We start from the raw sequence: 72,089 nt of genomic DNA on the forward strand, positions 1-72,089 counted from the left end.
AGAAATTAGACTTCATCAAAATGTAAATACTTTTGCTAAATACACTGTTAGGGAATCAAAAGCCAACCCACTCAAAGACTAGAATAGATTATTTACAAATAATATACTTGGCAAAGGGCTTATATCCAGAATATATTTTAAAATGTTCTCAAAACTCAACCATAAGAAAACAAGGAAGCTATTTAAAAAGTGGACAAAGTCTGAACTAACACTTCATCAAAAAAGCTATTCAGTTGGGAAATTAAGCACATGAATAAATAATCAACCTTATTAGCCATTAGGGAAATGCAAATCAAAACCACAAACAGCACTACACATTATTACAATGTATAAGAAAAATAAAACCTGACAATGCCAAATTATGGCAAGAATACAGAATAACATAAACTCTCATTTCTTTCTAGTGGGAATGCAAAATGGTACAGCCACTCTCCAGAAAATAGTTTGGTGGTTTCTTATAAAATTAAACATACACTTACTATAGCACATAGCTACCCTACTCCTAGATATTTACCCTATATAATTACAAATGTATATTTATACTAAATCTTTTATTGAATATTTATATCACTCATACATCATTCATACATCGTTCATAACCACCAAAATTAGAAACAACTTAATGCACTTCACTGTGTGTATGGATAAACAAAATGAGGTATCAATACAATGAAATTTGAGCAAGCAATGAAAAGGAATGAGCTATTGATACATGCAATGATGTGAATGGATATTAAATGCATTATGCTAACAGAAAGAATCCAGTCTGGAAAATTTGTTTATTGCACAATTCCATTAAGTTAAGATTCTAGAAGTGGTGAAACTATGGGCACAAAAAACAGAAGTGTGGTTGACAGGATTAGGGGTGCAGGAGGGTTTGACTACAAAGGGAAAGCACCATGGAATTTAACGTGATGATGGGACCTTTCTGATCCTGGTTGGTTGTGGTGGTGGTTATATGAATCTATGTATGTGTTAAAAATCATAGAACTGCACACTAAAACCACAAATTTTTTTATTTCTATAGTATACTACGTAGTATATGCATACTATACTATATATACTATATATATGTTAATGTGGTAGTATACTATATATATTAATGTGGTAGTATAATATACTATATTAATATGCTATAAATTTATATACAATCATAAGTAAATTAAAGTAAATCTAATTACCAAATAGCTGTCCAGAATAGAGTAGTATTCTTAGCAGTTTTACGAAAGCTTAGACACTTTCTATGTATTACTAAACATTTTTATCTTAGACCAAATTCTCAAATCTAATAATTCTAACCTAAGATGGAAAGTTATAAATGCGCAATAAATAGAATAAAATTCAGTTTTAAAACCCTGGAAGTAAAATATCGCAGGCAAAAATCAGAGAGATTAAAATACACATGTAGAGAGATTCTTGGTGTCAGTTTGTATGGTAGGACTATCCTAAAGGTATAGCCACTTCTTCTCTAATATGACAAAAGACTTTTATAGATGTACTCCTGATACTATTAGAAAGAACGACATTTTATGTTTTTTTGTCTCCTACTTTTAGTGCCTATGAATTATAATGGTAGAGCTGTCAAACAGATGATATGATAGGTTTTTATCCAGCACATCTTTACAAAGTATGTAATTTTTCCTCATACGCGATCTCAGACCGTGCATCTATTTGATTTACAGTAGTGAGCTTCATGGCAGGCTGAATTAAAGCAACTGTACTCCCAATCTGTTCAGATTGGAAATGTGTCAAGAGAGTCTTTGGTGGGTTACTGACAATTTGCCAAATTTGCTCCAAGCTGACAAGTAATGGCTTAGCTTTCTTGAATGGCTCTCTTAGAGTTGTGCATAATGTAATATGGTTACACTCACAGACACACACACACACACATTTTGATTTTGGTAATAAAACTTATGCAGTTAAACTTTCAAAGTTTGTTTATGTTAATCAGTGGTTACCAATATATGCTTTATAGACCCCTTGGTGATGGGGGGGATGTCACAAAATTACCACAAGAGTTCTAACAGTGTGGATATACACCAACCAGAATTCTTGCAGTGCAGTGGCGCAATCTTGGCTCACTGCAACTTCTGCCTTGCAGGTTCAAGCCATTCTCATGCCTCAGCCTCCCGAGTAGCTGGGACTACAGGTGTGTGCCACCATGCCCAGCTAATTTTTGTGTTTTTAGTAGAGATGGGGTTTTGCTATGTTGTTCAGTCTGTGAGGACACATTTTCAAATGCATTTGACAAATTATGTGGCATATAATGACAAAGTACACAAATCTTAATCATTAATCAATTCATAATAGCTTTTTATTGTTACATATTTTCCCTAGTAATGAATACTAAAATTGTAATTCCATTATTGTAAGGGTGAAGAAAATATTTTATTTTCAAGGGAGTCATCATGTGTACATTCAGAACCACCAGTGTAGGCATGTAAATCATGACAGGCATAATTATATTTTTTCAATTTTTTGCTGCTTTACAACACAATCAGCTGAGAAACATGCAACATCTTTGAGAGAAGTTAATGCTAGTGTTGATATAGGACCTTTTAAAAGATCTATTTTGAAATTTTATTGGATTCCTTTTTAAAAATACTGCTTAACACAAACAGGGAAAACTCACTATTACTAGCTGTAAGAACATTAGATACCAGGATCAGCATAACAAAGTAACAGTTACTCTACTGCAGGAAATAGGGACAGGTGGTCCCTGCAGAAAACATGAACACCACCACACCAAAGAGCTCTCCCCGTCACGTTCCCCTGGTTTCTTCGCTCTTGCTTCATTCTCTCTCAGTGACTTTTATTTTGTACCAACTGCAGAATTAGAAATATATTTCCTATTTGAAAATACATTTCAGGTGTGTTTTCCATGATTTGCTGGAACTAGTGCAACCCATTCAGAGCCTTTTAGGAGATTACTCTATGAAAAATATTCCCTGAGCAATATGGATGCTTCTGTTTGGCCAGAGTAAAACTGATTTTACTTGAATCCAAACAATTGATCACATTAATGTCTGGCTAACTGCTCTGAGCCAATGCCCATTTGGTTAGCCTTCTTAATAACAGTTCACAACCAATTTAATGGGCAGCTTTTCTGACCTATTGGATGGACTACTGTACTCATGGGGGTGTTATAAGTATTACCTTCATTGCTCTAGCTAATTGGTATCAATGATTGAGATGACAAAACATCATCACAGCAAATGCAAAATGTTCTATTAGAAAGTTAATAAGGTAGAATAATCTGAATGAGAAAATAAATGTGTTCATATTTTCTTAGTTGCAGGCTCTTGATAATAAAATGAGAGGTATTTACTTAAGAAAGTAGTGAGGAGCTTCATATTCCGGCAGTCTGAGCTTCATTCTGGGTTACCTTGGCCTGAAAATACACTGAACATCTTTGAGATCTGATACCTGACTTCAGTGTCTTGTCAGTAATAAGGAGTGGTACAGGCTATGGGAACACCACATGCAAGAATGAAAACCACTAAAGCCCCAGTCTGGTTTTGCTAGTTGAGAATTTGGGCTTTAGGTTTTATGTAAAATATCCACATTTTAATTGCTGGAAATGTATACTAATGTATGGGTCAGTACTTTATTGACTCAACAAAGCACAGCAGTCAGCTAGACCTGTCCCATTGACCATGGTGTTTAACAGTGGGTTAAGGCCCATGGGAGGATTTAGCTACATGTTTTGAGAGAGGGAAGTGATAGAGATGCCATGGATTTTGAAAGATGAAGGAAAGAAAAGTGGGTACTTCAAGTTTCACAGGTGGAAGAAGACTAGTTCCCTCTCAAATACAGGGACATAGAAATAAAATGCCTTGTGTGGGAATAGCTACATTGGCACACAGAAGCATGTTCCATCTACTAGCTTCTGCTCTGGGTGCTTCATGGCACTGAACATCACTGCTGGCTATGAGCACTAAAATAGTGCCTGACTGATGGGGGGCTAAGGGTGACAATGATAAAGGTTGGACAAAGGAATCCATTGTGGGCAGCAAAACATATTCCTTTTTCATTTCTCTGGGTCTTGTATGATGCAGTGTAAGAGGGGAAGTTCCAATAATGATAATATTGAAGTTCCACAAACTTCAGCAAGAGTAAGGGCTCAGCCAGATCAAATTAAATCAGAATATTTTAAAAGAAATACAACATACCTTTCACATAAAGTGCAGTTACAATAACGAGAAAACTTAGAGGGTATACAATATGAAAAATATGAGCTCAATTTAAGAGAAGAAGGAGACTGAATCATAATTCTAAGAAGAATTAAAGCCCAAGAGGCTTATTTCCAACTTCCCTCAGACTGGAAATCTCTTGATCACATGTCACTGGTCTTTGACCACTGGAATCAAGTAATTTTCTCTTTACAATGTTTTACTTAGTGTAGTGTTTGCAAGCATAAGGGTTAGAGTTAGACAGCCTAGACTTGATTCTTGCCTTTCGACTCTGTTACTTGTGAATTTAAACAAGTTACTTAACTTCTGCCAAATGAAGATAACAGTAGTACCAAGAGTACTCAGTGCTGTGCAGATTAAATGACTGTCGAAAGAGTACCTAGCATGGTGGCACAGAGTGAGCATTCAGTAAATCTAACTATTCTGAAGACCGCTATCATCATTATTTCCATTACCATTAGTCAGGCTTTAAGCCTTTATCACCTAGGAAATCACAAAATTCTAACATCTCCCTGCCTCAGTTGGAGTTCTCTGGTATTTTCCTCATATCAACCTAGAGGGAGGCCCTTAAAATAAGGTTTTTATCATTTTCCCCAGTATCTTAAAGACCTTCACTATCTCTCCATTACCTACATAATCACTTTTTAAAATTTATGTATATTTGTAGCTTACACTTAGCTCTTTAACTATGTTTCCTTGCCTGTATCTTAAGTGAATGGTCTCCTAGGTATTAGTCTTGCCCTTCACACTTCTGTTTAAGTACTTCAATGATTAAAATATTTGGTGGCCTACTGATAAATTCAAATACTTCTTTCAGGAAAAAAAGTTGAGAAAGAGACAACATTTGCTCCACATATATCTGTGGCCAGCATGGTGAAGAAACTTTCACAAATATTGTCCCTATGGTCTTATTTAGCCTTCACACAACATAATTCTGTTTGGAAATGGAACCCTGGGTGTTTTGAACTCTTGATGATGATGGACTTAAAAGAAAATGGATTAAGCATCAGCAGCATAGTATGCCTTGGGCTATTGATGTCTTAAATATGGTGTTACTTGATACTGAAAAACACAAGGTTTGGGAAATAAAGGACAATGCAACCATTATGTGGTTATCTTAGAACATGAAGCCAGACCATATTGTTATGGATAGGACTGTGGTATATCTAGTGAATATTGCAATCAGGTGGCAGGAAAGGTAAGCGGACCTTAGTTGAGCAAGTTAAAAAACTTGTCTTCCTTATAAAAAGGAGATCAATCTTGCTCAGACTCTAAGGTTCTGAGATGCTTCCAATGAGGGCAGAACACAGATATAGATCACAGGTAAAGCAAGGAGCAAATCTAGAAAAAATGTGAGGATTTGCCCTAAGCAATTATTATTTTCTTTGTGGTATTTTCCTTCTAGTGTCTGTATGGTTTTCACTAAAGTCTACTAAATTTGCTGCTTGATCTCTGCTGAGCTGTGTGAAATTGAACAGGGCACTAGTCTCTTTGGCTACCTGGTAGAGCCCATTTATAGCTAACCCACTCCCATGAACCTCAGTGCCAGGAAACAGCTGATGTGCTTTACATCACACTATATTTGCTTTACCAAATTTTTTTATAAATGGAATAATACAGAAGGTAGTCTTTTTGTTTTTGATTCCCACTTAATGTTTGCTGGTATTCTTTATGTTATCCCACAGGTCTCTGAATTTATGTGAAATTTTCATCAATCGTGTTAATACCTTTTGGTAATTATTATGTCTGGGAATTTATATTAGCTGATTCATTGTTGTCATGCTTGCCTTTAACTCTTCAAATATGATTTTGCTTTACTTCTTTGAACATATTTATAACAGTTGCTTTGAATTATTTTTCTGATACATTGAGATTCTAGGGACAATCAAAATTAGTGCATTGACTGCTTTTATTTTACACCCAGGATGGGTTACACTTTCTTGCTTTTTGTGAGTGCCTTGTAATTTTTGGTTAAAAGCTGGGCATTTAAGGTCATATAATTTAACTTCTCTGAAGTCTCATTCCCCCTGCTCCAACATTTGTTGTTGCTGTTTTTTGTTTGTTCATCTGTTTACTAACTCTCGTGGTCTAAATATATGAAATCATTTGACAACACAAGACAATGTTACAAATTTGGCTTTAAACGTTTGTATAATATATAAAGAAATTATAATTCTAAAGGAATTATGAGGGGGAAAACAGCTTTTTGATTTTATACTTGATATATATCACTTTGATGCTCCCTGTCCTTTTCTGTGGAACTGGAATAATTTCTTATCATAATGAAGAACTTCTTTAGTATTTCCTGTAGTACAGTCAACTAGTGACAAATTCTTAGTCTTCTTTTGTTACGCTCCCAAGAAGTCTGACTGAGAGGAGGAGCAAGTAAAGAATCATAAATAACACTTAATGAAATTCAACTTCAGGAAGAGCTAGAGCAAGAGCAGAGTTACAAATAAACAAAGGAAGAACACTTAAGGATATCTAAAACAACACTAAAAAGACTCCTCACAGGTGAACACTATGGGTTTTGAATTAAAAATTCTAGTATATAAATTCAAGTAAAGTTGGTCTCTGATGAATTAATGGCCTGGAAAATCAAGTGCAGGAAATATCTCTAAGTATAGAGCAAAATGATACAAAAAATCACTTAGAAAAGGATTAAAAACTTAGAGATGGATCTAGGAGATCTAACATAAGAAAAAGTGCTCCAGAAGGAGAAAAATGAATAGATATAAGAGGGGCAATCAAAAAACTATATATACATACAAAAAAATTCATTCAGCAAATAAGAGATCTGTTTCTAAAGATTAAGGAATACTGTGTTTTAATACCAAAATAATAACAAAAGCCAACCACTAAGAAGTATTTTGGTAAAAATACACAAACACACACATACACACACACACACACACACACACACAGTTCTGACAGAACAAATCATCCCCCTCTTTCCCAACAGCAAACTGCCTTTGGGATGTTTGTTGGTAACTATGAAAGTTGGAAGCCAGTGGAATAGCATCAACAGACTAGTGAAATAAAAAGAGTCTTATTTCAGAATCCTGTGTTCAACCAAGATATTATTCACTTGACAGACTGTTTTTTATTTTAGATCAAGAATATTCAAGAACTTAGCATATTACCCAAGTGGCCACCAAAAGAAAAATATTTGAAAAAGATTCTAACAGCATATGAGGCTATAAATCAGGGACCTTGGGAAGACAGCAGATCCTGGGAAGAGAACACGGTGGTGAGCAATCACTAAGCATGCATTTAATGATAAGTACAGACCATCTGGAAATATATAATATGAGTTTAGGAAAAACTATGGAGGCCAAGGCGAGCAGATCACAAGGTCAGGAGATCGAGACCATCCTGGATAACACAGTGAAACCCCGTATCTACTAAAAATACAAAAAAATTAGCCGGGCGTGATGGTGGGTGCCTGTAGTCCCAGCTACTCAGGACGCTGAGGCAGGAGAATGGCCTGAACCCCGGAGGCGGAGCTTGCAGTGAGCCCAGATCTCACCACTGCACTACAGCCTGGGTGACAGAGCAAGACTCCGTCTCAAAAAAAAAAAAAAAAAAAAAGAATAAAGAAAAAAAGAAAAACTGTTGAAACAGAAGAGGTGTACATCAAAGTAAATTCTGTTAAGTTCAAAATTATCCCACCAAATCATATAAATGGAGATGGAGAAAAAAACAGAAAAAGTTTTCTAAATTTCTCACTGAAGGGAGGGAAAAAGTAAGAGAGAAGAATGCAAATTATGAGAGACATAATATTCTATGTTATGAAAAAGACAGGAAAGAAGATAAAGATCGTTAGAAAAATGTACTGGGTGGTAGTTATTTAAAAATTATTTTAAAAGAGATTAATATCTATTAAGTTTTCAAGGGTGAAAATGAAGTGAAGAACAAGTTGTCAAAGGAGTAAAATTAAGGGAAAAGGTAAAACAATCTAAAATTTAAAATCAACATAGAGTAGATGAAAATATCAGTTATAATACTTTTTTTACATTTTAATATTGTAGTTAGGATATGACCATAATCAATAAAGATAAAAATTTAAATTAATAATAAAAAGAAATGGCTAAAAGATACAAAGTTTCAGTTATTCAAGATAAATAAGTTCTAGAGATCTACTATACAGCACAGTGCCTATAGCTAATGATATTATATTGTATACTTAAAATTTGCTATGTTGGTCAATCTTATGTTAAGTGCTCTTACCACATATACACAAAAATACCACATCATCATCATCATAAAGGGGATGAGAGAGAACTTTTAGAAAGTGATGCATATGATCATGGCCTTGATGGTGATGATTGTTTTGAACAGGTTTATACTACCTCCAAACTCCTTACAACACATTCTATTAATAAATAAAGTTTTTTAAATGTCTATCATACCTTCAATAAAGTGATTTAAGAACAAAATATAAACTTGACCTATAAATGAAACCTAATACATTTATTAAGTGTTTAAATGCATTTTCTATGTCATAATATAAATTTTAAAAATAACGAAAGTAATTGAAATATGTTAAATATTTTGAAATTAAAAATATTTTCCTAGATTAAACAAGAAGTAAACAAAAAGTACTCATTATCTAGAAACCAATGGATAGAATACTTTGTCAAAAAGAAACTTATGGAATACAGTAAAAGTGGTGTATCAGGGAATAGTATGATTTTAAGTGCCTGTATTCATGCAGAAAAGAGAAGAAAATACTATAAAACAGATATCTTTGCAATCTTGATAAAGGAACAAAAGAGAGCAAAAATAGACTAGAAATGAGAAAGGAGATAAGGAACCACTAGAGATGACTACAGACATTACATTGGCAGAAATTTGAGACCTGAAGAAATTACATGCTTGCTTAACAACATTCTGCCAAAATATCGTAACTGATATTAGAACAAGTGGAGAATTTGTGGACATTAGAGAGATATAAAGTTAACATGAAAAAGGCCACTAGGCAAATGGTTCCGGAGTTGAGTTTTATCTAATCTTTAAAGAACAAATGACTCTAAGATTATTCAAATCAATAAAGAACAAAGTTCCACATGTGATTTATACAGCCATCATTACAAACAAACCTGAAAAGGAAAAGCAAATATGACACTATGAATCAATCTTTTTATTACTAAGGTTATAAAAATTCAAAGGAAAAACTTAGTAAATGGAATCTTGCAATGTATTATAAGAATAATACACTATGAGCAAGCAGTTTCTCTTAAAGAATGCAAGGGTGGTTCAAGATCAGGAAATTCATCAATATAATCAACTGAATTAATAAGTTAAAAGAGAAAAAGCATATCATGTGACAAAATGCAGTTATTAAATACTGCAGCCATTGCTAATAAAAAATTTAATAAAAAGAAATAAAAGAACAACTTACATATAATAAAAACTATCAAAAACTGAAGACAAATATCTAAAATGGGGGCACTACAATCATTTTAATTAAAATTAGAAACTATTAAGAATTTCTACTATGATATTACTATCATTGTCTTTGAGGCTTTAGAGAATGCAATATACCAAAAAATATATAATATAAATACTTAAAAAGAAGAGCTACTTTTATTTCTTATTCCTGACGTTATTACGTACCTAGAAAGTCAAAAAATATTGAGAAAAAAGCAGAATTCTTAAGAGAATTTCATAATGTGAAAAAACACAAGATAAATATCCCCAATTAATAGCTTTTATATACCCTGGCATAAAATTTTAAAAGTGAAAATGGAAAGGTATTCCATTTATAATAGATACCAAAAACCTTCTATAATATTAAAAATATTAAGAATGTTGTTAATATTCAATAATTCAAATTTAATTAAATTAACAAAATTGATAATTGAAATGTAATATTAAATATTAAAATATTCTTAAAATATTGATTAAAATATTAAATGATATATTTCCACAATTATATATAAGTTCAATGAAGTGTCAATGAGCATTTTCAGAGACTCATTTGAAAATGTATAAAATGATAAAAGTTCACGGTGGATAATAAATATCTTAGAAAAGATAATAAAGTTATGAAGATAAAAAAATTGAGAGCGGACTTACTTACCAGATATTGGAACGCACTATATGTTCATCACATCAGTGTGGTACGGTAGTCACCCTTTATCCACAGTTTCAGTTTCCATGGTTTGTTACCTGCCATCAACCCTGTGCCGAAAATACTAAACGGAAAATTCCAGAAATAAACAATGCGTAAGTTTTAACTTGCCTGCAGTTCTGAGTAGTGTGATGAAATCTTGGGCCGTCAGGTTCCGTCCCTCTCAGGACATGAATCTTCCCTTTGTCCAGCAGATCCACGCTGTAACAGCTTTTCACCTGTGAGTCACTTAGCCGCCCTTTCTGCGATCACATCGACTTTCTGGTATGGCAGTGCTTGTGTTCAAGGAACAGTTACTTTATCTAATAAAAGTCCCAAAGTACAAGAGTAGTGTTGCTGGCGATTAAGCTATGCCAAAGAGAAACAGTAAAGTGTTTCCTTCAAGTAAAAAGGTGAAAGTTCTCCACTTAATAAGAAAAGAAAAAAAATTGTATACTGAGGTCGCTAAGATCTATGGTAAGAATGAAACTATCTGTGAAATCATGAAGAAGGAAAAATAAATTTGTGCTAGTTTTTGCACCTCAAAATGCAAAAGTTACAGCCCAATGCTTGTCAAGCAGTTAGTTAAGTTGGAAAAAGTACTAAATTTGTAAGTGGAAGACCTGAACAGAAACGTGTATGGATTGATGGCAATCAGGTTTGGTGCTGTCTATGGTTTCAAGCATCCACTGGAGGGGGTTGGAACCTATCCCCTATGAATAAGGGGGGAGCTACTGTATTAGGATAGCAATAGATAAATACATCACACAAATAAATAATTCAGAATTAGATCCTATGCATTTCCTTTTTCTGGTGTTTAAATTTATGGCAGATTTCCTTACTCTTTAGTGGTCATTCTCCTGAAAACTAGCTTTGTCTTCATGAATAATGTTGGCACTATTTGCAATTCTACATTCAGGGTTCTCATTTAGGAAGACAAATTCCCCGCCCCAACCCCTTCTGTTGAAACCTATGGATCAGCCATGGATAAATATGAGAGGACAGGCCGGGTGCAGTGGCTCACGCCTGTAATCCCGACACTTTGGGAGGCCGAGGTGGGCAGATTGCTTGAGGTCAGGAGTTCAAGATTAGCCTGGTCAATATGGTGAAACCCCATCTCTACCAAAAATGCAAAAATTAGCTGGGTGTGATGGCATGCGCCATTGGTCTCCGCTACTCAGGAGGCTGAGGCCAGAGAACCGCTTGAACTCAGGAGGCAGAGGTTGCAATGAGTCGAGGTTGCCCACTGCACTCCAGCCTGGGTGACAGAGTGAGACTCCGTCTCAAAAATAAATAAATAAATAAATAAATAAATAAATAAATAAATAAATAAGAGAGGCTAACTTAATATAATTGACCTTGAATTTAGGTTTGCAATTTTGAAGCTATAGATTTAAATGCTAAAGAGAAAATACAGATAATCACATCCATTTGGAGAAAATATGTAATCTTAGATCAAGCTTCATTGTTTAGAGCCACACTATCATCAGGATATATGACTCACATCTTTATGGCTAAACAAATAACCTTTCATTAAATCTAAAGTGAGTAGTACCATGCAATCAAGGGCTGTGAAGAGTTTATTTTCTTGGCTCTTTTTGTTGTTCTTTTATAACACATTTGTGTCCAGTTTTATTGTTCAAAACATCTTCAGGAGACATTATTTTAAACAAAATTTATTGTAATATGGTGATTTAAGTCATCTAGCCATTAGATCTATTTTAAAATTTTGTAAAGGAAACACTGTTTTAGCAAAATTAAATAGAGAAAATTGTGGCAAAACGTGCAGCAATAATTTATTTTTGCAAAACAAAAAGCGTAGAACTGCTCTCTAATTACTAGCCTTTGAGGCATTTACAGCTAAATTAAAATCATCATTAGCTGTTAAGTGTGTTTGCTTTGATTAGTTCCTGTTTTATGAGGTTTTAGGCAGAAGTAATTTTGTGGTATTATTAATGAATTTAATGTTAAGTGGAAAAAAACTTTTGTTATCTGACAAGTACCAGCTCTGGAATTAACAGTTTAAATTTTGTCAAAAGTCAGAGATGCTTTCTAACATATTTGCCAAGTATTAAAAATGATTATTTTTTTAAAGTTATCTTAAAAGCTAGTGTAATGGAAAAAAAGAAAATGCCAGTCTTATTCCCTTAACCATTATATCTCAATGTTATAAGGTAGAAAAGCACGGACTTTTAATATAGTCCTGTTCAAAACCACAATTCACCACTCTGACAATTTGGACCAATAACTTAGCCAACCTACACTCAATGTTCTTCATCTATAAAAACGGGAATATTAACATCTTTTCCAAAAAAATAGCTTTAAAGATTAAATAAAATAGTGAATGTTAAGTAGTATAGTGTCTGTGGTACATGCACTCAGTTAAGAGTTAATCTCTTTTTCCTTTCCTTTCCACTTGATCTTGTGTGTCTAAAGATATTAGAAAACTAATTCCAAGCATCTATCCAAAGATAAATGGAGGGATTTAGCATATTCATGTTATTATTGCATATGAATTTTGGAAAGAGAAATAATCCGAGTGTATGTGAGCTTCCTGTTTTAAACAGATAGTGACAGGAAAAATAAAAGTATATTTTCAACAATTTTGTATCAATGGGAAGATGGTTCTTTTTAAATATAATTTTGTGATTTCTGAGAGCAGTTGAAAATATTTAAACCCTGCTCGTTTCATTTGCGACTAAAACCAGTAATTTAACTTAATTGCTCCATGGGTCCAGATGTTAAGAGCTAGATGGAGTTAGTTAGAATAGAAACAAACAGAAATTTTTTTAAATGGAGGGAGGAATTAAGAGTTGGCCAAGGCTGCATTATTGCATTTTTGTGGTTCCAACATCATCAAAGTGTTTCGTCATACTCTACAAATTTAGTGTCTATGACTCCCACAGATCATCACTATATTCATCAAGGTTAATTCTCAGAATGTTTATGTCATTTTAGACATTTATAACTTATTCTAAACATATTTCCAGCAATTAAATCACAACCACTGCTATGATCTGAGGAAAATATGGATTTTTGTGTATGGCAATGAGAGGATATTTTGATGCTACAAAATTCTTTCTCTGGAAGTCTTCTAACCTCTCTGCATACTGTGGCATGCTTAATTGTGAGACAGAAATAATCACACATATTTCCCAAAGTATGCATCAAGTAAAAAGATAATGAAAAAAATGCACATTTGTGTTGTCATTATTTTGATCTACTTATTTGTGAAAGAGCAGCATGATCAGAAAATGACCAGAAAAAGATTATGGGTAGGAATAAGTCGCAATATTTCATCATAAAAGATAAATTGCTATTAATATTTAAATTATGCATCAGGATATGAAAGGTTCCTGCAAGTTCCATAGGACCAGCACTGGTTTGCAAACTGGCCAGGGTAAAATTAATGACAGGTGGAAACCATTTTATAGCCCTATTGGCATTCACTCTGATATGATACCACTGCCTTTTGGATGAGAAATGTTGAGAAGCAGCTCTCCATCATAAGCTCTGTACAGAATTTACATTAAGTTGTTTTTCATAAAGTTCTTTTTAAAGTTGTTCCTTTATTTAGAAGAGAACAAGCAGTTAAGCTATTGTGGGGGCATACAGGTTTGTGTGAGTGTGAAAGCATGGTGTTTGTGTAAAAATGTTTCATTAGAAGGATGTAGTCAGTGGAGTTAATTCACATGCCATATACTACTGCTGGACAGAGTTTGCTCTGGTATAACTCAAGAGTTGAAGTTGAGAAATCTCAAGTTATTAAAAATTTGAGCCATAAAAGAAATTTTAATGAAAAAACATGTGAGTTGGACTAGAGACCAGCAAATCTGCAATAAAAGTTATTTTTCCTCCAAGAATGTTTAATAATAACTGTTTTTAAAAGTTGTAAGCGTATAAAAACCTAAATATCACTGAGATAATCTACCATTTGATTAGCAAATTCAGTATTTGCTAAATTGCAATCAATCACCAGAACACAAGGATTAGCCCAGTGATTCTTATACAAATTCATTGTATGTTTATCACCCATTTTCATGATGGAGCATAAAATTGAAATAAGATAGCAAAAAGGCACCAAATCAAAATAAATTGCATAATGATTAGCAACAGACTGTGATAAGCAAAAGACAGCAACATCAACTGAGATCTAGCACCTCAGAAAAAGCACTGTTTTGTTTCTCTGCTATGTAACACAGAGGCGGTACCAGGCAGCCTTACTATCCATCAAGATCACGTCCTGCCCCTAAGCAATCTATATGATGCAAACCGATTTCACTAACAAATGCTCAATTCATACTTACACACAAATACCCCATTCGCAGTTTTAAAACTTTCTTAAAAGAAATGACCTTATTGACTAGTCTCTATTGACATTCATGTGTATGAGTTGCAAGAATCAGGAAAATAAAATCTAGTTATGTCAGAGCATTTCCTATAATTTCCTTGTAAAAGTTCTTTCTCTTTGAAAATATTTAATTTTGTTAGTCTATGGACAAATGACTTGGCCCTCATTAATTTATTCTAAACTATTCTATATAAAATAGTGATGCACAATTTCTGCTCCTTAGTTCACCTAAAACTGGGTTCTTGTCACACAACCAGGAAAGATTAGGCACACAGACACGTTGAAAGGTGAGGAGAGAGGAATTTATTAAAAGAAAGCTCTCAGTGAAAAAAGAAGAGGTCCTGCTAATAGGCTCCCACCTCATAGATTGAATACTAGGCCACCACACTCATGAGCTGAAGAAGCCAGGCTCCTCCCCACTGCACAAGGTACGAACTGCTCGTGACTCCACCATGTTCCCCCAGTGTGCATGTGGGCATTATTCAGAAAGAATCAGTCCGGAAACGGTGGCCAAACAGGGGCAGTTCTCCCTCTGAGTTGCCTGTTTCCTGGGACCAGCAGTCCAGTCTTTCAGCCTTCAGGCTGTTTTAGGCATGAAGGTGAGGTTTCCAGGGGAACATTGACTGTCTCCTGTCTCTATCAATAGTATCACAAATCATGAATTTTTTTTTCGTTCAAACTTTGGGAAGTAGGTATGATTATCTCTATGTTATAATTAAGTATGCCACAGTTTTCAGAGAGGTTAGAAGACTCCAAGAGAAAGAATTCTGCAGCACCAAAATTTCGTCTCATTGTTATACACAAAAATACATGTTTTCCCCATATCATAGCTATGGTTGAGATTTAATTTTTCATGCTGGAAATATTTTTTGAATAAATTATAAACGTTCAGTATAATTTCAACATTCTGAGGGTTAACCTTGATGAACATAGGGATGATTTAAGAGAGTCAAAAATGCTACATTTGTTGACTATGACGAACCACTTTGATGGTGTTGGAGCCACAGCATTGCAATGATGCAGCCTTGGTTCCCTCCTGATTCCCTTTTTGTTTCTTCTTTACATTTCAACTATCTCCATGTACCTCTTAACGTCTGGACCCGTGGAGCAATTCTAAAGTTTTTAATAGAAAACTATGGTAAATACAATACTGTCAGTCAAATGATATTTTTAAAATCCAAAACTCTCTTTTGCCACTAAATTTAACAGTGATATTGTACTTGATGACTGTAATTATGATTGTGAGTCTCTGACAAATCTTGAGGATTATTTTGAATTAACCAAAGGGGAAGAATTCCTGAATTTTTTCAACTATAATGCTTAATTGTTAGCCCATGTAAAGTTTTGGTTTGGTAACTCTTCATGATAATACTACGCTCTCAGTAGAAAGAAAATTTACTTATTTCCTAGCTAATTTATTTCTTTCCTTCAACTTAACATAGAGAATAGTAACAACCAAAAAGCTTTCCTTAACCATGAAACAAGGCTAAATAAGGTCTATTTAGTTAATTGTTCTAAATTGTCATTCATATGAGCAAAGAATGAACAGGAGTGAGATGTTACATTCTGGGGATACTGTATTTCCTCGACATAAACCAGAAACTGAAATAATATTATGAAAATTAATCACAACAAGTAGTGTTGTATTTTTATGGTTATCATCTTGTACCTTTGAATAACTTTGGTACTCTTGGTTTTGCTTCAGAGCCTTTCAACTCCAGAAGGAAATTGTGTCCTCAAAACTAATGTGTAATATAAGGAAGTCTCATAGCAGTATGTTACAGACAGAATTAGCCATGTAGACAACATATGCTAGTGACTATATATATGGGAAAATTTAGAAACAATAATTTTAGATCACTTGGAAGTACATAAAATGTAAAACTGTAATGTATCCTATAATTAAATTGTATTTGTTAAATTAATAAGGAAACTTAGTCATGGTCAAATGACTATGTTTTTGTTTAACATGCATAAGAATCAAGATTCAGTGAGTAGTTTTTAAAATTAGAATTGTTTTAGCTAATATAGTTTCCTTAGTTCTATTTTTTACTAACACAAATTATCATGGCAAAATACTATTGATCTTTAAAAAACAGCTTGCAAAGATTGAGTTATGTCTCATTTATTTGTAAGATTCCATATTTCTTTAAAAATTGCAAGGCTTATATAATGGTAATAGGCAAACTTGGTTTTCCATGCATTATCTTATTTTCCCCAAAATTCTATGGAGTTGGCACTCTTACCTCATTTTAAAGATGAGGTATCTGTGACTCAGAGAGGTTAAGTTAATGGTCAGTTTTATCAACAAGTTGTAGAGTTGGGATTTAAATCATACTGTACTTTTGTAGGTATAACACTTATCAATTAAAATTCGTATGCCTCCCCTTCATTTCTTTCCCTTGATTTTATTGTATTACATATTTTTAAGTATAGAAAAATAGAAAAATAACATAACAGCTACCTATTTCATCCCCAACTCTGATTTCACAAATACTGACATTTTGTCATGTTTTTGTTGTTGCTGTTGTTTTGTTGTTTGCCTTTTGGAAGTAAAATGTACTAAATGGAGCTAAGTCAAGCAGCAGCAGGACATAGTGTGAAGCTGCTCATCTCGTCTCTCTGTTCCCACAGCTACAATCCTCTGTTAGTTTCCTAGACCCTTTCTTCTGGACTACATCAACAAACTCACGTGCACTCTCCCTTGCTCCAGTCTGCCTTTGATCAAGTCTATTGCTTATACAACTGGTATGATAATATTCTCCAAACATTGCATTCCTCCTGTCAAACTCCTTTTCAATAATACACAGAGCCTCATTGTTATCTGTGTTATCAAACATTTAGCACTCAAAAACCCACATCACAGGGGTCCTTTTTTTTTTCTTTTTAACACTTTTCCCCTATAGACCCGTCCTTTTTATATGATATAGTGTCCCTTTATACCTTACAACATCCCATGGCTTCATCTGGTTTGTGGTTGTGGTTTTGACCAAACCATGCTCTTGGTTTTCTTGCCAACTTTATTAAAAATAAGCCTCTTCCAGAAGGTATTATCTCCTTCACTCCATTGTTTCTCTTCTGGGTATGGCTTTAGTATTCACGGATTTAGTTTGTAAAAATACATACCATTTAACACTTTTCTTGGTTCTGATACCTCTTGGTTCAAGATGGTGGCCTGAGAACATTTATATGCCTCCTGGCTCTTAAAAAATATCACTAGAATGAAAATAAATGTATACAAAAGTGAATAAACCCATAATAGCAAGATAATAGGAGTAAGGGCCAACAGTGAACTAAGGCTATTAATACAATTCTGGCAGACAAAAAGCAGATGTGTGTGGTGACAAGGGAGACAAAGCAGAAATAACTACAAGCCAGAATAACAGAGACTCTGTTTAAAAAGCCATATCTGGGGCAATTTTCTGGGGGCTCCAGGAAGAGGCGCCGCATAGCGTCAGCAAGGACTCAAAAGGAGCACTTCCCAGTGAAGCAAAAGAGTGGCGTAATAATTGGAGAACCCTCACGACGTGTCAGCCCCACCACGGCCCCATAAATGTAGCATGAGTGCGAGCTTGAAATTTGTAACATGAGATGAAAACTGGAGAAGCATCCCTAAAATATATGAACCAATCTGCCTAGAAATAGCTAGGAATCTGGTGAGTTGAACCTACCAGAGTACAGACCTTCTTATTCTGTTTTGAGGTGCTCCTGCTTGCACCTGCAAGCTTCCGCGTGTCATATTTTAAAGTAAAATATGCCAATTGATATAGTCATCATGTACCCAAAGAGTCAAAGAAGTTTATAGCCATAAAATAGAAACAGACTTCTATGACAAAAAGGAAAGATCATAGAATAAGAAAAAGTTTTTAAAAATTAAAAGAATATAACTGCCAGGAATTTAAAAAATTATGGTAGTGTCCAGAGCTATGAGTGACGCTATCTTCAGATTTTAAACACAAACATGCAGATTGAAAATATCAAAAGAAATTGAGTGTTTTGAGGCAAAGTTGAGTAAGAAGGGAATTGAGAGATGCATAAAAGAAGCGAGATAAAGTCCTTTGGATTAAAAGGCTGCTAGATAGTTAAACAGAATAAAAAACAAAATCCATTCTCAGAAGTATTTTTGTGAAATTTCAGATTCCCAAGGATAAAGAGCAGATTCTATAAGTTTCCTGTAAGGAAAAAAACAACAAAATAAAAGATTTTATACAAAAGAATACTCAAATGGGCAACAGAGTTCTCGTCAGCCTTACTTGTTGCCAGAAGGGAATGGTGTCATGCTCTCACAGAAAGGGAAGACTGCTGTGTGGCCCTCACCTGAATTCCCGTCTATAGTTTATGGGACCTCATATGTGGTTAATATTTGTTAACTTGAGCAAGGAAATGAAGATAAAGGAGAAATTTCTCCCACCAGAATAACCCTTCAGCTCCTCTATCTAAAACACCATTGCATTTGTTAGTGGGGTTTGGAATCAGCACTACTGATTTCCTTCATTTGAACTACTATTTTTAAACATAGTGCAGCCAGGCGCAGTGGCTCACGCCTGTAATCCCAACACTTTGGGAGGCCGAGGCAGGCAGATTACCTGAGGTCAGCAGTTTGAGACCAGCCTGGCCAACATGGTGAAACCCCGTCTCTACTAAAAATACAAAGATTAGCCGGACGTGGTGGCACACGCCTATAATCTCAGCTACTCGGGAGGCTGAGGCAGGAGAATTGCTTGAGCCTGGGAGACGCAGGTTGCACTGAACCAAGACTGTGCCACTGCACTCCAGCCTGGCTGACAGAGCGAGACTCTGTCTCAAAAAAATAAATAAATAAATAAATAAATAAATAAATAAATAAATAAAAAATAAAACCCTTAACAATGCACCTTGGGGGTCTTTTCCTCTCAGCACATAGAGCTGGACCCCAATCTTTTTTTTTCCAACTTTGTTGTGATACTATTGCCATACCATATAGTTCTCCCAATTAAAGTATAAAATTCAATTATTTTTAGTATAATATCAGATAAGTGCTACCATCACCACAGTCAATTTTAGAACATCTTCACTACCTCAAAACGAAACCCCATATGATTTAGCTAAAAGCCCCTTATCCCTAGTTCTCACCACCATAACCCTAAGCAAACACTTACCTATTTTCTGCCCGATAGGTTTCTTTATTCACATGAGTGAGATCATACAATATGTGGCCTTTGTAACTAACTTCTTTCATGTAGCATAACGTTTTCAAGGTTCATCCAAGTTGTAGCACTATCAGCATTCCATTTCTTTTCATGGCTGCATAATATTCCATTGTATGAATATGCCATGTTTTGTTTATTCATCCACCAGTTGAACATTTAGAGTGCTTCTACCTTTTGACTATTAGGATTAATGCTGCTATGAACATTCATGTACAAGGTTCTGTGTGGACATATGTTTTCACTTATTTTGGTATATACCTGAGAGTGGAATTGCTGGGTCACATGGTAACTGTGTATTTAATCATTTGAACAACTGCCAGACTGTTTCCCAAAGTAATGGTACCACTTTACATTCACACTAGCAGGGTCAGTGTATGAGGGTTTCTGTTTCTCCACATCCTTGCCAGCACTCATTACCTGGCTTTTTGATTCTAGCCCTATTAGTGTATGTGAAGTGCTACTTCATGGTAGTTTTCATTTGCAATTGTTTGATGACTAATGATATCAAGAATTTTTTCATGTGCTTCTTGGTCATTTGAACATCTTTCTTGGAGAAATGTCTGTTTTTATCCCTTGGCCATTTTTAAGTTGGGTTATTTCTCTTTTTATTATTGAGTTGTAAGAGTTTATATATTCTGACCTAATATCTTTGGGTACTCATTTTCCAGACTCCTACATGGTTCCAATGTTGAGGCTTTTTGCAATGCTGTAACCTACATTCTTTATTTTCAGTTAACAGTGTGTGTATGATTGCAGGTTTCTGATATCATGTTAGTTTACTTTATATGAAATCCTGTAGATCTTTGATATTTGTGAAGGACATATCTTGAGACCGTATTGAACCCATGAGTTTCTATAGGTATAAACGTTTAAAATCTTGACACTTTCTCAAATCACATTTCAGCATGGAGTCCTGCATTTGTTGGGATATCATCAGCCCAGCAGTTAATTGCCTATTAATGAATTGTTATTCATCACTAACAGAGAGAATGTACACTGGTAGGGAAATCACTGACATTTTTATTAATTGCCTTTCAAAAATTTATGTAGAGCGTATATAGTGGACTCACTTATGTCATATATCAGGTTAATTTAAGTAGTGAATTATCAAAATATTTTTTGTGGTTATTTTCATGACCTTCTTAGATTTTTTAGTGTTACTTTATTTCTTTCACAACACTAGCAGTTATTTATTTTTGTGATCACTTTACACTGACACACACACACACAATAACAAAAGTCACCTTATGTATGCATGCTGAGGATTATAGAATCAAAAACCTACACAGGGTTGTGGATGCTGACTATTTAGGTTTCCTTGTGCCCTCTTCTTACCCCTTAGCTGATTTGCATCTGTACAGCAGCCTTACAACCTGTGCAATTCAAAATTTTCAATTGGAAAAATTACCTATCACTGCATGTCATGCACTTTTGAATTTGCTCTAAAATAGTCAATATGGTAGATGTAAAATCTATTCACCCTAAAGATCTTTTGAATAAAAGCCTAAGAAGAGTGAGAAATAATACTATCTTACTTTCCCTCATTCAGAGTTGTTCAGTAAGCAGAGCTTTTCCACAGAAAGTGATCAAGACGGTGAAGTTCTCAAAATCAAGAGAAATAGTTGAAGGATCTGGGATAAGATTATCCAAAGAGATTTGAAAACTCTTCAAATAGAAAAAGTACTTCCATATGGAAAAATGATTATAGCTTGCTAGTTTAACCACAGAGGGTAGAACTAGGACAGACAAATATAACTTTTGGAGAATTCAGTTCAAAGAAGTACTTTCTAAGAATTAGAACTGAACATTCTTGGAATAGGATGTCATAATAGGTAGAGAATTTTATCAACTTGGACACATTCAACTGAAAATTGGTCAATCCCTTTATCAGATAATGGTTGTGGTGCTGAGGCAGTGTTAGAATAGATATCCTTCCAGGTTTTTCTCATACCACAGATTCTATTCTAAGTTCATACATGTTATAAAACATTTAGGACTTAATTTAATAATTACCAGAGGGCTGAATGTTATTCTTTTGTAATGACATTAAAATTTTACTGTAGCAAGAAATATTAGAATTTATATTCTAATCTCCTGGTCCCTTCTGACTTTAGAATGTTATTGGCAAAAGGGGAGGGGATAGTTTTGCTATTCATCATTCTAGAGATGCAAAATTAAGCTATAATTGTCTTAAAGTGTTCCTGCAAAATATAATTTTCTCATGATGTTCATCTGTAATAAAATTGTTTTTTACAAAATATATAGTATATGTAACCAGTATCAACAAATTAAATGGTGTTCTAATCTAAATAGGAATAAATACACATTTCAAACATTCAAACTATTTTAAAATATGATAAATACAATTCACCAAAAATAAATTTATAAAAGCATACATTGATGAAAAATTTAAAACTTTTGTATATAAGCTAATCACTCTCATTTTATTTGCCTTGTATTGGACATACATATTACTACATTACTCCCAAATATTAAAGGGCTGGTCAATATCTTTGGTCTTAGAGTTTTAGTATATATAGCATGGATAATTTAAAAATGATAATTATCTTTCCCTTACAATGCTATGATTATGCCCCTAGAAATGGACCATAAATATCACATTGGCACTTTTAAGAATAGAGATACCTATTTCCAGATAACTAAGTCCCTACTATTTGTTGAGCCATAAGTCATGTGTGACAGATAGTGTAAGAAGAGAGGGAAGAAGGTGAATGTTTACATTAAAAATCCATGGGATAACACTTAGGTAATTGTAAGAACTCAGACAAGTCATAAAACATCTCTAAACTTCAGTTTCCTACTCTCTGGTAAGGATATAGTACTCACTATATATAGTCTATGATAATTACAACAACCTTATATGGCAAGTACTATTATACCCACATTGCATATAATACAATTTTACCAATGTGCTAGACCAAATTACAGGAGCTTTTATTCAGTGACTGTTTTTATTGTAGTACAGCTGACCCTTGAACAACATGGATTTGAACCACACAGGTCCACTTATACATGACTTTTTCAATAAATATGTTGGAAATTTTTTGGAGATTTTTGATAACTTGAAAAATCCTGTGATGAATCATATAGACTAAAAATACAACAACAAGTTAAGAAAAAGTTATGTCATGAATGTATAAAATATATGTAGATATGAGCCTACATACATTTTCACTACCGTAAAATATACACAAATCTATTATAAAAAGTAAGAACTTATCATAACTTATGTACACAAATACTTACACATCATACATGGTGCTGTTCACAGTAGAGAGAAATGTAAACAAATGTAAAGATGCAGTATTAAATTATAACTGCATAAAATTAACTGTTGTACATTCTGTACTAATGCAATTATGTAGAAACCCCTTGTTGCTGTTGCAGTGAGCTCAAGTGTTGCAAGTATCTACTTAAAATGCCTATGTGACATAATCATCTTCCCATGAGCAGTTTGTCTCTCCAGTAAATTGCCTATTGTGGTAAAAAGTGATCTCTCTTGGTTCTTGTGTATTTTTCATAGTGTTTAGTGTAATACTGTAAACCTTGAATCGTACTATGCGACCTACATGAAGTGTCACCAGTGATGCTGGAAGTGCTCCCAAAAATCGGAGAAAAGTCAGAAAAGAAAAAGTTGAATTGCTTGATGTGTATTGTAGGTTTAGATCTGCAATTGCAGTTGCTTGCCATGTCAAGATAAATGAATCTAGCCTAAGGGCCATTGTAAAAAATAAAAGGAGCCTTGTGAAGCTGTCCCTGTAGCTATGCCAGTAGGTGCAAAATGCTTGTACTTTTTGTGAAATATCTTTTTATCTTGTATTGAAAATGCAGTTTTTATGTGAGTGCAGAATTGCTGTAAGAAAAGCATCTCTAGACTAATATGATTTGAGAAAAAGTGAAGTCATTATATGACAACTTAAAGCAAAAGGAAGGTGAAGAATCTAAAGCTGGATAATCTAATGCCAGCAAAGGATGGTTTGATCATTTGGCTTAAAACATGTCAAGATCACAGGAGAAGTAGCTTCTGGCAACCACAAGGTAGCAGATGAGTTCCCAGGTGCCATAAGAAAATCACTGAAAAGAAAGGACATTGGCCTAAACAGGCTTTTTTCTTTTTCTTTTTTTCTTTTTTTTTTTTTTTGAAACAGAGTCTCACTCTGTTGCCCAGGCTGGAGTGCAGTGGTGCGATCTTGGCTCATTGCAACCTCTGCCTCCCGGGTTCAAGCAATTCTCCTGCCTCAGCCTCCTGAGTAGCTGGGACTACAGGTGCCCGCCACCACACCTGGCTAACTTTTGTATTTTTAGTAGAGATGCGGTTTCACCATATTGGCCAGGCTGGTCTCAAACTCCTGACCTTGTGATCCACCCCGCCTTGGCCTCCTAAAGTGCTGGGATTGCAGGCACGAGCCACTGCACCTGGTCTGAACAGGCTTTCACTATAGACAAAAATGCCCCATTCTAGAAAAAAGAATAGCCACAAAGCACATTTAATAGCAAGGAAGAGAACAGAGCACAATATAAGGCAGGAAAGAGCCTAACTCTAAAAATATATCCTAACTCTATTTTTTGGGAAGGCAAATGCAGTCAGGTTTATGATCAGGATGGCCCTTATCTATAAAGCCATCAACTCCCTAGCCATGAAAGGAAAGACTAACACCAGCTGCTAGTATTTTGGTTGTATAATCAGAGGGGTGAAAAATGAGAACACTTTTTCTGGATTGGTTCCATGTATGCTTTGCCCCTAAAGTCAGGAAGTACCTTTCCAATAAGTGACTGCTTTTTAAAATTTTTGGAAATTGGATAATGCCCCTACTCACCCAGAATCCCATGAGTTCAACACTGACAGCATTAAGTGGTCTACTTGTGTTGAAACACAACATTTCTAATCCAGACCTACACATAATATTATATGGAAAGGATTGCCAATGCTATGGAAGAGCAGTCTGATGAGATAACATCATGAAAGTCTGGAAGGATCACACTATTGAAGATGCCAGAATTGTTATGGAAAAAGCCATAAAAGCCATCAAGCCCCAAACAATAAATTCCCGCTGGAGAAAACTGTGTCCACACATTGTACATGACTTCTACAGGATTTACAACAGTCAATGAATAAAATAATGAGAGAGATTTATGGATATGACAAAAAAAAGATGGTGGCAATGGTGGTGAAGAGTTTCATGATGTGACTCTTCAAGAAATTCAAGAGCTAATAGACACCACACCAGAGTAATTAACAGAAAACAACTTGACAGAGATGAGTGCTTCCAAACTAGTGCCAGATTATGAGGAAGACAGAAGCGAACTGACATTAGACAATCTGGCAGAAAAGTTCTGATTATTAAAGACTGCTATTGACTTATGACAAGAAATCTTGGATGACATTGGTACTGAAACTAAAATGATGGAAGAAGGATTGATACTATGTGGAAATATTTTTGGAGAAATGAAAAAGCAAAAATATCAGACCGAAATTATACTACATTTCCGTGAAGTTACACCAAATGTGCTTGCCTCTCCTGCCTCAGCTTTTACCTCCTCTATGTCTTCCTCTGCCACTCCTGAGACAGCAAGACAACCCTTCCTTTTCTACCTCCTCCTCAGCCTACTCAGTGTGAAAACAATGAGGATTAAGACCTTTAAGATACATTTCCACATAATGAATTGTAAATATATTTTGTCTTTCTTATAATTTTCTTAATATTTTCTTTCCTCTAGCGCACTTTATTATGAGAATACAGTATAACATATATAATTAAGTAAGCTAGATAAATATAAATATTATATAATTTATATAGACTTATATAATTTAAAAATATAAATATAATTTATATAAATATTTATATTTATCTAGCTTACTTTATTATGAAAATACAGTATAATATGTACCTTGCATATAACATATTAGATATATGTGAATCAACTGTTTGTGTTGGCAAATCTTTAGGTCAACAGTAGACTATTAAGATTTGTGGGGAGTCAAAGTTTGTATGTGGATTTTTAATTGCATGGGGTGGGTCAGCATCCCCACCCTCATGTTGCTCGAGTCAACTACGTTGATATTATTACTTTTATTATTATTTTTAAAGAGTCTGCAATGGGAGTTGATTGCCTCTATCAACTGCCAGATCTCAAGCCCACTACACTGCAGTAGATATTTAAGACATCAGAGATAACCCACATTGGTCATACTAATTTTTCTTTTGTAAACAGGATTGTTTGAGAAAGAATTTTGATAAAACTTAAAACAATATCTTAGCCAGTTAGTATCAGCTTTTGAATGTTAATGCCCGTATGTAAAGAACTAAAATGTCTCCAAGTCTATATTTCTTTTAGAAAGTAAGTGAGGCAGGCCAGGCACAGTGGCTCACAACTGTAATCCCAGCACTTTGGGAAGCCGAAGCAGGCAGATCAGTTGAGGTCAAGAGTTCCAGACTAGCCTGGCCAACATGGAGACAGCCCATCTCTACTAAAAATATAAAAAATTAGCCAGGTGTGGTACCTCATGCCTGTAATCCCAGCACTTTGGGAGGCCGAGGCAGGTGGATCACTTGAATTCAGGAGTTCAAGACCAACCTGGCCAACATTGCAAAATCCCATCTCTACAAAAATACAAAAAATTAGCCAGGTGTGGTGGCACACGCCTGTAGTCCCAGCTACTCAGGAGGCTGAGGTATGAGAACCGCTTGAACTCAGAAGTTAGAGGTTGCAGTGAGCTGAGATTGCACCTCTGCACTACAGCCTGGGTGATAAAGCCAGCGAAATTCTGCCTCAAAAGACAAAGTAAGTGAATCTCCCACCCCGAATCCTGGTGTTAATTATTGACTCTACTATGTAAGAAATAATACTACATTATTTTATGTTGCTGTACTTCTGCTAATAAACAAAGTAGAATAAAAAATTGCTATGTTTTATGCATATAATATGTAATATGATATGGTCCTTATTCTCCAGAATCTTACAAAGTATTATGAAAAAAGTATCAACTTAAAATTCCATTTAATAGTCTACTAGATGTAGTTAAGAACTACCATTTTTGGTACTCAGGACTTAGCTACTCTTGGTGAATTTTTAAAAAATTTTTAACTTACTCTTTCTCTTATATTTCTCATTTTCTTTGTAGTTTCCAGCCAACTCGCTCCTCATGTTTTGTTTTGTTTTGCTTTTCTTTTTGTTAAGTTTTATCTTATAGCCATATACTGTAATTCATGTGTTGTTTTTTAATGCATATTCCTACTACATCATGTACATCTTGCAGCGAAAGTGGATTAATTATGTTGCAACAAGCTAAGGCACCACTTTTGGGATGAGCTTTCATGCTAGGTACATTTCACAGCTCTACACATAGTTGGTTGCCTTTGGGTACCCATTCCTGACTGACCCAATGGGTGTCTGGATGATAGTGCTGGCCCAACATGAAGCATGGGAATCCACAGCTGCATTTTTCCTGAAGAGCACCATAGATATGTCAGGTGTCTAGTATACCTCTCTAGCTTAGATCCCAGTTAGTCAAGACTTTGGGCTCCCTTTTGTACTGATCCAGTTCCTTTCCCTCTTCTCTGGCACATGATTCCTGAAAATACTTGCCAGTGTATCCAAGATGTAAAATGCTTTTAGAAAAAAAGCAACACAACTGTGTAAATTGGTGGTTTTAAGAATTTACTATTGTCAATCTGATAGGGACACGCAAATCACTTTGACATTCTTTAATGCCAGCACCTTCACTGAAATTAATACAACATTTCTATAATTTTCTTTCAATCCTCTGACACACTCTTACACAGACATTTCTAACATTCTGCCTCTCCTCCCCAAAAAATCTGTTGAGTCCACACACGTACTTCTCTCTTCTGTCCAGTCTCAGAAGTGTCCTCTATCCAGGAATAACACCCATCTTCACCTGCACTTTATCCCCATTCTTTCTCATATCCTTTGAACTTCTTTCCACTAATTATTCTCATTCTACCTGTATTTCCAGCCTCTTTGTTTCAACTGGCCCCTGACCTTCAATGAGAATGAACACTGGATCTATCTCATTTTTGTCTCTCTTCTTCTCTATGTAGAAAATTTATTGAAGGCATAGCCTAAACTCATAGCTGATCTCTTTCTACCTTTCTTATTATAATGTTGCATCCATGTCTATTCTTCCACATTTTGTTTTGCAAATCCAGTGGTCTCCAATTTCTCATACTATTTGGCCTCTGCTGCATTTGTCATATTGGTTCTCTTTCAGTCTTCTCTGCTATGTTCTTCCCTCTCTTTACTCTTTTCATAGTCGGGTGGACATTCTTCATCCTTCAACTCATCCTTGAAACAAGGTTATTCTCCAGTGTTCCACTGTGAGCCATGTCTCATGTCCCTCTGTAGCTCCTCTCTGGGTGATTTCCCTTGCTCCAATTATCAAGTGTACAGTAGTATCTGAAATACTCATCTCTAGATAAAATTTATTTGAAATCCAGACATGAATATCCAGTGCTTTGTTAGGCAGCTCCATTTGGATTTCTCAAGTATAACTAAAACTCAGTAAATTCAAAATGTGCATCTCTACCATGTGCCTAACTGCTCTTCTAGATTTCATCACTTTCTTAGGCCTCTAAGTGGAAAAGCTATAAGTCATACTTCCATAACTCCAAGTATGATCTATCTCTTTATTCCCTCCAGCGCAAGATATTTGCTATGAGAAACATAAATTTTAGATTCGTGCTGTTTTGAAATCCTAAATAAATTCAAGAAAATGTCAATTTTATCAAAGAAAAAAGAAAAGTGAGACAATAGATTGAATATTTGGAAGACATACAGATAAATTGAAAGAATTGGAGAAATTAATAACACTACAAGATAATTTAAATGGGACTAGAAATGATAAAAAAATAGAATCAACATTGCCTTCAAATTAACAATGTAATTTACATACTTTTGAAGCTTTCCAAAAATAGTTACAAAAATTAATTCTCAGAACAGAAAAATTATTAAAAAACAAAATAGAATAAAAACTTTCTTGAACTAAACAGTAGCATCAATGAGGATATTATGAACCAGAAAAATTAATAAAGAGAACAAAAACACATTTAAATATGTACTTTTTTAAAAAAATTAAAGATGAAGGTATACTTTACATCCAAATAGAAAAAAAGTTAGAAAAACATTTAAAGAAAAAATGGGGAATATATTATTATTTTTACAGCATGTAAAGGTAGATAGCGGCATAGCAACTATAATAATATTTATTCTAAAAATAACAAACATTTATCACTTAATTTTTTTCAGAATTGGGCTATGTATTTACAGGCATTATTTTATTTAATCCTCAAAACAACTGTAAGTTATAGACATTATCATTAGTCACATTCTACAGATGAGTAAACTCAGGCTCAGAGAAGTTAATATGCTTAGTGTCTTCAAACTAGTGATTATGAGAGTAGAGACTTGAACTGTCTTTTGATGCCAATCAGTAATGTCAACATCATACAGTGGTTTTCCAGATGTGGCCACAAACCATCTGCATGAGAATTATACACACTCCTGCCAGAATTCTCCATTTTAAGGAAATGACCCTAGTGATCATCTTTCTACATTTTTACACAAAAATGCTATACTTTCTATGTTCTGTAGTTGCCTATGCAGTAAAATTATATGCTATAGTTTTACACATTATGCTATATGCTAGTTTATGAGAGAAATCATGACCCACGTATTGTCAATCATAAATATAGTCACAGTAAAGACATTATATAATGCCTCTATTTAAATAGTCAGGAAGTAAATGACCTAAAATACTTTTCATGAAAAATGCATTTGATGATATTTTTCAGCCACCAGAAAGATGAATAAAATAAAAGATTGAAGAAGTAGCAAGTAGCAGTATGGAAGACTTGTGGCTAAGGTAGTAGCTAAATCTTTCAATGTGGGCAAGTTACTTAACCTCACTATATTCACTTTTCATATTTGTGAAATGAGAATAAGAGCTCCTATGTCATACAGTTGTTATGGTATTTAAATAAGATAACTCATAATATGCCTAGCACAGTAAAGGGCACTCTTAAAAACAAAAACTTTATTTTAGAGTCTTATCTTTCAAAATGTAAGAGAAGGTATTCCAAATGAATGCAAATTTTAAGGAGGTTGGACCTTGAGAGAATAGTCATCTGTGGAAAGAGATTATTTAGCATGATGATCAGAATTAACATCCGGCCAGGAGTTAAAGAGGAATGTTTGTATTGAATTAAGCAATTGTTACTCAAATTTCTCTCAACAGATATGTGTCTTGGGAAAAAGAAGGGCTGAATGTTAACACAACTAAGGGTCTCACTGATTCCCCAATGAAGCAACTTCACGGGGGAACCCCTCTAAGAGATTTTCTCTCTGCATTCACAGAAGACACTTCGCACTGTTATGCACCAGGAGGATTGACTGTCTCTGTGGCTTGGAGGCAGTTATACGTAGCAGCAGCAGCAGCAGCAGCAGCAAAAGTTAACAGGAGCCGGAGTCTGTCTTCAAAGAGCAGTCAGTAGAGATGAAGAGTAGATTACTGATTCCATAGTACATGTCAGATACTGCCTAGGGACTTCCTAAGTAGAGGTCAAGGTCCCACTGTTATACAGGTAGGGGTTAATGAGCTAGCAAATTAGGATATTAATATTAATGGAGCATCTTTAGTACCCACAGGCTAATGAAGTCTGGGGTCATTTGGGTTATATTAACATGAAACAAAGTGGAATTTTAGGCCAAACGCATTTACCAGAATAAAGAGAGCAATTTTCCTGATTAAAGGAGATAAGATCTGTAGTTATTGCCTGAGATAAATAACATAATATTAAAATATATATAGCAAAACACTAGTGAAAATATAAGGAGCAAAAAATGCAATGGGTGTTTCTCAGTGTTTGACAGAAAAAGGAAAATTTTAAATAATTTTAGATAATCTGAATAATATAATTATGAGATTATATATAAAGGATGTATATGTGTACATATGTTGATATATATACAAACACACGTACATGTATGTATATGTGTGTGTATACTAACATGTTCTTGGTTTCAGTAAAGTTGGCAATTTAAAAATAAAAATAAAATAGATTCCCAACAAAGGAGAAATTCTCCAAAGGAAAAATTACAGGAAATATTCAATGAGGAAATAAATTATATATAAAGTTAATAACAAAAAATTAAAAATGTTCTAACCACTTGGATGTAAAGACTATCAGAAAGTAACAGTAGTGGGAAGAGTCCATATTAAAATCCTAAGAGAAACGTATGTACTAGTAGGAAAGTACCCTTAAAAATCTTAATATTAAGCTTTTTAGTATTTAGATAACGAAGAAAAAAATACTGAGTCAGTTTGTATATTAGAAAGGAATTAATAAAATAAATTGAAATATTAAAAAAGAAAGCAATTAGTATAAGTGGTAAAAAATTAATGATTTAGAATATAAGAGACTAACTGATTAATAAATCCTAAAGCAAAGCACATTGTTTGAAAACTACGAAAACTAAACAGATAAGGTAAATGTGTTATATAAGTAACAGAAAACAAACACAGATGTAGAAAAATATGAATTAGTAGATAATTATAAGATAAATATATAAAACTCTATCCTAATAAATAAGAAAGTATTAATGAAATGGATGATTTCATATTAAAATGCATTACTTTAATTCTAAAAAACCAACTAAGATTGAGAAAAAGTTTAATGGAACATTACTATGTTGCTACTTTAAAAGAAAAGTCTTGTCATAGGATTATTTTTAAAAGATGCTGAACTGAAATTGCTTTTTCAGCTTTCTGATGGTTTCTAGTGTGTGTATGTCCAGAGATAGATATGTAAAACCAAACAAACATAAATATTTATAATTCCTATTTCTTATTTATTAGAACTTTCAGTACGATGTTAGATCATTGCAGGCCAATTACACTTATGAAAATATTCACAAAAATGAAATAGAAAATTGAATCCATCACCATGTTAAAGAACATGTAATAATGAGTTATGACTAAGTAGAGTTTATGATGAGTGCAGGGATACATTATATTAAGACATCTACAAAAAAAGGGGAAAAAAGAAATCTACAAATATAATTAATCATTTTAATAGTTTACTTTAGTAAACTATCTTATTAGATTATACTTCCTTACTATATTAAATAGTATATTTTATATCAATAATCTATATAGAATTAAATCTAGATGTATTTCCATTAAAGGCAGAGGATCACACTTTTTTATGCTTATCTTTAAAATAATTGGGAAATATAACACAAAAATAAAATATGAAATATATAAATTTAAAAAATAGGAAACCATAAAATCAGAAGAAAACATACAATGCTTTTCCAACCAAATAAGAATAGTTTTCAGGAAAGAAAAAAAGAGTAGATAATTATAAAATTAACAAATGCTATGAACAGACAATTTACAAAGAAATGCAAATATTCAGTAGACAATGTACAGATGTTCAACCTGACTGGTGATTCAAAACAAACAAAGTTAATAGTTACATTTTTATTTATCAAATAGAAAATGTTTGAAAATACAAGAAGCCTGGTGTGGTCAAGGTGCTAAGAAAATAGGCATTCATGTACACTGTTGATAGGAGCAAGAACTGGCAATTTTTTTTGGTGGAAAAAAATTTAATATGAACCTAAGTCTTAAAATATGAGTTTGAATTCCATCTCTCCTATAGCCCCTTTGTACAAATTTAACCTAAGGGAAAAATGCACTAATACAAACAAATGCTTTCAAGAATGATTTTCTTAATTACTTAATTTCTTAACAAGATGCAGTGAGATCTCCCACCTAATCTTCAAGGTAGGAGTCAGTTTTACAGGCCACAGTTTTTCAACCCTCAGCTTCTTTGAATGACACCATACGCTTCTACTGAATACGTGCCCAGATTGACCCTCCAGTCCATCTTACAATGTGAACGACACTGGTTACTATGGTTCTCCTTCTGCCCCAGTCAGGAGGAAGGGCTTCTTCCAGGATGAGGAAGCCCTTGCCAAGTGACTGGGGCAGGAGAACCATAGTAGACCTTGCTCTAATTTTGGTCACAGCTGTTCCTGTGGAATAGAGCTTCATAAATGTAGCATTATACAAACAACAGCTACGTTTACTGTGTAATTACCGTGTTCCAGACATTGTTTTAGTACATTTTATGTATTTAATACATGAAATAACCTGATGAGGTAGGTAATTCTATCTATATCCTTGTTTTAAAGATGAGAAAAGCAAGGCATAGATAAGTCAGTAACTAGCCCATAGTCACCCCAAAGCCACATCACACCCAGCCCCACTGCATTGCAGCTCCAAACAACACTGGTGAATGCTTTCACTGTTTGTATACGGAGAATTTATTGAAAGATTACATTTTTTCTAGGCCAGTGCTCTCAATGGAGTATCAGTGTGTCCTACAGCCTGGCAAAAAACTCTTCAGAAGTACACATGTTCCTCACTTCTGTATCAAATTCAGATACATGCTTTAAAAGTGCGGGAGGAAGAAAAGAAAATAGCAATGTATGAAGACTAAATAGAGAAAACACAATTGAGCAGCAGAGGGAGAAATCAGAGGACAGAAGTGTGAAAAAACAATAGAAGGTCTTCCTCTGCGTTGACCCTAGGTCCACAACTCTAGACGAAGTGCTAAAAATAACTTCACTATTCTCAGGGGAGAGGGAAGGAACTGTGAAGTTTTCTGCTCTCACACTTCAGGTTTCCATAAATAGTTTCAATACTTGTAGGCTACAGGGGAGAAGAATGAGTCTTCTCATGGTTTTTGGACATAAGGGATGTATATTGACCTCTGAGAATTAAATTTTAAATCACCATAAAATAGATGAGAACAGAGATATACAAATCCACTGTAAAGAAACTGACTTTTCCAGGCCAGCAAGATTTTGCAGACACAAACCTGAAATGTATTTCTTGGAACATGAGTCCTATAAAATGTCCTTCAGAGGAAAACCAAAGCTTCTCTTGCCCACATTTTGGAGATTCACAGAGCACATTTCTATACTAAGGGCTCTAAATAGTCCTATAGGAATAACACATTTGGTTCAGTGTTTTATGCACTTATTTGATAATGTTTCTGCTTTTAGGACCTGGGAAGCCTTGGTAACTTATGCTTACAAAAGTAGGAGATTGCAGAGCCTGAGTAATACTTACTACTCTAAAGTAAATGGACTCTTCTCTAGATGTCACAATATGGTAGAATTAACGTGGGATCTGGAATGAGCTAAAACAGGAATCCTTGATCTTGCTTCTACCATTTACTAGCTCTGTGACTCAGCAAGTTTTTTGCTCTTTGTGAGTTTCACTTTACTAATCTGTAAATTGGGATAATAATACCACTTGTGGCTTTGTAAAATCCTGTACTTATACTAAAGTCATGAGTGTCCTATGAGTCAGTCATAAGCTATTTTGCTAGAGGTAACTTTGTGGTATCTGGCAAGTTATTTTTAGAACCTACCTGTTGTTTTGCCTGGGTCTGTATGCATGTGTGTAAGGATGGGGCGGGTGTTGCCTACACCAAGTTTTTATGACATTCTTTTCTTTCATGCTGGTACTTCCCCAAACCTGTATTTTTGGAATGTGCATATCACTAACTACACACACGGCTAGATTCCAATCTCCCCTTTGTACAGAATGCCAAGAATAGGGTAGGAGGTTGAGGGCTATACTAGGGGCTTTTGTTGATTTTTCTCCTTGTGATTTTAATTTTGATCTGTGCATGAATGCCAGATTTAATTCTTAGGTCTAACTTTCTCCCGGTTCTTCTTTAATGCTAGTTCCACGGAACTGTATTCTGGGGGTTATTTTTAGGCATGTGAAGCCACATGAGCTTGATTCTATACTTTATTTGGTTGAAAAACAGTACAAGATGGTAGAGGAGGCAAATTAACAAATACAAACACTGAAAGAACACTGAAGCAAGATCACATAACTTTTAACGTTGCGTTTCATCTCTTCTTCCATTACTGTAATGGAAATTCCTTTAGAGATGTTAGTTTAGTTTATTTAGATTATGTCATTTAAGAGTTTGAAGATAGTTCTAGTTTCACTTAAACTTAGAGCAATGTTTATAAAACTTCTCTGGGCCTTAAAGAAACAGCTGATGTATTTCCAGGGCAGCCAATTTGGAATTAAAGGCAGACCAAGCTCCTCATACCATTTAAATAGACAATTCTCCCCACGGGCAGACTTACTAGTGGGTAGAGAACAGTCAGGTTAGTGCATTTTTTTTTACTCTGATAATAAAAAAATATAGTAGTTGTTTTTAGATCACAGAGTGTTTCTAAAGCAAATAATTGATTTAACCCCCTTAAATCCTCCTTGGAACAATAAACAAAGGGTCTTAGCCATATCCTGGTAGGAAGTAATTTTTTTTTTGAGAGTCAGTTAGTCCTTTTGTAAGGAACAAGAACTTTTTAAAGTCCCGAGGATACCATTTAGCAAATTATTGTCGCAGTTTCTTTAGTGATACCCCAGGGCCCAGAAAGATGTAATGAGCCTTTGAAAGTGCCCAAGTTACTGTTAGAGAGTAACTTATAACTGGGAGAATTTAGCTAAACACGCTGGAAAGTTTCTGTGGATGGCTGTGTAGATCAAGGCCACATAAAAAGGATAGATTCTAAACCTGGAACATACTTCTTCATAAAATAAGCTTCATTTTATCCTATCCAATGGCATTATTAATAATATATTTACATACAATATAACACAAGTAGCAAAATGCCTTTGAAGTATGTATTGCTTGTGTATATTCTGTTGCCTTAAGATCAATAAGCATATAAATACCTTCTTTTAGGGTTTGAGAGATGCTTTTGAATCTAATTATATTAGTTTCTGGTAAGAGTGTTCAAATCAGAAGAAAGTAGTTTGGGTCATGTCCATTTGCTGACATGGTTTGGTTTTGACACCTGCCTCTACTACTGGGGGCAAATTACAAATACTGTCTCTCAGCATTATAAATATATGGGAAATGGAAAGGACTCTCTCTTCCCTTATTTCCACATTTCAAAGTAGAACTTAAGTAACTTGGAATAATACTCAGCACCGTAGACAAAAAGTGGCTACTGTATTTAAACAGAGGGTCAGTGCTGTAATCTTATGCCCTATCAAAGACTGCACTGAAATCATTGGCTTTATGTATAAATGCAGAAGAACATATATAGGTATCCTTGAAAGGAAGATGGCTTAAAGTCATTCTAATTAAACTATCAGAGTTTAGACCTTTTGGACCTCTAAAACCTTTTGTACTCTTTGGAAAAAGGGGACATCAAGGATCTTGAGAGTCTGATTGGGTATATTCTACAACCTTAGTTTGCATCTTTATGATATTTACCTCATCGCAGGGACTTTTAAAATAAATTTCACAGAAAGTTGCTAGTATTAAAAGATTTCCTCTTCAGACAAGGTAATTTTGTATCACATATTACAGGTAGCTTTGTGATTATTTCGTGATTATTTTGCATTGCTATAGGCCGGTTTTCCCAGAAATTTCAACTTCTTCAACAAACAAAAACAGGATGGTAAGAAAATAACAATGTTTATTACCCAATTGATTTTCTTTTGATTCCAAATCTTGTTTTTCTTTTGAAGTGTATAAATTCACAGAAGTCAGAAGCTGAATGCAGTCACAAAGAGAGCAAAGCACTTTGTAAAGTGAACTCAATACCCCCGTTGGGGCTCAGAAAACAGTACCCCAAAGTGAAGTCCTCAGAAGCAGCCCCAAAAGTAAAGTCTCTGACCTTCTCCTACCCTCCCATCCTCTCTCCCTTCCTTCTCCACTGAGGCAAGATAGAAACTAAAATTCCTCTTCCCCAAGGTGGGTCATAGAAACCAGAACCCCTTTCCCCCAAAGTCCACCATAAAGCCTCAAAATATTGCTTTAACATCTCCCCCTCCAGGAACCCCGCCTTTTTGTGTAACAGTTGGCCATAAAGAAATTAAGACCTTCATTCCAGAGAGTCCTATTGCATGCCTGAGAGGGAGGAAGGCTGCACAGAGACGCCAAGAAGCTGGACAGTCCTTGCTGGGTTTCCCCACTCAGTCTTTAAGCATTCGATCATACCCCTTCTGTCCAGTTGTATTTTACATGGCTGTCCATACATCATTGAATGTCAGTGTAAAAATGGATTGTTTTCCCTGTATCTTTGGGTCTTTATTCTGAAGTCTCTTTTAAAACTATGATCAAATAAATTTGTATGCCTTTTCTCCTATTAATCTGTCCTTTGTCACTTGATTTTTTTTTAGCGAACCTTCGAAGGGCAAAGGGGAAGTTTTCTCCTCACCCCACACCTCTCTGTACCTTCATGTTGAGTTAGCCCAAGCTCCTGGCTGACCCTGACCAAACAGAGCCAGTGATAAGATCTTCTATCATCCCATTCAAAATATGTGACAGAGTAGATTTACACCAACAAACTCATTTTTTTTCTTTTAAGACAGTTCTGAAAACTAGTCTCCAGAAACAAAAGCAGACATCTAAAGTATGCTGCATCATTTCCTCAAAGCTGAATATAAAACTATTCTCCTGTGGTTATAACTCTTAATTTTTAAAATCCTTTCAGTCTTCTCTTGAAATTCCTCTGATTTGGTGGTTCTTAAATTTTATTACACAATGGAATCACCTTGGGGACTTTGTATTTGTCTGTTTTCACACTGCTGATAAAGACATACCTGAGACTGGGTAATTTACAAAGAGAAAGAGGTTTAATGGACTCACAGCTCCACATGGCTGGGAGGCCTCACAATCATGGTGGAAGGCAAAAGGCACGTCTTGTATGGCAACAGACAAAAGAGAATGAGAGCCAAGTGAAAGGGGCAACTGTTTATAAAAACATCAGATCTCTTGAGACTTATTCACTACCATGAGAACGGTATAGGAGAACCCCCCAACCATAATTCAATTATCTCCTACCATGTTCCTCCCACAACATGTGGGAATTATGGGACCTACAATTCAAGATGGGATTTGGGTGATGCTCAGGTTGCATTCCAAACCGGTTAAGCTGGACTATCTGCAGGTAAAAGTTACGCATTTGTATTTTTGAAAGAACTTTTTCATCATCCAAAACAGAAACCCTGTACCTATTAAACAATCACTCCCCATTACTCTCCTACCCCTCAACCTATGCTCGCACATCCCCTGCCAGCCCATGGTAACCACCAACCGACTTTTTGTCACTATGCATTTGACTATTCCAGGTACTGTATATGAGTGAAATCATACGATGTTAGGCCTATTTCACTTAGGATTAGGTCTTCAAGATTCATCCATGTCATAGTATGTGTCACAATTTCCTTCTTTAAAGAAGAATAGTTTTCTTTTGGATGTATACCATTTTCTGTTCATCCATTCATATGTTGATGGACATTTGAGTTGTTTCCTTTTTTTGCTCTTGTAAACAGTGCTGCTGAAACATGGGTGGAGAAATATCTGTTTGAGTCTCTGATTTCAATTATTTGGGGAATATACCTAGAAGCAGAATTTCTGGATCATGTGTTAATCCTATGTTTAATTTTTCAAAGGAACTGCCATACTGTTTTCTACCATGGCTGCACCATTTTACATTCCCATCAGCAGTGTACAAGAATTCCAATCCCTCCACAACCTCACCAACATTTGTTATTTTCTGTGGGTTTTAAAAAATATTTCTTATAATAGCCATTCTAAGAGTATAAAATGGTATAATTGCTTTTTGACATTCAGTATATTTATTCCAACTCTTTTTTTTTCCAGGCCATCACCACTTTTGGTTTTAATTCTTCCTTTTTATAGCTTAGAAACTTGTTAACTCAAAGTGGGGTCTCTGGAATACCAGAACAAACATCATCTGGGATTTTTTTCAGAAATAGGGATTTGAATCAGAATCTGCATTTTAACAAAGGCTCCAGGTGATACACATACAAATTAAGTTTTAAAAAGTGCATAGTACATCACATTAATTACTCTTGACATCATTTCAGGATCTTTCTATCTCTGTCTTTCTGCTCCATGTGCAGCACACTCCTGTAACCTTCAATTAATCCAAACATCTATATCTACGCTTCTATGTCTACACTGCTGGACATTGTTATACAAAATTCCACTACCTGAAAGACTGTTGTTATTACAAAGTCATGATTTCCAACCGCATGTGGATCCTCACCAGCTCCTTTTAAAGCATCTCTTGTAAATTCCATTTCTCATTATGTAAAAGAGCAATTTTGATTTGCAAAACTCCTCTCTGTTGCCTTTTCCAGCCCATCTCACTCTTTTCTGAAAGGAAGATTTTGCATTCTTCCTCAGTGAGAAGATAAAATAGGAGCCTTCAAGTGCAAAGCCTCTCAACTGAATGTCCTCCTCCACTTACAACCTAATCACTTACCTTTCTTCTAGTGATAGGAATGCAGTATTTTGATCTTTTCAAGGTTTTATTTCTCTATCTGTGGCCTGCATCATAACTCCTTTCTCTCCTTCAGCCACTTTTTCTCAAAAGGCTTCCCGTTAAATACCATTCAATTAAACCTGACTATTGATTTCACCTGCAAGGCTCATTTTTCTGCAACGACTTCAGATAACTCATAAACAAATGATTATGTCCTTCTCGAATTCAACTACACTCACCTCCAAGTACTTGAATTGACACCTGTCCCTTTTCCTAAGAATTATTCCTGACTATGCTCACTCTTCTCAAGTCAATTTAGGGCTTTCTCTTTTAACCCCCTATAATGCTGGTGCCTGACTATCTTACAGCACTTATCAAGCTGCATTGTAATTGTTGCCATGACTGTCTCCAAAATCTAGACAGTGAACAAACTGAAGGCAAGAATTTCTTGTACTTAATCCCATTTCTGGCATATGGCAGATGTTCCGTAATGTTTGTTAAGTGGCTAAATCAAGTGCTGAAGTGCGCCCACATTCTTTCCACTGGCTCAGCACTGGTAGCAGTAGATCCTCGCCTTGATGTGCCTTGACCCCATGGCTGGCTTCTTGCATCCTGAAACGTGCTATATTCCTAGGTAACTAGAGGGTGTATTTTGTGTTAGGAGAATCATTCTATAGGCTTTAACTTTCTGAGACCATAGTTTCCTCCATGTATGTTAATTTTGAGCTCATTATCCGTTAAACAAAGGAAAAATAATTTATTTGTAATTTTAATTAGCATGTCAAATTTTGGGGGGACTCATTGTTGCTAAGTGAAATTGGTTCTCTAATCTGAATTTGGATCAATTTCTACAGCATTTCCAAGACCAGCGCTTCTCAAATTTTAATATGCAATAAGATTACATGGGATTTTGTTAAAATACAGATTCTCAATAAATGTTGCATCTGCAAGTCTGAGTTGGGCAGGAGATTCTGCTTTTCTTCCATACTCCGAAGTGGTAACAGTCTGCTGGGCTGGGGAACAACACTTTGGTTAGCAACATCCAAGACCACCACCTCGTGTTGTAAAATACTAAATTTTTATTGTGTAAATTAGATCATTGCATGGCTAAGCATAGGAAGTGATATGGTATATCAATGATGGTTATGTAAAATTAAAGATCAATTAATTATTAAGTTGATAGTTACCTTTATCACGAGTCAAAAGAGGTGAGTAAAAGAACATCAAAGATAATCATTTTGTGTTTGTTGTTTTAATACTAAAAGCTATTTCAAACTATGAAAGATTACTTTGGAATGATTTATGACCTAAGACTTGAAGCAGTATAATAGAACTTTAAAAAGAGGAGAGTTATGTCGAAGACACAGAACAAGGTCTTACTCTATATTTTCCAGCCTGAGTTAAAATGTAAGGCATGACAGTAGAGTTGCTTATCTCCATAGGGCATGATGCATGAGCACCTATTTGAAGCAGCCTGGAGCAGGGTACAGGATGAGGTATAGGAGCAGGAACAAGCGTGTCACCAGCACTTCTCAGGAGTTCTGGCTGGGACAGCCGCATTGACCAGGTGGAAGGTGCCCTTGCTACTGAGCAGTGTAGTGGCCCTGCATTTAAGCTGCTGGTTCTAGAAGTGTGGGTAGGTAAATTGGCCCAGATTTTGAGCTGCAGTATAGCTATAATCCTAAAAATTGGAGTACCAGAATGTTTCAGCTAGGCAGTGGAGGATCCTAAGTGGGGTTAGATCCTCCTAAATGAGTGTTTTCAGTCCTGACTGCACCTGTGAATCACATGGGTTATCTTTAAAGCCCCTCACTGCTAGGCCCCCACCCTCACAGGTTCTGATGTAATTGGCCTGTGGTAAGACTGAAGCATCAGTAGTTTTAAGTTTCCCAGGTGATTGTAACGTGCAGTGTAGATGGGATCCACTGCTTTAAGTGCTCCCAGGATAAAATTCCTCCTTTGTAGACTTGGCAGAATGTCTTCCTTTATAGCTGGGCCCCTTAATTCTAATTTGCAGGCTTAGATTGATCTCCTTCTTTAAGATAATGGCTGTCAAACGTCAGCAGGCATTAGCATCACCTGGAGGGCTTATCAAAAACTAGATTGTTGGGGCCTCATCTGATAATTTCCCATTCCAGGTCTGGGGCAGGGCTGAAATGTGCATTTCTAACAAGTCCCCATATGGTGCTGATCCTGCTTCTCTGGACACCCCACTTTGAAGACCTAGGACAAGGCCTGATCTTCAAAAAGTGGGATCCTGATCTTAAACTCAGGATGAAACTGCCTTTGTAATATTTCTAAATCCTAATGATGCTAAATTTAGTCATGGAATCTAGACTTAGGCATTACTGCCATAACTCAGCCCTCATCCTGTCTTCCAGTTTAGATCCCTGGCTTTCTACTACTTTTTTCACTCTTTCCTAGCTTGGAAATCCAAATATGAAAATTTCTAATTTTGAATCAGAAGCCTTGGGTATCTCAAAGATGTTAAGCAATGGGTTAAGATGAGATGCCATTTAGAAAATTATCTCTGGTTGTGGGGTTGAGGATGGGTTGGAGAACAGCTAGTGAGAGTGGTTACAGGAAGATTGGCAGTGACACAGGCCAGGCAAGGGCAATGGCATTGGGATGGAGGGAAGAAAGCAATTTATGAAATAGTAAAAAAATTGTTTGACACAATTAAGTGATGACATGTTAAGTTGAGAAAGAATCAAGGATACTTCATCACGATCCATGATTTAACAGTAAGATAACTAATAACAAAAAACTTATCACTAGTTATTACTTGATACAATGTATTTTAAGGAGTATAATAATTGTCACTAAATGGTATGATGTAAAAGAGATAGGTGTTTGTTATATCCTTTATAGGAGTAATGGTGAGCTTACGAAGTGTCTAAGTTTGACCCTGTCCCAATTTTATCTTTTTATAAAGGAACAGCTAGAAACACAGATGGTTATCTAAGATCCTTCAGTGTTTTTCACCAGGAACTGTTATCATGTTAGAGTAAATTAGATTTCTTGAGGGAAGTGTATTAATTCTTCCATGACGTAAAATAACTTCTATGTAGCTGGAGATTAGGAATGTATCAGACCTCGAAGAGGGGAGGCTCAGAATTTCAGCAGTGCACACCAGTGCTGTGCATTTTTCAGGACAATGTGATTTCTCATTTTTAGCATTCCATCCTAGCAAAATTTCAGATTGTCTCATTCTACTTCTTGGAAATGAACCCAATAAAATGGCAAATATGCTTAGTGAGCCAAAGAAAACATTTGAAGTTGAATTTTACTTCTTTAATGTTTTTTTCTTTGTTTTAATTGCTAAAGGACTTCTTTGTCTTTAAACATGAGATTGGCATTAAATTAATAGAATGATTTAATCAAGTCCTCCTGGTTTACAGTTCAGAGAACGCTAAGAAATGAATAGTCAGTATTATAGCTAAGTTTTCACATGGCATGAATCATTGCAATTTCCTTTGCATTTTTCTGGCTAGAAAAATAATACAGAACCAATAACAACCAAAGATGAGGTGTCAAGGAAAACAGGAGCTATGAAGTAAAGTATGTAAAGTTTTATGGAGCTGCCTGGATATCAAAGTTGTTTGTATAACTCAGAAGAAGTAATCTGATCTGGTGTTCCCAAAATTCCTTAAAATATTCATCTAGAAAACAGAAGATATACTCTGGCATCTTGAAACACTTTCTGTCTTGTAAGACTACATCTCCTCTAAACTGTGATCCAGGATAAAGCTAAATGAGAGCAAAAGGAATAACAGTTGGTGGAAATATAACAAGATGAAATGTACAAGACAGAAATATCCACTGTAAAATCCCAGATGTACAGAAGTGATTTGTAAGTTCAACCGTCATTGTTAAATCTTGTTTTAATTTTTTATATATTTTTTAGACTTACAAATTACTAAATGCTGTAAAAATGTTTTAATATTAGTGAAATTCATGTTTCTGATTTTAAGCACATGTCAAGTGAGAGGATACTGAAAGGATCTTCTGAATTAGTTTTTTTCCTTTTTTTTCTCTGAATTAGTTGGAAGTATTTTTAAGATAGTTCCATAAAACTTGGAAATTCAGATGTCAATGTAAAAGATATATATAGCTTTAGAGCCAAGGCTTCACTAATTTAAAAAGTTATATTTGGGGCACTATCAGAGATATCCATGATATACAACACATCCCATTTACAGAAAAACCTTGCTGTAAGAATTCTGAACTTTTATAAAAAAAAATCTAGTATGTGAAAAATAAGCTTCAAATGATTTTATATGGGGGAGATTAAAAATTTGTTCAGCTTCTTTAAGCATGGAGAGCACGCAAAGGAAAATGGAGAATAATCTAAAGTCAGAGCAAGCAAAGCAGCGGTTATCTTGGTTTTACGTGCAAAATGGATATAATGACAATAAAGACCATACATGTTATAGACTTTGCAATAAAGATGTATAACAGGGCTGGACATCTTTATTTTGCAGCTGCAAAAGGGCTGTATTTTGCTTTGGAGCTGAACACTAAGTTCTGACACTGCTTGAAAGTCTTGGAAGAACTTCTGTGGTTGAGAATTACTATAAAATGAGCTAATGCAACTCTGATCATTCCATTTCGTCTTTACATTAATTAATTAATTAATAATTCTCCTTAGCAAACCAAGAAAACTTGATATATCAGAACGTTAATTATTTACTTGTCAAAGTACTGAATTAGACCTGGATCTGTCTGGGGAGGGGTATGATATATTAAGTACAAATGCTCTGAAACACTAAGAATGGATACAGCTTGAGACAGGAAGAAAACTATGACATGGATGCAAATTTAAAATGAGAATGAAGGTTGGACATCCAAATGTCTTCTGAAGCAAGACTACCCCTGTGAAATAATAACAATAATGGTTCATCAGAAAATACTTAAATGTTTGGGTAGGAAAGTAGAAAACGGTCCAGCATCTGATTTCTAAGTTTCCTTTAATGTGAGCCACCCTGTATGCAATGGGATGAACAATCCCATGGAATAATGCTGAGCCTGACTCTTAGTTGGGTGCATCTCAAATTACCTCATTAACCATTCCTGGCATTTTTGCTTCTGACTACCAGGAAAATGCTGCTTGTCCTCACGTTCTTCAGCAAGATTATTTTCTTACAATAATAACACTGTAATAATTCTTTCAAGGCTGAAGGTCACTTCAGTTGCATTTCTGTTGAATGTTTTTATTACCAAGTTTCATAGAATTTCACAGGTCCACGAGGACCAAGCATTATGAACTTCACAGCATGTATTATTATTTGTAAAATTAAACAAGAAGGTGTCAGCTAACAAATAATAACAATTATTATGACTTCTTAGCTTCATATCTATGTAAATTACATTTTTAACTTTGCTAATCCTTTCTCATCTCTCACCACTTTCAAACCTTATGAAAAATCCTATAAGATAAACCAGGTATCTCTTATTATCTCTATCTTAGAGTATATTGAAGTTCTTTTAGTTTCAGTGGTTCACACTAACTTAGTGTTACAGTTCAGACTAGGACTAATGCAATAAGAAATAGAAAATATAGGAAATTTTCCATAAATTATAGATATTCACAAGTACACACACATACACACACACACACACACACACACATATATACTTGAATTTTCCAGATTATTGTTTGAGGATTATATACAAGTTTTGGGGTAAGGGGGTTGAGGTTGGACTTGAACCATTGAGCTTCCTTGGGTTCATGTAATGCACTGTGTATAATACTGCCATATGCATAAATGTCTTGTGCCTCAATAGAATAAAATTTCCAGGGTAATGGAAATGAAAGTCTCACAACTGGGAACTATTAAGAAAATGGAATAGAATCAGCTAAAACAATTAGGTACATTTTATAGACATTTTTGTATAATCTTTCAAAAATGAAGTCAAGTGTAAACCTAAAACTATTAGTAGAGAATAATTGTAGAAATAAAACCAAAAAATACTCTGCCCTTTTGTACGCAGCATTCTGAGGTATTAAAACTAGATATTCACTGCTCTGTTAAGATCGATTTTTTTTTTACAACTAACTCAAATGCTGTAGGATTAGAGTTATTGCTCTTTAGATACTAAATAACGAACATCCCAGCAGGGCAGTTTTGTGAGTTACATATGATGGCATAACCGTACATCAAAGCAATTCAAGTTAAGAAACACATATTACTTCCTGGGACAGAACATTCACTTAAGATTATAGATAAAGAACATTCTCTTAAGGAAGGAATAAAGGCTAACTTGACTTTGAGCAATGGTGAGAATTTTCTTTTGAGGATTTAAACATGCCCTCAATCTTGGGCCATCTTACAACTCTCTTTCTTTTTTCAGGCCTTTGATCTTGCCTTCATTGTTGTTTTAATGACTCTGAGCATCTCCGTATATGTTTTGAGTTCTTTGACCCTTTTTGGAAGGAGTTTCCTATGAGTGCTTGTTATTAATAGATGAAATAAATAGCTAGAAGTCTGATAGCATTTGACCACATAGTGAAAAACATGACATTTGTCACAACTAAAGGGTAGGAGTAAAAGAACTATTGAAAGGGTGGAAATAGAGGGCCACTTGAATACTTAGAATTATGTTTCTCAGGCCAAATTTGAGGGATATTATCTCTCTCTAAGCAGATAAAATACTTACTAAAAACTTGGGCACTCCTGGTTATGAACTCACTAGTAATTATTTGCTAGTGAGAGGAACCTGTTCCAATGAGACCTTCATTTAATGACTAGACAGTGTGCAGGATAGGAATACAATGCTCCGATCATAAAATACACCTGTTGATTTGTTTTCAGGAGAAGTGTTGGAGATGTATTTAATGAACAAAGTAATATGCACTTTTAAAGTCTTGTTAACTATTTTAACTTTCTATTTAAGTTGCTAAAAGTTGTAACTTGGTAAATGGTTTCCTAAGAAGCGTTAATATATAATGAGTGGTTTGTGGCAGGATGTGTGATCTACAGTCCCCTCCTTCATGTTCTGGAGCTGCTCCTGATGGAAAGCACAAAGAAAATCCTACCATCTTCATCTCTTCACATCCCAACTCTAGCAGCTGGACCAAAAGGGCGTATTACCAGGCATCTCTGTGAGGCCCCAGCAGCTGTAGGGGTGCTGGACAGCCTTATCGGATTCAACCAATATCTACCATGTTACAGGCACAAATTTACTTCGATGCTATGTGACAAAAGCTTTCCTATTACCCATTTACACAAGGACACTGAAGCTGACAGAGCTGTAGGTAACCCAAAATTCCTGTTTCTAAATCCATAGGCCTCACCTGATCATACCCATTTAAAACAAATAACGAAAGTATAAAACAGTTAAATAGCAGATCATCAGTAAATGAGAGTAATAGGAAACACTTTGGGAATTCTAAAGCCTTTTACTTTGTCTTCCAACACTAAGATAACAGGTATTCTTGTGCGTAGGCCATAACCCTAACTTTCATTAGTGTAATTTTTCTAAACACCAATCTGAGTAGATCTAGTGCACTCCACACAAGTGAAGAATATTGGTGGAGGGAATAAATGAATGAATAAAGGGGGAGGACTTATCATTGAAAATTCTTTCTATACCCTTTAAACTTTTTGGTAAAACTGCCTGTGATCTCACAATCACACATATCTTTGAAACTATTCAGTGCTTTCTGTTTGCCGCGTATAAGCAGGTCCCAAAGCTTTAATGTCTGACTCAATTTTCTGCAGTCTATTCATGAATACTCTACATGACTGCAATAAATTATAAACCCTCCAGATCCATGTGAATGCATGCATCTTTGGATACCTTTACAAACCTCATGGTAGGTCTGTATTGAAGTACATTCGCTGTAATGTGTTTCCATTAGAAGCAAAAAAACAGCCCATTTAAAAATTGCTTATAATGATTGGCACAGATATCGTACATTGGCAAATGACGTTCTTTACACATTTTGCATGTACTTTATGTAGTTACGTACTGTTGTGTATTACTATATGCTTTCTTGTCAGCTATTTACACTCGCAGTGTTTATTTCTGAGCCCATTCCATTAATATCTGTTATCTTTGGTTATACTTTGAAAAATCATTGTCTTAAAAACTTAATTTAGAATACTCCTGGCCATACACTTTAAATATTTCTCCCAAAACAACTTGAGAAGCAAACGTGGTTTTAATTTTCTATAACTATTTATCTTTTAGTTGTACAACGTGTTTCCTGCCGGTAGTTTATACTCACATCCAGGTGAAGGGGGTTGCCAGTGTTACATCAAAAAATAAACTTTAAAAAGGCTCTCCAAAAGTAGTGTTTGGAAACTATTCATTTGACCTTCAGTGACAAAGCTTATGCCTTGCAGATTGATTAATACAGATACAATATCAAATCATTTTTCATACAATTTTTTAATGTTTGTTAAGTGCTGGAGCAGTATGTAAACAGAGTATTTGGCATTTTTATTAGGCTGCGGAACTCAGTCATTTCCTTTGCAACAACATCTCATAAACTATTTTGACAGTCTAATAAACTATAAAAAGCTGTGGTAAAAACTGGCTCTGAATGTTATAACCGTACAAAATGGAAAGAGCAAGAGAAAACATCTATCACTGGGATTATTATCACTGTTGCTATGGCAACCTGGTTGCAATGGCAATATCTCCACGGTTCTGCTGTTTGTTATCATCTTTCTTGATTTTACATCATTGAAATTGTAGTAATTACACTGTGCCTGATGAAAAATGCATGCTGTCATGGCAACTAAGTCAAATATTCTTAATCATTTCACCTCTTCAATCTAAAATGTAATTGTTTGTCAGTAAAATAGGTTATACAGAAGGCTTCTATGGACTTATGATTGCCTTAAGTGTTTAGCAAAAAAAAAAAAAAAAAAAAATAGTGCTTTTAGGCTCAAGACCCTAAGCTAAACTAATAGCCTGAGATGGTAAACAATGACTCATTATAATAAGTAAGTAGCAATAATTGTAGAGTGACTTCTCCAATGTTTTAAAATTATAAACCATCATGACTTTAATATAGTACTTAAAATCAAAGACATAAGAGAGTATTTTCAATCGTCCTAGTATATTCAATAAGTTATTTGAATCAGATGTTATGTTAATTTTGGTGTGTCCCTCTTCTATGTTATGAGTCAGTGTCTTCTGATGAATATACTTTGGAATGTTTTCTTCTTCTGTGAATAATTAAGGCACAAAGGAAGAATCCTCTTTGCAAATGTGAAAAACATAAAATAAGACATAAAAAGAATGCCTTTCCAAATAGAGCAATTGGTTATAAGTCCATCAGGTATACTACAAAGTAATATATTTTGTGTAGTATTTTCACAAGTACATGATTTTTTTTGCCATATCTACCTATGTATCTGAGTAATATGTGTATCCTATTAGAACAGAATAGAAGAATCAATACATTTGTGCTATAAAATGGCAAATTTATCCTCCTGAGTAAATATCCATAAATAAATTGTAAAATTTTAACAGTAACATGAAAACCATAGTACACATTTTTATAATTACCTAAATTCTATTTCCGCTGAAGGATGGAAATTTAAATTGAGTCAAAAATCTTTTGTTTTGATAATAATAAAATTTTTACTGCTTAATTCATATTTCTTTTTAATATTTGAAGTAACAATGCTACAAATGAGAGCAGCAAAATAAGATATTTTATGCTTTTTCCAGAATTCATGAATAGTCTAATTATCTTTCTTCTATCTTTAGCTGTACTTTACATTTGGAAACACAGAATAAGCTAAATATTATATTTTCTGGGTTTTAAATTCATGAGAAAATTTTACTGCACTTAGAAAATTATACATTTTATTTCAAACATAGCCAGGCATAATTTCCCCATCTCTGTACCTATATTTCTTCTTTAAGTTAGCGTGTCATTACTTTTCCATTAGAAACAGGTACTAGCTAGCTGTAATATGATTAATCCATTTCTGCCAAAAGCAGAAGATGTCTTCGCTATTGTAAAGCCTGGATTTTATCAACATTGGGGGAGGGGTGGAGAAATGAAATGCAAGTATGTATTTTCGGAGCTTGAGCACCAATGTGTTTATAACGATGATAGTAATTTGATTGTGATGGTGGCTGTTTGCTTCATCTTTAATGGATTTAAACATAAAATTGCTTTAAAACTTATTCATTGCTTCCACATAAAAAAAGTATCACACAAATAAAATGAATATAAAATACTGAAATGGAAACAGATCTGTCATTAATAATAATTTTAGCTAAGAGTGAAATCTTTTAATAAAAACATCAAAAAATCAGTTTAACAATAGACTGAACATGTTACTCATACCTGTTTAGGTTAAAAAAATTATGTTGCCAGTGACTATTAACATATTGTATTATAAGGATAGAAAGCAAACAGTGTGTAATTACATATTTCAAGAATGTTAAATAATGTATCATCAAAACTGGAGGTTATTTAGAATTATAAATTCATAGAAATATAACATGAACAACAGTCAGCCTAGAGACCAAAACTACAAGGTAACTATCCAGGAAGATAATATTTGTTTGAGAATGCTAATATTGATAATATTTTAAAATAGCATAATCAGTTTTCCAAAACAATTACTTTAACTCTGGCTTCCTCAAGAGTATGTCTGTGGTTGAGTGGATGGTTTCACAAAATAGTACCCACTGTTATAGCCATATCCCTTATTATCGCCTCCTCCTGCCCCACTAGGATTATGATTAATACTAGACTTAAACATTGTAAAAATACATATGTGTATATAAAGTACAAAAATAGAAAATGTTCATGGCTCTGTATTAACTTTGAGCCTTCCTCTGGCTTTCCTTTCAGCTTGTTCCTGCTTTAGTATTTCTTAACTTTCTACTTTCTAATTAAAATTGCTGTGAGAAATGGATTGGCTCGTCTCATCCTTCTTTGGGCTGAACGTTCCCCTGGGGGCCCTTCTCTAGCTGGGGGACTGCCTCCCTGTAGGCTGTGCCGGGATGCTGCTCCCCTTGGTCCCTTCATCAGCTTAGTCCCTGGGCCCCCTTTCTTGGTCCACTCCATGCTGGCCAGGTGGTGATGGAGTCACATGGGACACAGCAGGATGGCACAGGGCTGATGCTCCCACAGGAAATGTAACATTCATGTCTTCATCAAATCTGAACTGTGCTTGAATGACGGCGAAGCACTGTTTGAGGCACTTGGGGCTGTGTTCCCATTGGTGAACAAAGTGCCACGAATTCCTGCCCTTGTGGGCTTCCGTAAGCAGCCGCCATTTTCCTTTGAAGGAGCTGAACATGGCAGATGCCGTTTCACTAACTCGCATCCTTCTCCATCCACTTCATAATGTGGGGGCCGATTCGGTGAAAATATACAAAATCACATCGTGAACTCTGAAGTGGTATAGAAACACGAGTGATCATTAGTATTTAATCTAATTTCTCCTCCCCTTCAGGAAATTTTCTCCTTCATTCTTCTCACTGTCAGTTGGGAGCTCAGGGAATTCAAATTAATTTAAAGATTAGACTGAGTAAAACATAATTAGGAAGGTAAATGTTCTGGGGGTGGGGGAAGAAGGGCAGCAGAAAATGCGTTCCTGACATACATATAAATGACACTGGCGTTATCTGCCATTTTTACATTATCTGTGCACTATTGCTGTGTCTTGGCATGGATAATCTGAAGCTGACTAAAGTTATACAAGAAATCAAACTGTGTAAGTGGCAACAGTAAGAGTTTAGGCACTTCAGGAGCAAATTCCAAAGACTTCCCTGCATGGAGGTAATTTAAAAATACAAGTTAAATATGGTTTTCATTATTGTGTTAAACAGACATATTTGACTGAATAAATTCTATCCTGAAAATAGAAATACACCCTAAATTTGAGCTGTATATCAAGACTATAACATTTTTTTCAATTGTTTCCTTAAAATACACACATGCAACAATGTCATGTAGGACAGAATTTGTAGAATATGGCTAATTTAGATCTGTTGCTCAATCTGTGTGTGTGTATTTTAACAATTTTTATATGATGATAAATTTCAGGTATCTTCTATTAATCAGAAGCTTCTCATACCTAGAGAAAAGCTCTAATGATAAAGTTCTCTATAGACTCCAAGGGAATCCTCTTAGAATCCTGATTGGTCAATATTTTTATTGCTTATTTTTTTTCCCTTTGAAACAGGCTATTAAAATAGTCATAATTAAAGAACACCATATTGGAAAGGTTTTTATAAATGGAAATCAGATTATTCACATTTCTTATAGAATATTCTCAAAAAGTCAAAGATATAAAAACTTGAAAAAAAAAGCATATTGCCTTTGTGAATCACAAGTTAAATATTAAATATTTCTTACAGCCTCCAAGGCAAAAATACTATTAAGGTATTGAAAATCTGAGCAACCTTTCTGTGCCACATTTAAACATCATTGATGGAGCTTTTAGGTCAGAATGAAACTTCTAGATTCAGTAATGTGAATTTCATTTCATTGTGTAACCTTCTTAGAACTGCCTGAAGGCTCAGACTAATAATACTTCTAATAAATGACAAGCTTTTTAAATATATGAACTCAGTCCAGCATTTAAGCTAAGAATGTTTGAAAAGGCAAAATCTCATTTTTCTTTCATTTTTATACCCCATCTGAAGGTAAAACCACAAAACCAATCTGTAAATTGAAAAATATAAATTTGAGAATTGTTCTATACTCTTTTTTATGTAAAGGTTTCAAAATCACAAGTCATATATAAGCAAACCAGGTCAATATTAGCATGTTCGGTATCATTTCTAATCAATTTCCATGTTTTTGCTGTTAAATGGAGCTAAAATGATCAGGTCATTCAAGTTATGTCAATAAGGCAAAAATCATGACTTCCTTTTGTAAAGGTATTGGGTAAGTGAGAGGATCAATCTTTGTAACATCATGGTTCACCTTCTAACTACACATGTTAAGGTGTTATATGAATATTCATAATGGCTCAGAGAAGCACTTTAAAATAAAAGCTAAGAATTGAGAGAAGCAAATTCAAGTTAGCCATCTAGTACTGCATTTTTACTTAGAGTACTATTAAAATGTTAGTGGATTTCTTATTCTCAGTAGCTACCTGCTGTCTAAAAGATTAAAGTCAAAGTCTCGAAACTAGGGCACAAAAGGGAGGACAGAGAAGTGCACCACAAAGCATTTTCTTGAAAAACAAAACAAAATTGTCATTTCTCTGATACATGAAATTTCCTTTTTAAAAAAACATACTGTTTCCATTAGGTCAATGATTTAAATCCTACCCAAGTCTTGAGTGAATGAAAATCTACTGTGAATGGGGACCTAATGCACAGGAAATGCATTCTGGGATTAAGGCTCTCAGTCTAACTGCTGAGAAACAAAATCACAGTTTCACAGTCATCTTGTTAGTGTCAATCTGAGATTTTCAGAATAAAACCAAAGAATAGGTATGGCAGCAATAGTTTTCTTGGAAGATTATACTTTGCTAAACTCTAAGGGAACTATTACTATATTACATTATACTATATTTGAAAGGAATTATTAGTATATTTGTATATTACATTCTCTTCTGCATCTATTTTTTAAATATCTTTAAAATGCTGTTGTTTTAGTAGGACTTTTTGGTTTTAAGTGACTAGAAATACAACCCAAACTAGCTCCAGAAGAAAAAAAAATTGTTGGCAGTTTCCAGATGTGGCTGGCTTTGAGGCTCAAGGATGTCTGGAGCTCTGTCTCTCTCCAGCTCACCTTTCAGTCACAGCTCTGTCTGCTGGCAAAATGGCTCCCAGCTTCAGCCTCATTTCCTTTCATTTAAATCCCAGTAGTAAACAGTGAGCCCTTTAAAGGAAACTCTAGGAAAACATCCCTGAGGTTCATTCTGCTTGTTGTCCTTAATGGGACTCAATCATAGGGATGAGAGAGTGAAGTCATTCTAGTTTAGGCCTGCATTTTATGTACTGCCTCTGGATTCTTGGTGATATAGCTACACTCTGAACATGAGCCTCCTAACACGTATAGATCCTCAAACGAAAATCAGGATATGGGGCTAGAAGAAGGAGGAATACATGTGGGTGAGGCACTCAACACAGAGCCACAATCATTGTCAATGTTCCATCTTCCATTATACTTTAAAAGTATTGCATTTGCTTTCCTGCTTTTGCAGTTCTTGTTTTCTGCAGCACACGGAATTCTCTCTCAGTATAATATTAACTCTTGCTTTGTGACTATATTTCATGACTGATGCAATTATGTGTTTGGGTATCACAATCTGTAGTTTAATGCAATGAGTTAACTCTTAACAGAATGAAGCATAGAAGTGATACCAGAGGAAGGAAAGGTAGCATGCTTGGCAGCCCTTGGGTGGGCAGGATTCTCAAAGGTAATAATAATAGAAGAGCTTTGGGTAGCTTCAAATTACTTTTTCTTTCTAATTGGCAATTAGTTCTAATTAACTTTTAATTAATATTCAATGTTTTCTTTAACAAATGGAACCCTGATGAGATCACATCTGTTAATACCACTAAGTTTCTATTTCAGTATTCTACAATTTTCCATTATGACTATAGCGAGTGCAACTTCAGACAAAAAAGTGATAACCTTTTAGGTAGGATGAAAAGGTGGCCTGACTTAAAGTCATTGTGTTTTAAACGTAATTTTAGCAAAAGCTACGACTCTATGAAATTGGATTTTGTCCTAGAATCTTACAAGATACTATTAGGAATTAGAAGTTACTGCCTCATTTTTGTGGCTTCAGTGAAAATTCTTTTCAAGAATTGAAAACTGTATAAAAGTCCCTCTTTTTACTATGATGGACACATAGAACATAATATAGAACATAGTGCATAGAAAGATGCTCAAAGGTCTCTTCCATCCAGTTGTTTTGGAGATAAAGCTGAAACCCAGGGAGTATTTTGGCTTGTCTGTGCAATTCTATACAACAAATATTAAAAGGAACAAAAATCAGAGAACTCTGCAGATATTTTACTTTATAGAAAGATGAACCTTGCAAGAAGAAAGCTCTGTTTTATTATCCTACCATTAGTTATCTTTGATTTACCAAGTTGCTTTTAGATTATTTGTAGACAATATTTTTTGTTTGTTTCATACTTTAAGCTTTTTAGTTCAGTTGATGTTTTGGCTTCTGGCTTGGATAATTGTTCTTATTATCTCTGTTTTATTTGTGAGCAAGCTTTTAGTAAATATTGTGGATCCATGTCCTTTCAGATTATCTCAATTTTACCTTTGATTACGATAATTTTTCAAATATGCTTCTGCAGTTGCTCAATATTAAATAAAACTGAAGCCATTTTTCATCATGATGTAGGGGTTAAGAAGAAAAACTGGGGTTCATCAAGTAATTTCTCAATTTCAGGCAGAAGTCAGAGTAGGCAAACCACAGATGCTTCTGGCTAATTTTTGGTTTGAACATCCAATTTCATTTTCCTTGATGACAGGCCAAAATTCAAAACTTCGATTTTGAGAAGCAAAATTCAACTGCGCTGACTATTCTTAAAATTGGCTGCAGAATTGCAGTTTAAGGACTAGCTTATTTGAAAGAGATTTTGGCCTTTGTAGAATAATAGGGAAGATGGCTATATTTGGGTATATGGGTTGTAGTTACTTATTTTCAACTTGAAAATGAAAAATCATTTGCCAAAACCCAAATTTCCTTTTCTTCATTGATCTTCTATTGCCCAAGATACTTTGGAAATATGAATCAAGGTTTCTTTTCTTTTTAAAACAAACCAACCACCCTAATTATAATAAGCAGATGAAACTTAGTGGCAACAAAAGTAATATTTGATGGGAATGAAATCTTCCATCTTGAGTACATATTTTTAGAACAGTAGATTATTGGGTTTACATTATATGCTATAGGAGGCTCTTCATTTTGATATTTGATGAAACACATGTAACTGTTAATAAACTTTCTTGGACTCTACATTGGAAATGGTATATATTTTTGACATGGAACTTAGGAAGAAATAGAGGGATATATGATTGAGAACTAATCATTTTCAGATTCTAATAACACTATTAGCTTTATTTTTCTAAGCACTTAGCTTCAGTTTTAATACTGAATCTTGATTTTTTATTGTTGGGATTCTGGATGATGATGCTTCTGACATCTTAGGTTAAAAATTTCAAACAATTTTTTTTTTTTTTAAGACGGAGTCTCACTCTGTCACCCAGGCTGGAGTGCAGTGGCATGATCTTGGCTTACTGTAAGCTCCGCCTCCCAGGTTCACGCCATTCTCCTGCCTCAGCCTCCCGAGTAGCTGGGACTACAGGCGCTGGCCACCACGCCTGGCTAATTTTTTTGTATTTTTAGTAGAGATGGGGTTTCACTGTGTTAGCCAGGAAGGTCTCGATCTCCTGACCTCGTGATCCACCCGCCTCGGCCTCCCAAAGTACTGGGATTACAGGCGTGAGCCACCATGCCCGGCCCAAACAATATTTTTTTAAAAAACGTTTTTCTTGTGTACTTAAGAAGGTAACTGTGGTTTTCAGCATCATTCTCTTATGACAAATGAGTACCATTCTATTGTTAATAACTTGGTACCTATTGAATTTGTGATTCTTTTTAAGTGATCTGTAAAGGGAATGTTGGCATAATTTTACAATACTTTAAGAGGATAGTAAACCACACATAACCATTATTGTAAATAAACTAAAAATATAAAAATTAGCTCTTGGAGATTGATAGAGTAGAAAATATTTACACATTGTACATATTCCTAGCAAATGTTGAACTTCCCATATTAAAATATTTTAAGAGGATAGTAAACCACACATAGCCATTATTGTAAGTAAACTAAAAATATAAAAATTAGCTCTTGTGAAATCGATAGAGTAGAAAATATTTACACTTTGTACATATTCCTTGCAAATGTTAAAATTCCCTATATTATTAAGTATTGGCTACAACCAATCAGCTAGAGAAGATAACTTTTTAAATTAACTACTTAGACAAACTATAATCCAATCCTAATTACAATTGAAGTGAAATCAAAATTCAAAAGAAAATGCAATACCAAAATAACATTTGGAAATTCAAAAGTGATGAACAAATGTCAAAAAAATTAAAAATTCCAAATAAAATGAAAAGTCAAAGGAAAACTTACTTTCTTTACAATCTCACTTTTAGAATTTTTCAGATAGAAATTATTAAGCAGAAATAAAAGTTCATGTGAAAAAGGACATCCATTGCGAAAATATATAGCAAAAACTGGAAAATGATCCAATTGTCCAACAATATTGAATGCTTATGTAAATTATGGCATCTAATTTCAGCAGATCATTATGCACTCAGTAAAATATTTAAATTATTCAAAATTGTATGTACCTTGTGTTATTATGTATTTGCATTTGGAAAAACTAGGAGTAATTCAATTAAAATGAAAACATAAAAAAGAATTTTTAGAAAAAATTATAGGTACAGTTTTCTTAAAAATCCTATTATCACGTGGTCTTTAGTACCTTAAAATGCTAACCTTGAAAAACTGCTTTTATTGAAAAATCTTACCATAAAGTAGCAGAAGTTTTATATTATCTAGCAAGTATAGAACTTCTTGCATTCAGAATTATCTAATTTAAAATTAGATGATATTTCTAAAGTTCATTGTAAAGCAGTTGTTTAAAACATGGAAAAAATGCATTTCCTTGTGAAATGATATATTAATAAGTAGAAATATTGTACAATTACCATGGCAAGAGAAGAAACACTGTTGTAAAAATGATTAAAACAGGTTTTGACATGAGAGAAATTTTTTTCTCCTTAACGTTGGAGAACTTATCTTTACCACACTTCACCAAAGAAGTTGTACAGATGGCAAATTAACATATGAAAAGATGCTACACATCGTATGTCATCAGGGAAATAGAAATTAAAACAACAATGAGATACCACTACACATCTACCAGAATGGCCAAAATTCTCTGACTGACAAACACCAAATGCTGGTGAGAATGTGGAGCAACAGGAACTCTCATTCATTGCTGATGGAAATGCAAATTGTACAGCCATTTTGAAAGACAGTTTGACAGTTTCTTATGTCCTCACAAAAACCTGCACATGAATGTTTCTAGCAGGTTTATTCATAATTGCTAAAGCTTGAAAGCAACCAATTTGTCCTTCAGTAAGTGAATGGATTAATAAACTGTAATACATTCAGACAATAGAATATTATTCAGCAGTAAAAAGAAATGAGCTATCAAGCTATAAAAAGACACAGAGGAACCTTAAATGCATATTACTAAGTGAAAGAAGACAATCTGAAAAAAACTACATACTGTATGATTCCAATGTATAAGATTCTGAAAAAGGAAATCTATGAAGACACTAAAAAAAAATCAGTGGTTGCCAGGGGTTTGGGGAAAGGGAGGGAGGAATAGGCAGAGCATAGGGGATTTCTACGGCAGTGAAACTACTCTATATAATACCATAGTCGTGAATACATATTACTCTGCATTTTCCAAACCCATAGGATGTATGACACCAAGAGTGAACATTATTGATAACTGTGGACTTTGGGTGATAATGATGTGTCAGTATAATGATGTGTCAGGGTAGGTTCATTAGTTGTAACAAACATGCTGCCTTGGTGAGGGATGTTACTGAAGGGGGAGTCTATGCATGTGTCAGGCATAAGGTATATAAGAAAACTCTGGACTTCCTAGTCAATTTTGATGTTAACCTAAAAATTCTTTAAAAAAATAGAGTCTATTAAAGAAATTGAACACCGTAACTTAACTGGGTTGGATGGAAACTTTCTTGACAACGTGACAGTTCTGAAGTAAACTTTGGGAATCTTTCAACAGATTCCATTTTCTCTTTAAATGTTGTTTTTCTCTCTGCAAGGTATTGTTTGTCCTCTTTATTCATACAAATATATACTAAAGAGCTTGTTTTATAATTCAGAATAGTGATAACTAGGGACTTTTTAGGGGAGAGTTTATGAATACTTTAAAATCAATGTCTACCATGATTGTTTCTATTTTCCAGGTCGAGTGCATCTCAGATCAGCCAGGCTTGTGTTGGGAGTTGGCAGAGAGGCAGTGTGAGATCTATCTTTATTTGAAAGAAATATTATATTGAGCATTTTTGATTCCAGGAATTTCTCTCCCACCCTGCAAAACATGCCAAGAGCAGATGTCCTTGGGGCAAAGCCCAGCTAGGGATTATATACCATCTTGCTATTTCTTTGCTTACAGCTTTTTCCATTGAAAATGTCCTTTCTTTTGCAAACAATTTCCAATTTATTGTATGTGACCAGCAAAAGTGAGGTTTATGTTCAACTTTTCAGGAACAACTCTCTTTTGTAGTTGAGGGAGAACCGTATTGCAAGTTGTATATCCTGGATTTGTTCCCATTTTGTTAGGTAAACATAGGTAATCTGTCACTAACATAACGTTCATAAACTGATTTCATCTCTTTTGTACTTTATAAACCTGAGGTCTTATATCCTTTGAATTAAAACAAAATCATATACTATTCTGTGTAATAGGCTACCTGGTATAACACAAACTTTGAAACCAAGATCCCTATTCTCGATAGGCTACTGAGTAAACAGTAAGACATATCTTTTAAATTAGACTAAGAAAAACATTACTTAAAACCTTGAAAGAAAAATTAATGCATGAATTTTAAAGTTCCCTTGGCAACACAAGTAGGGACATATATTTATGTTCATTAAAAACACTGTGTCACTCTGCAGTGTTAGTTATAATGGTTTAGAAATGGATATTTAAAAGTGCAGACTTGGTAAACTTCTTGCAATCCTAAATTTTAGAGAAGAGTGTCATCACTGAAATTTCAAAAATATCAAAAAAGCACTGGTTTTTAAAGCACATGGTTGCCAGTAGATGGCTTTAGCTACAGTAGATTTATATTACTGACTGTTAATTTGCTGATTCTTTGTTACACTAACAACCAGCGGTTCTCATTATTTTCTTCACATTTCATGTACACACATCTGTGGATATCACAGGTAGAGATATTTAAAATTAGAAAACTACATGTTCCGGAAGAAAGAGATCCTATCCAGATTACTTCTGGGCAAGGTTTGCACTCCTTAATCGCGTTATTACCCTCATTGACAAGATAAAATATAAAATAAAACAAAAATGAAACAATTAAAATAAAGCCATCTTTTAAAACTGGAAAGGAAGAGAATATATATCAAAAGTGCACTTTACCTTATATATTTTCATTCATATGTAGTGAAAATCTTGCATAAACATAATAAAAGTAATAGAAATATATTGGCATCTTACTCTTTCCATACACAAAGTGTATAAGAATTCTTCCAAATAGGCATTTTTTTAAAGAGACAGGATCCTGCTGTGTTGCCCAGGCTGGAGTCAGTGATTACTCACAGTTGGAATCATAGTGCACTGAAACCTCCTTGAACTCCTGGCCTCAAGAGATCCTCTCACCTCAGCCTCTTGAGTAGCTGAGACAACAGGCACACACCATGACGCCCAGTCCAAAAAAAGATCTTTATGAGCAGTGCCATACCTCTGTGCCAGCAGGGCTGGTAATAGTGGGGGAAATTCTGTCTCTTTATCTTGTATGTAAGAGGGCTTTTTTTTTTTCCTTCTAAATAAGTATCTACCCTGTTTACCATTGCTTGGGTTACATTATAAGACAAGACAAAGTCAAACTGTAAAAGTCAGGAAAAGTAAAGACATTAGGACTTTTTCTTAGGAGGTTTTCCTAAATTAGGCTCTAGTTTTATACGTAAGAAAATAACCTCAATTGTGTCTATGAGATACATAGTCACAATCCAATAGATCATGCTGTCAGGAGCTTTGTTTGATGGCTTTAAATTCATATTTTTCTAATCTTAACTCTCTTCCCCCCACCCTCTTTGTGTGGACTGATCTTGGGTGTTTCTGCTGGCATCTGGATGGGAACCTAGGGGGCTAGATGTTTCTCTGTGGTGCTATCAGCACATGTCATCTTGGCTGACCTTTGGGAGCATAATAGCGTTCATAAACATGGACAAGGTGCTTCAGTTGATCCCGATTATCTGCTTTGGGATTAGGATACCCTTGCTGCAGAGCAAGACAAATTTATAGGCTGCTGTGGGCACAATGTTTCGCTAGGTATTTTATCAGACTATTTTGACCCACTACCCTAACGTTTGCCTCCTGGCATGGCCTTGGGCTCCGCTAAGGTAAATGGTCAATGCAAAAGCCTGATACTCTCCCATGCAAGCTCTGACTGGCTGCAGGATGGTTTGCTGAAACCCTCAATATAAGACAATGTTATCCTTGTGGAGTTACTGTGACAACAAAAAGAAAACAAGCCATCATTACTCTACTATGGAATATTCCTTTTGTGTGTGTGTAAATTATAAATATTACTTTTTCTCCCCACCTTCAGTTTTTAAAATGTGGTTTCACATTTCATTTAATGCTAAATGGTTCATTACATAGAGTAGCAACTCAGTTCTCTTATTATGGTGTTATCTTTCACTTTGTCAAAATATGTCTACTTGATAAGAAATCTGACAGAAGTTGCTTATGATGGGATCACTAACAGCCATCAGTTTCTCTCCAGCAAATGAAACTGTAACCATGGTGACGGCCTTTTTTTTGTCAGAATGAAAATGAGACAGCACTCTGCTGCAGCCATTAGCAGAATACACAAATGTCCCTCAAGGCAAACATCTAAAGCAAATGGACTGCAAAGGAAGGAGCACTAATTTCTATTTATTTAGGATTTGTAAACCTAGCAGAGCAAGATATTAACAAAGGAACAAACAAAGAAAGCTTAAAAAATCCCTGCTGTTTGTGTTTTTCTTTTGGTTTATGAAACTCCTTGTTTCAAATCAAAAATACTCCGGTTTGATTTTCCTACTCTAGCGTTGAATAATACCAACAATGTGCCCTTGACTCTCCCCCCAGATGTTTCCTGAGTTTTCCTTCCCCCTGGCAGAAAGAGGAAAAGAGAACTTAATCAATCAAGTAGAAAAAGTACTTTAAATGATAAGGAGTTTCTCCTGTCTTCTTTTAAATGTACATTTTAGGGAAAACTATCAAAAACGAAATACAAGATGTCGTTTTTCATATACTTTAATTTTCAAAGAGGCATGTTCATTCTGATAAGGTGCATAGAAGCTGATAATAAGTCTATTCTAACACTATCAGCAATCAGCCACAGACTGTCAAAGACCTTTCAAGTGTCAGACCCTTCTCACTGTCTTCTTATTCACCATTAGACCATCTTACTAGAAACTACTTAGTGCATGCAGATATTCTTTTGACAGATGTGGCTTAGGTGAAGTTTCTTTAGCCATCTATGATATGAAAAATGATTTTCCTTAACTGTCTTACAACTAAACCAAAATATTATTTTAAAATAATTTATTGATCTCTCTCTTTCTTTTTCATTCTCTCTTAAAGCCTTTTCTCTCCCTCTGTTTCCCTCCCTCTCCCTTTCCTTATTTCTTGAATTATTCTAACAATTGAGCAAAAATATCTTTCAATATTCAGTTTATTAAGCTGACTGATTCAGTTTATTTGCTACAAATACCAACTTAATTTTTAATTTACAACTTGATTAGAAGAGCAAATGACTTCAATAGTGTTTCACAAAGCCTTCAGGAAGCTTCCTAAAGGCTAATTTATGTACACATTATTCCAGAATCCCCACTGCCACCTCTAGAAAGACATAAAATTATCAGTTTCAGGTAATGACATTTTTGCCCAATATTTTTTCAGAAAATCCAAGTTTGTAGATTTTTGAAGCATACTAAGGGGGTCAATCTAAAAATGTGTGGCTATATTTATATAGTTATGCTATGGAATTTATCAGTGACCACTACAGTGCAGATACTCTGCATACCCATCTCTGGAGTGTGTTGTTCTTTAATTTCCAGTTGTTTCTTTGGACAGGTCTCAGTTTGCTGTACATTTAGTTTTTCTTGCCAATGTTCAACATCTTCCTCAAGGCACTGTGGATTGAAGCTAAGCTGTGTTGGGCAGGGGCAGTCAGAAACTGGCCCCTGGCCAGATATTCACCAACTCATTCTTATGCTCTTAAACTACAAGACCTCTAAGGGACATCACAATATCTCCAAAAGTGATGGAAGCAACAGGAAAAGAGGTTTAGGCATTGGTTTTGAATCTGGGGAAAAAGTTTAGCTTGGAAGGTTTCCTTTCCATAGTCATTCTTTAATTTTTACTGAGCCAATGATAAACTAATTTATATCTCTAGCTTGAAACTTATTTTGAGAAGTGTTTTATAGAAAATATTTGTATATTAATTCACCAAATATACACTGAGTGCCTTATCTATGTAAGACATGATTTAGACTCTAGCATATGAGATGTGATTTGTATGTAAGTAGCTATGTAGTGCCATATTAATAATAAAAATGAGAATAACAGTCAATATTTGTTAGGTGTTTGACAAGTACCTGGCACTGTGAGGTCGTAAGAGGACCACTTAGGAACCCATAGCAATAATCCAGATGAGGAGTGATAAGATCTGCCCTTGGATGACAGTGGAAACAGAAAAGATGGATTGGAAGCTAGAAATATGAAGAGTTAGAAAAAAATATATCCCATATATCCTTCTCCTTTATAAGGAAGGAAGAAGAGTCAGATATATCTTTGAGATTTTGGTATTTCCAAATCAAATATAAAATATAACTGATCATATTGTATTAGTCTCTTCTCACGCTGCAATAAAGACCTGCCTAAGACTGGATAAATTATAAAGGAAAGGCGTTTAATTGACTCACAGTTCCACAGGGATGGCTATGCCTCAGGAAACTTACAATTATAGTGGAAGGGGAAGCAAACACATCCTTCTTCACATGGCAGCAGGAAGGAGAAGAATTGAGTGCCCAGCAAAGGGGGAAGCCCCTTATAAAACCATCAGATCTTGTGAGAACTCACTTACTATCACGAGAACAGCATGGAGGAAACCCGCCTCCATGATTCAGTTATCTCCACCTGGTCCCTCCCACAACACATGGGGTTTATGGGAACTACAATTCAAGATGAGATTTGGGTGGGGACACAGCCAAACTACATCATATATATTACTTGGTCCAGGAGTGTCCTATATGGTGTAATGTTGAAGTGCTCAAGCCAGTGTTTAGACTATTACTAGCTGTATATGTTGACAAGTTGATAGCATTTAAACTCAGTTTCCTCACTTGTTAAATTGTATAGAGTTTTTACTTGTTGTCTGTGGAGGACTGGTTCCAGGACTCCCCAAAGATGCCAAAACCCATGGATACCAAAACCCATGGATGCTCAAGTTCCTTATATAAAATGGCATAGTACTTTCATGTATCCCATGCACATCATCCTGTAAACTTTAAATCGTCTCTAGTTTACTTATAATACCTAATACAATGTAAATGCTATGTAAGTAATTGTTATAATATATTCTTCTTTATTTGTATCATTAGTTATTGTATTGTGTGTGTGTGTGTGTGTGTGTGTGTTTTCTCTCAAATACTTGTGATTCTTGAATGGTTGAGTCTGTGGATGTGGAAATAACAGTTCAGAAGACCTGACTGCATAATAGTCACTAGTGTTTAGTGAGCATCCAATGAATGTTAGCTCTTATTATTTGTTAGGAGTGTGGGATGTGACAAAGTTTAAAAGGTACTGTTTGTATTGTCATCTAAGCACTTTTCACAGTGATTCTTTGATTAATTAAAGGTCATCTAATCAGCTCTACTCAAAGCGATGTGATAAGGAGTTTTTACCGCAGGATGTGCCAACACACTGCTTCCTTCATCCACAGAGGAGATCTCAGCAGAATCAAGCAGTGTGCTCAGTGACTGAGTTGTTTTGTGTTCTAGCTTGTGGACTAGGAACAAACAGGCCCTCCACCCATAGCCAACCCTTCCACAGTGTACACTTTACATATCACTGATCTCCACATTAACTCAAAGGAATTAAAAGCAGAAAATTAATGTCTAAAATGTGCCCATTAGGGCATGCTTACACCACCTTGTAAACTTTGACCTCTCTCTTTTAGGACAAGCACAGGAAGGTCAAAAATGAGGAACAAAGAAAATGGCACTGTGACTTTATCTGTCATTGGCCAATCTAGTCCCCTGAGCCTAAGGCTCTTCTTTTTTCTGTTTTTTTTTTTTTTTGGGGGGGGTGGGGGGTTGGGTGTTTGACCACCCAGCCTTGGTCATGCCTCAGCTAGATGATACTAGGTTAAGCTATTCTGAGAGCCTGTTAAGTCAGTTCTGTGAGTATTTCTAGCTGTCTAGTCTGAATCACCTCATGAGGAAGATCAAATTTCTAGTGATTTCTTGCATTCCTTACTATTCCAAGGATGATACTAAGTTATCTGATGCTCATCTGAACTCACCACCATATAGATCTCAGCCTCAAACTCAACTCAGGATAAAAGCTATCTCTTCACGGTGGAAGACAACAGGACTTGCATGCTGTCACTCATTCTGTATTGTAGCTTGAGGGCCACTTTTGAAGTGTTGCTGTTGTAATGACTTTGTAACAAGGTGAATAAGCATCAACATGATGCATCTGATTCCAGAGTTCTTAAGGAATGAACATGCACTCCTTGAGTGCATGACCTAGCACTTTTTTCATCTGTTGCCGTTCCAGTGCAAGAAACTTCTAGATCTTCCCAGACACACACAGACTCCCATTAAGTTTAGAAATCAGCAGTCCTGTCTCTCATGCTTTTCAATTCTCCTTTACGTAACTTGCCCCATATTTTAGCAACTTCATGTGCAGGAACTACTTTCTCATGATGCCATTTGAAAATCCAATTCACACATAAATATAAATGACCATTTATATAATTTATGGAAAGTGCTTGCTTTCTCAAAAGCAACTAAAAGTAGTGGACAAACATGTCTCTAATGATGGTATTACATGTACCATCATTAAAATACTTTAGAGAAAAATCAACTCCCAAGTGTCCCTAAAATCACCATCCACTCTTCTGACCATAAGGCTGCTCTGACAATGTGCATGTCAGGATCTCTCAGCTCAACATCATGGGAACAGAGAAAACTAAAGGCAACTCATTTACTCGGTGAGCACTTGCTCTGATTCCTACTGTACTAAATTGACTAGCCATGCAAAAAATAGGATTAACTGTCCAATTAGGAACTCATAATTTTTTTAAACAATTTGAGCCTGCCTCTATAAGGAAGTTATTAATAAAAGAAGCCATTACATTCAAAATAGACAGTAGTTAAGTTGGGAACTTCCTTCTTCATCAAATTACATTTTAACTCACCTAAAAGCAATATCAAGCTTCCAACTTTCAAAATAAATGAAGGCTACTCAATAAGCATCTAACACCCATAAAAATCTGAGCCAAGTGAGTGTTATTTCAGGTTGGTATTTATCCCAGGAGTGAATTTTTATGGGAAGCATATGAGATGCATGAATATGCTTCAATGCATATCATATTTATTAAATTTTTTTTAGCATTTTTATGTTTTTCTTGGCAACTTAGAAAGTCATCTTTCAAGTAAATTAAGTTACAAATGTAGAAAAATAATGTATACTTAGTTTATATTTCTTAGTAGTGAATATTCTCTTTTAACATTTATTTCTTCTTTATAATTATTGACTTTTTTCCTAATCTTAAAAGGCCCACAGCATTTACCTCTTGGTTTCTTGGTGAATATTCACAATGAGAGTTTAGTGATCTCAAAACCTAAGTGAGCCAAGGTTTTCAGAAGTTGAGCATGAGACAGATCTTATAGCCTCGTGCTCCCCACTTTTGCAACCTCTTAGGTTTTTCTGAGTCACAGGGAAGATTGGAAACTCATGGCAAAATTTCAGCCTCTTTTTTGTCTCTAGTTTCCCAACACCATGCTTGTACAATTACAACAAAGACTCCTCCCCCTGCTTTAATTCACATCAATTGCGTCCTGTACTTGGGTACATTTCTGCTGGTGCCTGAAGCTAAATGTTCCCAGCTCCTGGATTATGGCCTTCTCCCCCTGACATTACTAGTTTTAAAGAACGAGGCAAAAAAAAAAAAAAAAAAAAACCCTCATATAAGACTTTTCATAATCAAGGAGAAACAAGGGGCCACTGTCATCCAGTCTTCCTGCTCACAAATGTCAAGATGGTATTCAAAATTGGTCCAGTAAAGCTGCAAATAAAACATTTTATTTGGACTTAGAGCCGCTACAGTATTTCCTTTAATTTTTGGTCATATTGATGGCATTGTTGGAGAGAATTTATGAAATGCTTTAAATAATGACAGGTTACCGTTTTTCAAATGTTTACATTTTGTTAATAATTTCATATATTTAGCCACTTAACATGAAAGAGCTGGAAAAACTAGAATTAGTTGAAAATATTCTTGTTCATGTTTTTGAGAACCATAATAGGACTCATTTTTAACTTCCAGTCACTATGTATGTAGCTATCTGAGCATGTTACCCATTAATGTACTTCAAATCAAGCATCTCTCTTCCACACATTGTTTTATAAAAACTTGAAATAACCTTTCTTAAAATAAAAAGTAAAAAGAACTGTAAGGGGGTGTCAACTTTTGTCACAAACTTTATGAATTGTTTAGAGATATATTAAAATATAGCAACAATTCACATATCAGCTTTCAAATGTTCCTATTTCCAGTTTGTGAGTCTAGATTTTTCCCTGTGCTTTGCTTCTTTGGGTTAAAATGTATTGTTATTTTCCTTAGACCAGCTACCTCTGACTCTCACATGATCAGGAAAATCCTTCCTGATCCCCTGGAATATTTTCTCACAGGAGTGTTCTATATCTAGGTAGATGAATTTCAGGAAGAAAATACAGCTCATCTATGATTCAAAAATATTGCTAATTCTTGATTATTGAGGCTTTTCCTTGACTGGATGCTGGAGATGATAGACTCTTATAACAGTCTTCAGAAACAAGAGAGCTTGAGAAGGGTTATACGGTATATGGAACTTGCTGCTTTCCCACATGGGCACTGAAAATGTGTAAAATTGGACTCAGGGATTCAAACAATAAAATGATTAAAGAGTGAAGACCCTCATAAGGTCACAGCATAGCATTGGTTATGTAAAATATCTTTGAACTTTAGAGATTTTTATGCTTTTTTCAATTTTTTTCTATTTCTATTCTCTCTTTACCTAGAGCTATGAGATGATCACATTGTAACTGAGCACATACACCTTATTCTCAGAAGGTTGACACCAGGAAGTCTTCAGAGTACTTATCATCACTTACGGAGAGGTAGAAAGATAGTGGAGAACACTAGAGTTTATAAGACTCACTATGAAAAATGCAACTACTTCTCATGATATTCCTTTTAAAAACATGTCATGGCCTTGAAATCAAACATCTGGTAACCACTGAGTTAAGTGACTTAAGAAATAATTTTCTAGACTAATTAGGGACTATGCTGGATAACACAGGTTTCCTAGCTCTTGGTTCACTACTCTCTCCAATGATATAAATGATACAAATATAGTGCTGTGAGTGTTCAGCAAAGAAGAGACCAATTCCTTCTGGAAGTGAATTTGGTATATGAAATTGAATAGATAAAGAAATGGTAGGAAAATGCAGAAAATAAACCATTCTAGGGAGAAAAAACAGCATGAACAATTGCATGACAGAGGGTGCTCAATAATACAAATTTTGGAAACAGCGGTATGCAGTAGAAATTGTTTAAATAGTAGAGAAAATTTGAATTTTAGTTCTACCATGAACTTTGAGACTTTGGACTTGTTTTTAACAACCTAAGGCTTCATTTATAAATTAGATGTAATGTCATCTTCCTTCTAGAGCTTTTATGAGCATTAAATAAATACTGTTTGTATAGTACCTGGTTCATAGTAAATGCTCAATAAACCATAGTAATCTATTAAAGGATTTTTATGCAAGGCAATGATATAATTTGAGCTACCTTTTATTTCCAAAACACAAATTCTTTCTTGAAATGAAAACAGAGTGAAAGATACTTTTCCTGATGTTGAGCTTCATAGAAAAATATTTAAGTTAGGGCTTAGTATAAGTATGATTCATCCCATGTAATAAATGGCTAACTGCATTTCATGTCCAAAGATTTAAGACTCGAAACTTCAATGATACTATTAATATGGTGAACGTTTGTTGTATAATAATCAGTGCTTAAAGTAAGAAAGGACATGGGAAGTACTATGTCTTTTTTTCAGTTAAGTAATAAATAAAGAAATGAGATAGTTCTCTTATGAAGTTATAAAAGCAAGTTTAAACATCAGATTTCATTTCTGAGGTTATTTAGTCTAACTCCATTATTTTCCAATGAAGAGACTGATGAGCAAGTAGATGAAGAGAGTACTGTCTGTATGTCATTCTTAAGAACATGACGACCCTTGAAAATTTTCAATAGTTCATGGAAAAATAAGAAATTTTAAAATGATGGGAGCTTTTGTGAAGGAAAATTTATTTATTTAAATATTTAACATTGTTATTTTATGCCAAATGTTTATATAATAATGACAATAATAATTTTGAAGGACATCATAATTTTTACTAGCCTTATTGAACAGCATATTAAATAATCAACTACTTGTCATGACATTTCTTTTAAAAACATATCATGGCTCTTGAAATCAAATATCTGGTAACCACTGAATTAAGTAACTTGAGAAAGAATTTTCTAGACTAATAAGGGACTATGCTAGATAACACAGGTTTCCTAGATCTTGATTCACTACTCTCTCCAATGCCTCCAAATGTAATTTCTTTTAAGAACCTCATTATAGGATCCAGGAAAACAAATTCAATATTTCTGTGTTCTCTCCTAGTCACCTTTTAGACATTCTGCTTCTGAACAAAATTTTCCCAAGTTAAAGAAGGTAGAATGCAACTAATAAAAAAGTTTAAATACATCAATATCCCTACCTGATAATCATTTTTTGAATGTTTTGTAGGGGGAGTAGAGAATGTAATAAAAAATATATACGGTTATCTCCATATTTTATTAGTCCCTTTTTGGCCAATGATATTTCATGGACATAGCTGGTGAATATATATATACATATAAATATATATATATATTATATACATATAAATATATATATTATATACATATAAATATATATATTATATATACATAAATATATATATTATATATACATATAAATATATATATTATATATACATATAAATATATATTATATATACATATAAATATATATTATATATACATATAAATATATATTATATATACATATAAATATATATATAATATATACATATAAATGTATATATTATATACATATAAATATATATATAATATATACATATAAATATATATTATATATACATATAAAAACACATATGTTATATATAAGTATATATTTATTATATATAAAATATATTTTACATATTTTTATGTAATATATAAGCATATTTTATATGTTTATATATGCTATTATATATTTATTATATATAAACATATATGTTTATATATGTAAATATAATATATAATAATATATAATATATAATACATAATAATATATAATATATAATACACGTTTATATATGTATTAGATAATATATATATATTCACCAGCTATGTCCACATATGCATATATATACACACACATATATAATGATTTTTTTTACATCCTGACCAAATATCATGTTTGTGTCTCTGTGTGTGTGTGCTGTGTGTATTTGTAACAACTTCAGTGGTATATTTGACCTTCATTGTTCCCTCTAAAGGATCATGTTGAATGCGGAAATGATGAAATGAAGTTTGTAGAAGCTGTAGTTTTGCCCAAGATTAGTTTGCTGAATTTTGATTTCTTTACCTCATATGACATTTTTGTTGACTTTGAAAGAAGCTTAATGGGTAGAAGGGCTCTGAAGGGATTAAAGAAGAACACGAATTCTTCCCAGAAGTTTTAAATCATACTTTAGTTGCTGGGAAAAAATATAGGTCTGGACTTGAATAGTATTATACCACAAAAATATTTAAACAGAAGTGAGGAGTTCATCAAAATTACAAAACACATATTGCTTCCCTTCAAAGATGTCTTCTAACTGCTGGCTAGATGTCACATTAGATAGTTAATTGTAAATCCGGAATTTTTTGTTGTTATATCCTTCCAATTGCATTAGTAGCTGATGACATAGTCACCTGTTATACTGTATTACTTAGGAAAAAAATCTCTACGGAAATATTTTCCTGGCTGGGCACAGTGGCTCACACCTGTAATCCCAGCACTTTAGGAGGCCAAGCCAGGTGAATCACTTGAGCTCAAGAGTTCAAGACCAGCCTGGGCAACATGGCAAAACCTCGTCTCTACTAAAAGTACAAAAAAATTAGCCAGGCACATGCCTGTAGTCCCAGCTACTCAAGAGGCTGAGGTGGGAGGATCACCTGAGCCCGAGAGGTTGAGGCTGTAGTGAGCTGTGATCATGCCACAGCACTGTAGCCTGGGTGACCAGAGTGAGACTCTGTCCCCCATTAACACACAAACAAAATAAATATCTTACAGTAAGTTACTCATTTCTACCGATAGAATACCAAATTAATCCTAACATGTCATTTTCATATCTATTTATTTGCATATTTTTTCCTAAGAATGGTTTTTCCAACAAAATTTCTCAATCTGAGGATAATTGAAGAGGCAACTACAGCCTTAAATTACACCCTAACCATGTTGAGATATGTCTTTGGCACACATTCTTCATATAATCTCTTCCTACGTGAAAGAAAGAAATGGCTAATTCTATGTTTCCTAGAGAATAACATATATGTTAACTCTTTGAAATATAAAATTTAGAAATGATCATTTGAATGATGCCAGTGCAATCATGGAGCTCCTTAGCACACATGGAACATGGTGATCAGGCTGAAGTATGGATTAGAAAGCCTGCTGTGCAGGGGTGACTCGCTGTTCCCCTTCTTATGAAAGAAAGAAAGTGCAGCCTTACTCAACACTCAAGAGCTATATTCCAATTGCATAGGTCACATGATGATGAAGTCCTGCAGTTATTTTCTTAACTTCTTCAACCTTTCCCCATTCACCATTAATGACCCAGTTGCCATCACTCTTAAAGGATAAAAGCTCTCCCACTTTTAACACATTTTTCCTCATGCCTTCTGATTCTCTCCTCCCTAATGGTCCATGCATCCCTTACGATATCTTTAAGATAGGTTTTCAGTCCTTCTCAGTCAGACCCAGTTCTGGGCTGGAGGATTAGATCCAAAATATGGGGGAACAAGGACATTCCACCTGATACCAGAGAAATAAAAAGGATCCTAAGAGTCTAATTTGAACAATTATATACCAACAAATTTCATAAACTAGAAGAAATGGATATATTCCCAGATGCTTGCTACCTATGAAGATTGAATCATGAAGAAATAGAAAATCTGGCTGCTTACAAATCTCCTGCAGCTTGATAATACCAATAGAGTGCCTTCTGCCTTTGTAGTTTTCAGCGACATTATAAATGTGTCATTCAATTGCCTTAACCTCAGTGGGTTCCTTGTATTAGGAAAAAATCGGTTTCAATCAGTGTGAAAATTGATTATGAAGTAACCTGCGAACATTTTTTGAAAACTGAAGAAATGGTTAACTTATGGTATAAGTATGTATGAAACAGTATATGACTTTTGGCAGAAAATGGAATTGCATCAAATGTTAGGTACCCCTTCAAAATTTACATAAAGCAACAGGCTTAGTATGACTACTGACCCAAATGTTATTTTGAGGTTTTCAAGATGCATGTTTACTTTCATATTGTGGAGTTTAAACAGCTAAAACTGTTTGTAGACAAGAAATGTTTTAGGTAAGAAAAGGCGTTTATCACAGATGAAATCTGACTATTTGAGAATAGAAGGCTTTCACAGTTATACATATTGAAGGAGAATTAAGAGACATAG

General features: G+C 34.6%; 2 long non-coding RNA genes across 6 annotated transcripts, besides 1 other annotated feature; one reads left to right on the forward strand and one right to left on the reverse strand.

Annotated features, from left to right (window-relative positions):
- Positions 1-10,221: 10,221 nt before the first annotated feature.
- Positions 10,222-20,051, reverse strand: LOC105375860 (uncharacterized). Of its 2 annotated transcripts, none has more exons than XR_928931.3 (3): positions 19,798-20,051; positions 17,786-17,875; positions 10,222-10,631 (listed from the first exon to the last, which is right to left on the reverse strand). It is a non-coding gene; the product is annotated as an uncharacterized LOC105375860 (long non-coding RNA). The 2 variants fall into 2 exon arrangements; XR_928930.3 differs by having other exon boundaries at positions 10,222-10,677.
- LOC105375859 (uncharacterized) lies at positions 16,928-37,085 on the forward strand. Of its 4 annotated transcripts, none has more exons than XR_007060916.1 (5): positions 16,928-18,315; positions 29,682-29,752; positions 30,125-30,470; positions 36,467-36,692; positions 36,775-37,061. It is a non-coding gene; the product is annotated as an uncharacterized LOC105375859 (long non-coding RNA). The 4 variants fall into 4 exon arrangements; XR_007060917.1 differs by having other exon boundaries at positions 36,467-36,601; XR_928929.3 differs by lacking the exon at positions 29,682-29,752 and having other exon boundaries at positions 30,244-30,470; positions 36,775-37,085.
- Positions 34,262-34,321: a silencer, noted in NCBI's record as "silent region_19223". NCBI's record gives its function as "represses an Ori minimal core promoter by ATAC-STARR-seq in GM12878 lymphoblastoid cells {active_cell/tissue: GM12878}" and the evidence as "EXISTENCE:reporter gene assay evidence [ECO:0000049][PMID:35858748]".
- Positions 37,086-72,089: the final 35,004 nt, after the last annotated feature.

Source organism: Homo sapiens, chromosome 8 (assembly GCF_000001405.40).
Source record: "Homo sapiens chromosome 8, GRCh38.p14 Primary Assembly".
NCBI lineage: Eukaryota > Metazoa > Chordata > Mammalia > Primates > Hominidae > Homo > Homo sapiens.